At 45.1% G+C, this 72,089-nt stretch overlaps 1 long non-coding RNA gene across 1 annotated transcript; it reads right to left on the bottom strand.

Annotated features, from left to right (window-relative positions):
* Positions 1-19,519: 19,519 nt before the first annotated feature.
* On the bottom strand, positions 19,520-44,928 carry LOC145539131 (uncharacterized). Its single transcript, XR_014077589.1, has 3 exons — positions 44,644-44,928; positions 43,906-44,021; positions 19,520-24,395 (listed from the first exon to the last, which is right to left on the bottom strand). It is a non-coding gene; the product is annotated as an uncharacterized LOC145539131 (long non-coding RNA).
* Positions 44,929-72,089: the final 27,161 nt, after the last annotated feature.

Below are 72,089 nucleotides of genomic sequence, written 5' to 3' on the forward strand. Positions count from 1 at the left end.
CCTTTGGTCATATAAACGTCAAAGGAAAAAGAAAGAAAGAAAAGCTTCATGTTCAATCAAAGAACTGTTTCAGCATTTTAAAAAAGTCAAGTGGAGATAAAACAAATGATTCTTTAGGAAAAAAAAAAAAAGTAACCATGTCTCCCAAACCATAAAACCGTAAGTTATCTAATGTTTAACTCCCTCAACAAAAACCTCATGGAACTGTTTTTTTTAAAAACAGTTTAAAACATAGACTGTGCAGGAACAACAGCTCAGATGATTTCAGGTTTCTCATAGCTTTATATGAATCAACCACTGGACCAAGAAAACCAAGGATGCTGAGAGAATGAATGTGAGTCAAGCTATAATATGTAATTCAGACTTGTGATAGTACACCCATATTAATAGCAGCATTATTCTTATTAGCCAAGGAGTAGAAGCAACTCATGGAGAAGAACGTGGCCACCCATTCCAGTATTCTTGCCTGGAGAATCCCATGGACAGAGGATCCTGGAGGGCTACAGTCCATAGGGTCACAAAGAGTAGGACACGACTGAAGCGACTTAGCACACACACAGGCAGAAGCAACCCAAGTGTCCATCAGTAGGTGAAAAGATAAAATGACTGTGGCATGTCCATACAATGGAATATTATTCAACCTTTAAAATGAGGAACATTCTGACACAGCCTACAAAATGGATGAATTTTGAGGACATTATGTAGATGAGGGATTCCCTGGTGACTCAGATGGTATAGAATCTGCCTGTAGTGCAGGAGACCTGAGTTCAATCCCTGAGTCGAGAAAGATCCCCTGGAGAAGGGAATGGCAACCCACTCCAGTATTCTTGCCTGGAGAATTCTACAGACAGAGGAACCTGGTGGGCTACAGACGATCGGGTCGCAAAGAGTCAGACAGGACTTAGCAAATAAACAACAACAACAAATGCTACATGAACTAAGCCAGTCAACAGAAGAACAAGTACTGTCTGAGTCCTCGAGGTCCCTAGAGAAGTCAGTTACATAGAGATAGAAAGTAGAATGGTGATCCCCGGGGACTGAGGGGGTAAGGAAGGAGGAATACCAAGTTAATAAGACAAAGTTTCATCTGGGGATGATGAAAAAGTCCCCAAGATGGATGATGATAATGGCTGCACAACAATGTGAGTAGACTTAAAGTCACTGAACTGTACACTTGGAAAAGGCTAAGATGGAGAACAAAATCATACCATTTTCAGCAACATAGATGCAACTAGAGATTATCATAGTGAGTCAAGTCAGAGCACAACAAATACCAAATGATATCACTATATGTAGAAATCTAAAATAGGACAAAAATGAAACAGAAACAGACTCACAGACATAGAGAACAGGCTGCCAAGGGGGAGAAATGGAGTAGGAGGCTGGGATTAGCAGATGCAAACTGGTATATATAGGATGGATAAACAAGGCCCTACTGTATAGCACAGGGAACTATATTCAATATCCTGAGATAAACCATAATGGAAAAAATATCAAAAGAATATATGTATGTATGTGTGTGTGTATATATATATATATATATATATAAAACTGGATCACTTTGCTGAACAACAGAAATTAATACAATATTGTAAATCAACTATATTTCAATTAAAAAAGTCAGCCAACCCACCCCAAAAAAAGAAATGGCTAAGATGGTAAATTTTATGTTATGTATATTTTGCCAGAACCTAAGCATGTGAAAGTTGCTCAGTCATGTCTGACTCTTTGCAACCCCATAGACCTGCCAGGCTTCACTGTCCATGGGAATTCCCAGGCGAGAATAAAGTGGGTTGCCATTCCCTCCTCCAAAGGATCTTACCAGCCCAGGGATTGAACCCAGGTCTCTTGCCTCGGAGGCAGATTCTTTACCATCTGAGCCACAACTTAAGCATACTTTTCATTAAAATTTTTTTTAATTCACAATTCTGAATAAAGACTAAATCTAATCCTCCGTATACACATACTAACCAGCTCTTCTCTGAGAAACTCATTGATTGTGTCTTTAATTTGGAGCCCATATAGAATCATGAATCCACACACCCATGTTTCTGCTTCAGAAGTGAGCAGGCGATACCATATATCCATGAGGCAGAAAAAGAGCAGCTCTTTGACTGATGGAAAAACCAAGGGTCATGGAGGTTCCATAGTTTGCTTGAGGTTACACAGCTCATCGAGTCTGCCCCTGATTAAAACTCCTGGTGACATATCTCCAGATTACAGTGTTGAATAAACAAGAGACAAAACCGACACTGGTCTGTGGAGAGATGGGAGCATGCCAGGACTGATTTTCTAAAATGGGTTCTGAAACCAGTGCCCTGTCAGACAAAAACAATCCAGGAGGACTTGGCATTCATTTATACAAAGCATGTTCACAGAGCCCCTCCATGGCTGTGCTCCCTTCTGGCTCATCATCCCGGATCCTGATCCCTCCCAGTGCCCTGGGCAGTGGGGGATGCAAGATGCAGGCATTCCAGGAGCAATCCCCAAACAGGGTGAAAAGTGCAGAGACAGCAGAAGTTGTGAGCATGGGTAGAGCAGGGAGGGGAGCCCCAGTGCCCCCACCCCCAGAGAGGCAGTGCATCCAGCTGAGTCCTGGGCAGGTAGGTGGTGTCTGGAGCCTGGGAGAAAGCATTTCTCTGCTTTCCCTTTGTTTTCAATTAAAGTATGGTTGATTAACAATATTGTATTAGTTTCAGGTATACAACATTTTTACAGATTATACTCCATTTAAAGTTGTCGTTCAGTCGCTCAGTCGTGTCCAACTCTTTGCGATGCCATGGACTGCAGCACACCAGACTTCTCTGTCCTTCACCATCTCCATTTAAAGTTATTACAAATTAATGGCTATATTTCCCTGTGCTGTACATTGTATCCTTGATGCTTATTTAATACATAGCAATTTGTAAATCTTAATCCCTTACCCCTTTTTGTCCCTTCCATTTTCTCTCTCCCCACTGGTAACCACTAGTTCATTCTCTGTATCTGTGAGTCTGTTTCTGTTTTATTCATTCATTTTATTTTTTAGATTCCACATATAAGTGATAAAATAGAGTATTTATCTTTATCTAACTTACTTCTCCAAGCATAATATTCTCTGGATCCATCCACATTGCCACAGGTGGTGGTATTTCATTCTTTTTCATGGTTGAGTAATATTCCATTGTGTATCTCTACCATATCTTCTCGATCCACTTGTCTGTTGATGGGTACTTGGTTGCTTACATTTCTTGCCCACTGCAAATAATGCTTCTATGAACACTGAGGTCCATGTATCTTTTCCAATCTTTTTTATTTTCAGATATATCCCCAGCAGTGGAATTGCTGGATCATATGGTAGTTCTATTTTTTTAGTTTTTTGAGCACTATCCATACAGTTCTTCACAGTGGCTACACCAATTTACATTCACATCAGCTGCCTGCAAGGGTTCCCATTTCTCCTGCTCCTTGACAACATTTGTTATTTGCAGTTTTTTTGATGATAGCCATTCTGATAGGTGTGAGGTAATATCTCATTGTGGTTTTGATTTGCATTTCCCTGATGATTAGCAATGTTGAATCAGCTTGCCTTTGTAGCAAAAGTCCTCAAATGAGCCTTGGGAGCAATCTTGGGGCCAAATGCTTTCACTCTGGGGTCTTAAATGTCATGTCTCCCTGATGATCCTCAAGTTTGTCTCTCCAGCCTCAACATCACCCCCAGAGCTTCAGATTCAGACACCCCTATTCCTCACTTGAATAAATGAGTCTCCTCTTCAGGGAAAAGCACACCCGTCATCATGGACCAGCTTCTTTCCCTTCACGCCTGATGTCACCTAGAATGGCTCCAGCAGCTTCAACATCTTCTACCCACGCACCCCATCACCTCTCCCCTGGAGCACGGGAGGACCCTCCTAACCACTCTCTCCTACACCCGTGTCCACATTCCCCACACAGAAGCCTGGGGTGATGGGCAGAGCTGTGAATTCATGCCATCAAAATTGTCCACGATGTGAGCAAGAGGGCACCCATTGAATCCACTCTCCAAAGGGCTGCTTCCCTTCAGAGCATGGCCCTGTGTCAGCATACTCTGTGTTTCTCTAAATAGCCCCTGTGGATGCTGAGATTAGCTCCAGACTAAGTCGCTTCCCCTTCATCTTACTGCCCCATTTGGAGGGCTCCTCAGGAGCTGTGCCACCGGCCTGTCTCTGGCGGCCCTTTCAGAGGCCCAGAAAATGGACTGAGATGGGCCCTTGATCAGACAACACCTTTCCAAGACATGAGCCCACCGTGCTGTTCCTGCCTCTCTGTAGCCTCGTCCCCAGCCCTCACCCCCAGCTCTTCCCACTCCCAGTGTGTGAGCCATGTGGTGGGTCCAAGGCTGCCTGATCCTCTGTCTGCATGTGCTGTCCCTGATTGGCCGCTCTCCCTCCTGGGACCACGAGTTTTATCTGGAATGGGCCATGGAAGCCTTCAAAGCTGGGCCCACCAGTTCCCAAGGAGAACTGAACCACGGACAAAGACCCCTTCAGCCCTATATCCCCTTTATGGCCTCAGCCCCAATGCCTGTCCATGTCCCATGGACACCTGTCCCATGTCCCAGGCCGTCACAGGTGTGTTGGACAGAGAACAGATACACAGGGACTGGCGTGCATGTCTCATGCCTGTTGATCATAACTCTAGAGAACTATGGTTTTTTATTTATTTTCAATTGGAGGATAATTTCTTTACAATGTTGTTTAGGTTTCTGCCATACAACTATGTGATTCAGCTATAGGTATATATATATACATATATATATATATATATATATATATATATATCCCTTCCCTCTTGAGCTTCCCTCCCACCCATACCCCATCCCACCCCTCTAGGTCATAACAGAGCACCTGGTTGAGCTCCCTGTGTTATACAGAATCTTTCCACTAGCTATCTATTTTATATATGGTAATGTATATGTTTCAATGCTACTCTCTCAATTTGTCCCAACTTCTTCCCCCGCTGTGTCCACACATCTGTTCTCTATGTCTGTGTCTCTATTCCTGCTCTGCAAATAGGAGAACTATGTTTTTGTTACACACAGGCATATGCTTGCATGTACACATGTACACGATCACATATGTATGTGCACACACAGGTACATGCACACATGTGTATGTGCATGCACACACATGCATGTAGGCATATACATGCACACTTTGTACGTGTGCATGCACACATGTATGCACATGCACATACACACACAGGCATGTGTGTGTATATATTGTTGTTCAGTCACCCAGTCGTGTCTGACTCTTTGCGACCCCATGGACTGCAGCGTGCTAGGCCTGCCTGTCTCTCACCATCTCCCTAAGTTTGCCCAAGTTTATGTCCATTGCATCAGTGATGCCATTCAGCATTAGGGACTTTTCCAATGAGTCTGCTATTTGCATCAGATGACCAAAATACTGGAGCTTCAGCTTCAGCATCAGTCCTTCCAATGAGTATTCAGGGTTGATTTCCCTTAAGATTGACTGGTTTGATCTCCTTGCTATCCAAGGGACTTTCAGGGGTCTTCTCCAGCACCACAATTCAAAGGCATCAATTCTTTTGCGTTCTGCCTTCTTTACAGTCCAGCTCTCACACCACTGGGAAGACCACATAGCCTTGACTATATGGACCTTTGTTGGCAGAGTAATGTCTCCGCTTTTCAACACACTATCTAGGTTTGTGTGTGTATATGTGTGTGTGTGTGTGTGTGTGTGTACACATATATATCCACCTCTGAATTTTGTGTGTATATATGTACGTGCATGCATGCACACGCCCAAACCAGCCCAGGACCTGACTGTTTTTGTCAATAAAGTTTTATTGGAACATAGCCATTTCATCTACATATTTTACATATTATCTTTGACCACTTGGGAGCCCTAACTGCAGACTCGAGTAGCTGCAACAGAGCCCATCTGGTCCACAAGACCAAAAATAATTATTGTCCAGTACTTTCCAGAAAGTTTGCTGACCCCTAGGTTAAATTATGATTCTTCTATATGCAGTTATATGCAACTATTAAAATGACTACATAAATCTATAATTATGGCTCTGGGAAATTGTTATATTACTAAGTAAGAAAATCAGTTGGCAAAGGTTGATTTCACCCCATTCTTATAAAAGGAAAATATATTCAACTAAATGTGCATATTTGTGTAGAAAAATACATACGTTTCCTCTAGAAAGTTATGGAAAGAGGGAGATATTAGGTGATGTCTTCATTTCTTCTTTCTACTTTTATTTTTATGCTTATTTTTTTTAAAAAATAATGAATATACCTTACTTTTTCATTTAAAAATTAATAATAGTGTTTTTTCATCTTGGGTAAAGCTGCTTGCCTCCCCCACCCCCACTGATAGCTGAAAAGGAGCGTCAGTGTTTGGTGGGGCCCATGCCATGGGTCAGCCTGGCTTCTGGTAGCAGGGGTGCCTAGGAGAGGCCCAGAGAGACAGCCCCTGGGGAGAGCAGACCCCACTGATAACCTTGGAGGGGCTCAGGCCTGAGCATATCCCATGGATTCCATCCATCACACCCAACTTGGTAGAAAAAGAGAGCAGAGAACCTCCTTCCCAACTCAGTCCTGGCCTCGACTGGCACAAGGCATCACAGGGCACGTAGCCTGGCGCTACATGCCTGGTTGCTGTGGAAACAGAAGCATGGCATCCAAACATGAATGGCTTATTTTTAGAAAAGTCCCCCTCACGCCCTGGCCACACTCCAGGGTGAGCAATGCCATTCCCTCTGACTCAGCTTCCCAAATTGACTCAGTTCGGAGGATCATGGGGGTCCCCCCTCACTGCAGGAGCTGCAAGCAGTCCCTCAGGAAAAGCTCTAGAGAAAGTCCAAACCCTTACAAGCTCTGCTTCTGGAAAGAGCCCAACCATCCCCTTCACAGTCTGTTCTGTGGAACAGACCTCAGAACCCTCTGCACCGAATGTCTTGGGTGCCCAGGTTCCCAGCAAATGCGTAAATGATGTTCGCTCCTCCTGGATCCCTGGTCTCCCCTGCCACCTGTGTCACAGGCATCTCTCTGTCTTTCTGCATCAGGCCCATGCTACATCCGGTAGAGATGTAGAAACGAAGAGAAGACTAGAAACGAAGACTAGAGAAACGAAGAGAGAAATTCTTTTCTCCCAGTGAAGACACTAGAACCCCTGCCCTGCTGTCATTTATTCTGTAGGTTTCACCACATCATCGGTGTCAAGGAAAAGAGACCGAGTACAGAGTTCTTGCTAGAGTGGATCAAGAGCCTGGCAGGTTTTGAAGGAAGGGGGAGATGGAGAATAGAAGAGTGTGGGAGACTGTTTCACTTCCCCAGGCAGTGTTTCCAACATTCCAGAGGTAGCAAGGACACAGCTGTCTCTCCTCCGTTGTCCTGTGTGATTGGAGTTGCAGAGGTTGGTTGTCTCAAAGCAAAGATTGCCCTGGGCCCCGCCTGTATGCAAATCTCTGGAAAGAAGAGGGCTGTGTTCTCCTGGACTGGCGCCTGGGTTTTTCCTTTGCTCTCAAGTTCTGCCTTCTCCATTTTGAGTGAACCAGCAGCCCTGGCCCCAGAGACCAAGTCAAGGCCTCTCTAGGTGCGGTCAAGAGCGGCCCCTTATTTTGTTAGTTGGCATCATGCATCAACCTTTATTCATGCCCTATAAAGCTGTAGCCTTTAATGTTACTCTCGTCCACACCTACGATTCTCCATCAGAGCAATTTGCTGTGGAGAAAGAACCCTCGAGGAAGCAGCCATGAGTCACAGCTTCTCCTGGCCCTGCCCACCCAAGAGGGACCTCAATGAACAGGTGTGTTTGATTCTGTGGAATGTGGAAGAGGTGACTGAGCTTACCCGTGTTCCTAAGGTCCAGGGACTTTTCACAATGAATGGGAGCAGTAGAACTTTCTGTCAGTGGGAATGGATAGAGAAGATGTGGGCCATAAATACAATGGAATATTACTCAGCCATAAAAAAGAATGAAATAACGCCATTTGCAGCAACATAGATGGAGCCAGAGATGATCATACTAAGTGAAGGAAGTCAGACAGAGAAAGACATATCATATGATATCACTCATCAGTGGAATCCAATTTTTAAAAGGATACAAAGGAACTTATTTACAAAATGGAAAAGACTTACTGCAAATAAATTTATGGTTACCAAAGGAGAAACGTAGAGGGGAAGGGATAAATCAGGAGCTTCAGTTTAACAGAGACACACTACTAAATGTAAGACAGAAAGCCAATAAGGACCTACTGTATAACACAAAGAATGCTACTCAATATTCTATGATAACCTGTATGAGGAAAGAATCTGAAAAAGAATGACTATATGTACAACTTAATCACTTTACTGTACACCTGAAAATAACACAACATTGTAAATAACTTCAATAAAACTATACTTCAATAAAATTGTTTTAAAGAAAATATAAAAAAAAATAAAATAAAACCCTCTGGTTCTTGCCTTGATCATGCCCTTGGCCTTTGTTCATCATGTAGGGTTAGTCCTATGTCTGTCTTTCAGATCACCAATTCTACTATTTGAACAGGCAAGACTCTTCATGGCCTTGGCCTGGTGAGGTGCTCCTCATCTAGGAATTGTTAAGACTCCCTGGGACCCTAGAAGCACCGCACTGGGTGGGATGTGGTATGGCTATGGAGTACAGAGTCTCTCCAGGGACCTCTGAAGCTATCCAAATGGCCCAAGAAAACCCTTCCAGTGATTCTCTATCTCTAAGATTCAGTTTTCTTATCTGTCCAGTGGAAGGGCTAGAGTAAATATTTGCTCCATTCCCATCCAGCTCTAACTTACTAAAAGTCTATGATTAGCTAGACCTGCACATTTCCAGACCAGACCTGGTCCTACTCAACTCTTCATACCACAGCCTCAGAACCAACCTCACACTTGCATGTGGTTGGTCTTCAGTTACCAATCACCATCCTCACTCAACCAGGGCATCCCTGGTGGCTCAGATAGTAAAGAATCTGCCTGCAATACAGGAGGCCTGGGTTTGATCCCTGGGTCAGGACGATCCCCTGGAGAAGGGAATGGCTACCCACTCCAGTATTCTTGTCTGGAGAATTCCATGGACAGAGGAGCCTGGTTTGTGGGGTTGCAAAGAGTCGGACACGACTGAGCAACTAACACTTTCACCCTCACTCGAACCTCTCCACATCTCCACACCTCGATGACAGGTCCCCATGTGACAACCAGCCCTAGAAGAAAACAAACAGCTTTCTAGAGGCCACAGGACTAACAAGTAGCTGAACTGGTCCCAGTCTCCTGACACTAAGCCCAGGGGTCGATTCAGCAGCTCAACCCCTCCCCCAGGGTGCAGCTGCAGGGTTGTGAATAACAGCGGCCAAGGGTAGAATTTCAACCTGCTGGTGTCAGTGAGTCCCAACATATACATGCTACTGCATATAAGATAGATAACCAACAAGGACCTGCAGTAGAATATAGCACAGGGAACTCTACTCAATACCCTGTAATGACCTATATGGAAAAAGAATCTAAAAAAGAGTGGATGCAAGTATATGTATAACTGAATCACTTTGTTGTACACCCGAAACGAACACAACATTGCAAATTAACTATTTCAAAAAAGAGAGAGAAAGAAAGGCAGGAAGCCCTTTTTTTTTTCTTTTCCATTTTTTATTGAAATATAGTTGATTTAAATGTTGTGTTCATTTCAGGTGTACAGCACAGTGATTTGGTTATAAAGAAGTACTGTTTCTCCTCCATTTTGCTGAACAGGGGTTCAGCCAGATTGCATTAACATCCAACACAGGGCAGCCCCAGTTATGCTCAGTTCTTTCATTCTTTTCTTCCTTCTTAGTCTCAGGCATCTGATGGCTGCAGGGCTCTGTCCTGAGGACACTTCCAGGCTGCCCATTGGGGTCAGACACAGAGTTTAAAGTTCACAAAGCAGTCTGGATCAGCTCCAATGCTTCCCATCTCCATTTGAAAAGGGCAAAGGAATAATCATGGTGTAAACCATGGTTTGGGCTTAAATTGGGGGTCTCCTTAGCCCTCATCCTCTTGTCATAATGGGCCCAAATCTGGGAAAAGGGACCATTCTCTCCACAGTCCCAAACCCAGGTGTCTACTGAAGGTGACAGGAGATGTGAGGGCAGGGGAGTGAGAGAGGGACCTGTGTCTTGTCAGAGATAGAAATTGCCCAGAACACCAGCCTACATCATCCATCTTTCATCCACGGGTCCCTCAGCATCTGCAGTGGCTCAAACTTGCAAAGACTCAGCCTTCTCAAAACATTTACATTTCTGCCAGGCAAAGATTCACGGGACTTTGAATGTCAAAGTACACAGGTTTTCATGGGAAGCTTAAAAAGGGATCCTAGTCATTTTGCGACAAATGAACCAGGCTTGCCAGAGTGTCACTTCAAGAATCTTTGCTTTACCCACATGGATTTTCCTTCTGGAATCCTACCTGTATCAGTTTTATAACCTCACTGACAACTTTTGATTGGTGCTTAATTGAAAAGAAATAGAGAGCAATGTCAACCGTGGTCCCCTGTTTCTGCAGAGTGCAGAAAGAGGTCACCCAGGGCTTGAAACTGACCTGCAGAACTTCACAGTGGGACCAAGACAGGTGAAAGGGTGTTATGAAGACAAATCAACCCAACATCGTCTGAAGATACCAAGAAAGAGGTTCATTCGCATGATTTCAGCCTCAGAAGTACTCTCTAATCATCTAGAAAACACACACGCACCAATACCCTGCCCCCAAGGGGATTACTTATTCTGTCCTTCACGTGCTGAAAGAACAATCCTTAGTGTTTCTACCCTTTAAATACTTTGCCAGAAGCCTGAATTCATGAAAAGCATATTTATCTATTCACAGTTTTACACATTTTGTTAAATTTGAAAGTCAGAACAAAGCATGTACATTCAATACATGCATACACATTAATGAATACAGTACTTTTGTACTACTATTAGCCCTGACCTTGAAATATCATTAGAGTTTTTTTTTTTTAACCAGAGGGAATATCTGAGAAATTCTATTTGGGTTTTGATTGTTGTTCGTCACAGATGTGATAATAATAACGACCTACAATAAGATGGGTCTCATCTGACTGCTGGACAAGGGATGCAGAGAGGAGGCTGGGATGGGAGCAGAAGGTGGGAGGGGGGTGGAAGGGATGAGATGCTGTGAGCCAATCACACCACATGGCAACTCAAGACCCCATCGCCCTACAGCTGGAGTCAATACTTAGTGAAGATTTTATGTGACAATATGTCAATTCAGGGGCTTCCCTGGTGGCACTAGTGGTAAACAACCTACCTGCCAATGCAGGAGATATAAGAAACGCTGGTTTGATCCCTGTGTCGGGAAGATCCCCTGGAGGAGGGCATGGTAACCCACTCCAGTATTCTGGCCTGAAAAAGTCCATGGACAGAGGAGCCTGGTGGGCTACAGCCCATAGAGTTGCAAAGAGTCGGACACGACTGAAGCGAATTAGCACAGACACACACATGTCAATTCAGAGTTGCAAAATGTTGTTTAATCCTGAATTAGAATAGGCTACCAGTACTTCTTAAGACCTACCAGGAACTGGCGTTCCATCTGCTAATGTGAATAATGACTATTTTCATGGTCCCTGAGAAGAGGAGAGAGGTGTCTTTAAATAGATTTAAGAGGGTTCAAGACAGCTCATGCTATAGTCCTAGCAGCCATCGTCCCATCAGTTTTTTTTAATATCCTCAATGGCATTTTGAGTGCATTTTTTTAAATATCCCAATGATGGACTGAAGAATAAATACTTATTCTTTAATAATGGATTTGATGCATAGAGGCAACCAAAAGAAGACAGTAGAGTATAGCAGTTAAGGGCAGGGCTCTTTCTGAGTGGAGGTTGGCTTCACTGGAATAAAGTACACTCTGTGCATGGCAGTATCACTCCCTTCACTTAATGGAGGGACAGGCCATGCACCAGAGGAAAGAGGGGAACAGATATTCACAAACACAACCAAAGGAGGGGACCACTCCTGCCCTGGCTGGAGACCGTCCCCCAAATGGGACCAAGAGACCAGGGAGTAATGCAGGGAAACACATGATACTTCCAAAGCCAGAATGTCCACATTGTCAACTGATTGAAAACTGCAGTACCCCAGATGCCCAAATATGCATTCTTGAATTTATGTATTTGTCCAAATACCATCCCTCCCATCTCTCTCTGTTGAGTCTGCCCCAGAATCCTACTCAAGATCTCCTTTAGGGGTCCTGGACCACTCCCGCCCGCACACAGTGCCATGGCCCTACCTGGTGATGGCTCTGATGCAAACTGCTTTCCTTCCAGATGTGTGCAGCCTACCTTGTGCATCTGTGACCCAAATCATGCAAAGAGCCAGGTGGTTATTTTACATTATATCTCATGAGCTCAGCTGGCGTTAAGCAAACCTATCTGATTTTTCCCTGTGTGTGTACTTTCAGTTCTGTTTTTGGTGCCAACCTGTCATTACTTTTATATTTCATGCTTCAGTTTACTTCTCATCAATTTGCTCTCCTATATTATGTGTATAAAATATCTCCAAATGTATATTCAAGAAAGTAACACATGGGTGGTCTCTGGGTGGAATGGAATTGGGTGGCTATGGGACTGTCTGGAAGGGAGACTTTTGAATGTTTTAATGTTGAACCACATGAGGAAATACCTAATCAAGAAGCACAGAGGACTTTTAGGGCCTTGAAAATACTCTGTATGACATTATAATGATGGATACGTGTCATTTTATATTTGTTCAAATCCAGGAGAAGGAAATGGCAACCTACTCCAGTAGTCTTGCCTGGATAATCCCATGGACAGAGGAGCCTGGCGGGCTACAAACCATGGGGTCACAAACAGTCGGACATGACTAAATCAACTTAGCATGAGCATGGTAAAATACATACAACACCATGAATGTCAACTATGAACTCTGGGGGATTGTGGTAAGTCGCTGTAGGTTCATCCCTTGTAACAAATGTACCATCTGGTGGGGGGTGTTGATAATGAGGCAGGCTGTAGGGGGTGGGCAGGAGAATCTGTACATTCTTCACAATTTTGCCATGAACCTCAAATTGCTCTAAAAAAAGAGTCTTTTTTAAGTCAGAAGAAAATACTTGGAAAAGTAAAGAATGATAAGACTTCAGGAGGCAGTTCCAGCTGGTGAGGAAGAGAGCAGTGGAAGAGGAGCCATCTGCCACCAGGAGGAGAACCCCAGGGAAAGAGGGAGATGCTTATAGAGCATTTTGAGACTACTGTATATAAAATAGATAACTAATAGGAATCTACTGTATAGTACCAAGAATTCTACTCAATACTCTGTAGTGATCTACATGGGAAAAGAATATAAGAAAGAATAGATAAATGTATACATGTAACTGATTCACTTTGCTGTATAGCAGAAACTAACACAACATTGCAAATCAATCATACTCTGATAAAAATTAATTTTAAAAACGAAAGTTTTTAGAAACATTTGTGGTATAATATGGAATGCAACCACCTTCCTCCAACTTCCAATACTGAAATAGGTCAGTAAAAGTCTACTAAATGTATCAAAATGTGGGGAAATTGGGACCCCTTGTTCACTTGTGGTGGTAATATAAAATGGTATTGCTGTTATGGAAACCAGTACGACAACTTTTCAAAAAACTGAACAAGGAATTACCTTATGATCCAGCAATTCCACTGGTACATACCTAAAAGGATTGAAAGCAGAGTCAAAAGGAGATATTTGCACACCCACATTCATAGCACATGGCCAAAAGGTGGAAACAACATGAATGTGCATCCATGGGTGAACAGATAAACAAAATGTGGTCTATCCATATGTTGGAATATTATTTAGAGTCAAAAAAGAAAGAAATTCTAACACATGCCACAACATGGATGAAGCTTAAGGATGTCATGGTAAGTGAAATGAGACAGTCACAACAAGACAAATATTGTATGGTTCCACTTATATGAGGTACCTAGAATATTCAAATCCATAGAAACAGAAAGTAGATTGGTGGTTGCCAGAGGTTAAAGTGGAGGTGGGGGAAGAATGGGGAGTCATTGTTTAAAGGGTACACAGAGTTTCAGTTTCACAGGATAAAAAAAGAGTTCTGGAGATGGAACAACAATGTAGAATTGCACAACAACATGGATGCGCTTAACATCACTGGCCTGGACACTATCGTGCTAAGTTTTACATTACTTGTATTTTACCACTATTTAAAAAAATTTTAATTTCTTTTTAAATGCTTTGTAAGTCAAGGTTGTGTGTCTGTTTGTGTGTCGTGTTGCATGGGGGATGGGAGAGGCAAGAGTAGGTGGCAGGGAGCTAAGCCTAGATTCAAGGCAAGGGCAAGATGGACCAGCATCCTCTGTGCAACATCTCTAGGGCAGACTCCTCGCCAGTGACGAGCAATGCTCAGGTGGTTTATTTGGCCCTAGATTGTATCCCAAACCTCCTCCAACAGTGGTGCCCCGTGGAAGCTGAGCCTGGATCTGAACCAAGCACTTTGACTCCAGATTCTGCACTCTTAGGTAATACTCTGTGCTGCCTCTCTTTTCTTAACAAAGCGTCCTCCCCAAACCAGCTCCAAAGCCAACAGCAAAGACCCCAATAATTCATTCAGCTGAAATAAGTTTTTTACTGAAAATGGGTCAGGTGACAGGTAATGGCCTGGGTGATGCTTCTGATACACACTGAGATACAGAGTCTCAGGGATCAAGACCGTCTCCTTATGTGTGACCGTTTGCCTCAAGATGCACCTGACTGATGAGCAGAGGTGAATGAGGACAAGGAAATGGCAGGTAATTGATCAGATTCCTGCCTAAGCCACCAAAGTTCCATTCTACAGTCTCATTACTTTCCAGGGAGAGGAGGAAACCTAGCAGGAATGGCAGCCAGTTGACAGGTGCTGGGAAACTTCCTAGAAAGTCTCTTGGTGAAGAAGCAGATGGAAGCAAGTGGGTTGACTTGACATTTGGGTCACCATCCTCATCACTTCCTCCTCTGATGGGTCTCATCTCCAAGGGCTTTTGGTACCCAAGCTCTCTTAACAATGGAAATAGATGTGGGATTGGGAGTAATGCTCAGGGTGGCTTCCACAGAAGTGGGTTGAATCATGATAAAGGAGGGAAGCTGGGGATGAATGAGTTCAGGTCTCAGAGCAGGCAAGGGGAGATGCAGACACAGGGCTCAGGCATAGGATGGGGAGAGGGACAATGAGAGGAGATGAGGCAAAGAGGTAAAGACCGTGGTGATGCTCCCATAAGGAGCTGGGCATGTCTCCCGCTGAGAATGGAAGGACCAGGAGGAAGGGGCTGGGGGACCAGGCCAAACCATAAATGCTGAATAACAATGCTCATCCCTGATGACAGCCAAGCCATCTGGGATGAAACATCCACCTTCCCACTCCAAGCCACTTTGAGCCTTACTCCCCGTCTCACACCTGTTTCCATTGTTAAGAGAGGCTGGGTACCAGAAGCCCTCCATCAGAGGAGGAAGTGATGGGGATGGTGAGCAGAATGTCAGGTCACACTTCCCCTGGACTTGGAAGGGAAAGTCTTCATGAAACGAAACTTCAGAATGACAACAACAAAAATTGATGAAGACACACACAAATGGCTGAGATAAAATGGTGATTTCCAAGAGCAGCTGAGACCTTCAGTGTTGGGGAGGGGGTCCTCTGGACTGTCACCCAGGTCAGACTCAACTGTACCTTATCAGGGTCTTTCCCACTAAAGTTTCCAGCATCACTAAGGTGCACAGAATGCTCACTAAACCATTTGGGGGTTTTATTTTTTTTCACCAAGGAAATAGGGGATGCCCAAGTTTGGGTCCCCAAACCAGAAAGACTGTGGGTGCCTCAGATAAATCAGGGGGTTTCAGGGCAGTCCCCACAGGGACTCTGGGGGCCCACTTCGTCCTTCACCCTCGGTGCTGCCTCTCCCACCTCCACCCCATCCCCACCCTGGCCTTTTCCTCTCTCCCTTCACTCCCCCATTCACAGAGAGGGCTGCCCACAGGGAGTTCTCATCTCTCTCACCCGTCCATCACTCTCTACTCGGCCTAAAATTCTCTGGAGGAACCTGTAGAGCCCCTCCCCAAACCCCCGCTCATAGGTGGAGGATGAAGCCCAGGAATCTGTATTTTTAATGAGTATCCCAAGCCATACTTATACTCTGGAGTGGAACCTGCTGGAGGGCAGACACCCTGTCTTTCACGGATCATCCGTGCACTCAGCACACACACTCCCACCCATGCCCACACTGGCCCACGCTGACACGCACACATTCAGCGCTGCAGGATACACAGCAGGTATCTGACACTGTCAGTCAATTCCCGAGCAGCTGGAGCCTGGGAAGGCATGTCTCATGGTGTTCTCGTCCCTCTGAACCCCTCACCTGCTATCTGACAGCTTCCCATCCAGAAACCACCCGGTACAGTAAAAAGCAGAAAAAAGAAAGCCGTTAGACCCCAGTGAATGTTATTTTTAATGAAAGTGGTTCATTTTGAGTCACTATGTTGAAACCAGATTATAAATGAGTCATCAGGGAATCAACCACAAAAAGCGTCTGTGAAGGTGATCTACAGGAGTGCTCTGACGCCTGCTGTCCCTTCACACACTTCGCAGAGATGCTGTCAGCCATGGAGCTGGTCTGGAGCATCTGCTGCCACGTCAGCTCGAAAAGCTGCTATGTTGTCACCAACGGGATTCCCCCTCCAGCCGGCAGCGTGGTCCTACCCACAGAGCAAAGGCAGCCATCGCTGAAGGATGCTGGGGTTACATCATAGCTGTTGGCTTTCAGGTAGTGACTGGAGACAGTCACAGGCCATCTGCTCCTCCCATGCTCCCAGACTCCATCCTCCCACCTGGTCCTCGAAAGGTAGCCTGGTCCTCGGGCAGAAAAGCGGGACTTAAAGTGTGCTCGAGTGCACGGTCTAATGGGGTGGCTGCTTAGAGGCAGGTAACAGCCTCCTGTTTCTCATGTCTGAAATGTAAATGGCATCACTCGCCTGCCTCCCTCACAGGAAGGTTGCAAGGTTCTCGTGGGACTGTGTTTGACATGATCACGGGCCATTCCAAGTTGTCGGTGAAAGATGTAAAACCTATCGTCTGGAATAAGTTTTCACCCACCAGCAACCTCCACCCAGAGTAGACCAGGTACACAGATCTGTGTGGACTGGCAGAGCAGTGTGAGGTTAAATGCCCCTTCATCTCCTACCCAGAAAGGAGACACCACTGTTCACCTTGCCGCTGAGAGAACAGGAAGTGGAGGCCAGCCAGTGGGGAGACTGTCCCAGCGTCTCCGGACACTACCTGGGGAGGGACTCCCAGACCATCTGGGGAGTGCCGCCCAGCTCCTGGGCAAAACTATGGTCCATGTACAGTGGCCACTCAGTATAACTGTCAACTGTTGAGCATGTGACCAGGTTTTTTTTAAAAAAATATTCAAAGAAGGTGAGAAATTCATTAAATCTGCTCAAAAGAGAAGGAGGGCAGAGGAGGAAAAAAAAAAGCTGTTTGGCAGAGCCAACTGAATGCCTCTCCATACCTTGAAGACTGATGACTAGAATCAGCATTAAAGTGGAAGAGAGAAAAAACAAACAAAAACAGAGGCTTTTAGGGACAGGCAAATCTATACTAGCATGCTAGCCTCCTCCTGGTTTGGGTCCTTGTAGAGGCTATATATTGTCGCTGGGCCTGTTTTTCCAGTATCCTTCCTCCCGGGATGGCTGTGAGAATTAAGCAGAATCATTTATGTGTTGTACCTACAAAGTGCCCGGAACGTAATTAACAATGCGCTTTGGTTTCTTTCTGTGGACAATTGCAAAATACAGCCGCAAATTCTTATCTTAGCAAGCATGCCTCTTGGCAATGACTTGGCTTCTCTTCCCATCAAGAGTTAAAGTCTATTTCCCTTCTCCCTTGAATCTGAGTTTGCTTTAGCCAAAAGCATTTAGCAGAAGTAACAATGTGTGGCTTCCAAGGCAAGTCCTTATAGCATTCACACTTGCCCTCTGGAACTGCTGCCCTGGGAGCACCATCTTAAGGAATCTGGTTTAGCTTACAGATGAGAAGAGGCCATATGGAGAAGTGAAGTCCCCCGTCTTGGCTGCCAGAGCAGTGACTGACACCATCCTGAGATGACCTTCTAGCCCAGCTGAGCCTCTGGCTACTGAAGCCACTTGAGTGAGCCCAGACAAAATCAGCAGAGAAACTAACTCACCCAAAAAATCATGAAAAATAATAAATCCTTGTTGTGTGAAGTCTCTGAGCCTTAGGCTGATCTATTATGCAGCACATTTTACTGAAACACATGTCCTCTCCTCCACCTCCAAAACCTCTTCTCCCTTGGCTACTCATGAATTTCCCCAAGCCACGCCTGGCAGATTATTCAATGAAATACTAACAGAGAATTTACCGGGACCAGGAGTTGTGATCATAAAGTCATTTTCACAGATACATGTTAGGATAATTCATCAATCAAACAATTAAACAGCATCTACCAAGCTAAGCTGACAGTCAGCAAGTAAGTTTGTTCTACACTGAAAATAGGTCACAAATTCAGCTCTGCATGCCCACCTCCACCACAGTCCAAATGGACTGTAGCCAACCAGGCTCCTCTGTCCATGGGATTTTCCAGGCAAGAACACTGGAATGGGTTGCCATGCTCTCTCCAGGGGATCTTCCCAACCCAGGGATCAAGCCCGAGCCTCTCCTGCACTGGCATATGGATTCTTTACCACTAGTGCCACCTGGGAAGCCCAACAGTGATATCCTCCTAATTAGTATCTCCCTTTGAATTCTGTCATCCCACTCATTGCCATTCTCCACAGAGGGGTTTTTGAAATATATTCAGTCATTCAACACAAATTTAGTTTTAGCACAAATATGAACCTCCATAGGGTTTACATCCTAGTTGATATTTTTATATTTAATAAGTAAATTAATAAATAAAATATGTAGTGATAAGTAAATTAATCAATAAACTATGTGGGGTTAAGTGTCAAGAAAAAGTTAAGTGGGAAAGGTGAAGAGGGTTAGGTAATGTTGGAAAGGGCTGCGATTTTAGATAGCGTAGCCAGGGAAGGTTTTGACGAGACAGTGACATTTGAATAAAGACCAATGGGAATACCAAGAGTAAGGACCCAAAAGCATAACCATTCCTGGTAAACTTCAGGAATAGTAAGGTCAGTGCAACTATAGTATAATAAGCAAGGGTGTGAGTAGTATGAGATGAGTTCAGAGAGGTAACATGGAAGAAAGGTCGAGAAAAATCAGACTACGTAGCACCTTGTAAGTCAATGTAAGAACGTAGGCTTTTGCTCTAGAGACAGAGAGCCATGAAAGCATTTTTTAAAATTTTTGGCCACACTCTGCCATATGTAGGATCTTAGTTCCCTGACCAGGGATCAAACCTGGGCCCCCTGCTTTGGAAAGTGGAGTCTTAACCACTGGACTGCCAAGGAAGTTCCAAGAAAGCATTTTTATCAAAGATCACAGTGACATGGTCTGATGCACATTTTTTTTTTTTTTTTTGCTGCACTGGGTTTTCATTGCATTATTTTTGTGTGGGCTTTCTCTAGCTGTGGTGAGTAGAGGCTGCTCTTCATTACGGTACCCAGGCATCTCACTGCAGTGGCTTCTCTTGTCACAGGGCTTAGTTGCCCCATGGCACAAAGAATCTTTCCAGCCCAGGGATCAAACCCATGTCCCCTGCACTAGCAGGTAGATAGTCCTTCCATTGCACCACCATCTTAATAGTAGTATTCTGAATAATGTATTGACTATACACTGAATAAGAATCTGGGATGATCCCTACAGCATAATTTTTTAATCTGTCTAAATTTCACCATGAAAAAAAGAGTATAGGTAGTGCAGAATAGCAAAAACAAAAATTTACAGACAATATGTACCACAAAACTCACTGACAAAGCACCTCCCTGATCCCCAAAAGGTAAGTTGATAGGGACAAACAACCAACAGCTACAAAACCCGAGTAGGATTAACATCTGTACAAGAGAAAACAAGGGAGAGAATCAAGGATCTGACAAATCTGGAAATCCCAAAATACTCATGTACCCCCAGGTACCTGAAGAAATACTCAGGAAATCCCAGGTACTCAGTGGGGAGCTGAGAAAGCCAATTTGAAACTAGAAGAGTTTTCCCCACTCAATTAATGGGTGAGTTCAAAGTTCCTGCAACAGGAAAGGTCTGAAAGAGCTAGAGGTGTCTGGGAAAAAGAAAGGGAATAAGTGAAAGGCTATCTAAAAAGGGGGGTTCCCCGGTTGCCTAGTGGTTAGGATTCCGGGCTTTTGTCGCCATGACCCAGGTTCAGTCCCTTGTTGGGGAAACAAGATTGTGCAAGTCACATGGTGCTGCTAAATAAATAAATAAAGGATAAGGGGAACAGAGCCTGGAGACTTCTGAAAGTAAACCAACAGATTCCTGAACACTACACACAAATGGAAGAGGAAACTCTACAACAATGAAGTTAGAGAAGCCAAGTGGAACTATGTCTATGAGAGATTCAGAAAAACTAATTACATATGAAATTTTTCAACAACAACAAAAATATAAATTTATTTTAGGAAAAATGTAAAAGTCACAGAGTCACACCCTTGTAGAATATAAAAATGCCAGAAAGACAGAGACACAAAATAAGTGAAATCTACAACATATTTCCAAAAAGGCTAAAAGAGTAACATAAATTAGAGCTATAACAACTCAGAACTAAAATGATAGAATGCAGGAAAGTATTAGGTATATTTTATTTTTTCACCCAGGGAAATCTTTTTTTTAATTATTTTTAACTGGAGAATGATTCTTTTAAAATATTATGTTAGTTTCTGCCATACATCAACATAAATCAGGCATAGGTATATATATATCCCCTCGATCTTTTTTTAAAATCATTTTTAATTGAAGGGTATTTGCTTTAAAATATTGTGTTGGTTTCTGCCATACATCAACATTAATCAGCCATAAGTATGCATATGCCCACTCCCCCTTAGGAATGTTTTAAGACATATCAGAAATCAGAATAAATTTAACAGAAGACAAGTGTAGTAATGTTGTGATATAATAAGAAATATATATTTGGTCTTTGTCCCCAGTTCCTCACAAAGAGCTCCTAAAACCTTTGTAAGTTCCTGAGTGACAGGGGTGAGAAGGGATGTTATTCATAATGAGACCCTTTCAACCATACTCAAATTTATGCTAATGAGGTGACTCTTTGTGGACCCCTAGATAACTTTAGGATGGGGCTGGTTGCCAGAGGAAACCACCACATAATAAGAGCGTTAAAACTTTCAGCCCCACTCCTTGACCTCAGCAGAAGAGAGACTGGGGATTGAGTTGACCACCAATGGCTGCTGATTTAATCACTCAAGCTTATACTGTGGAACCTCCACAAAAATCTAAACAAATGAACATCCAGATTTGTGAAAAGGTCCATGTTCCAGGAGGGTGATGCACCACAAACTCCTCAAAGACAGAAGCTCCTGTACTTGGGACCCTTCCAGATCTTGCCTTATGTAACTCTTCATCTGGCTGTTCAGTGTTTCCCTTGGTTCCATAAACCATTACAGAAAATCATTGAATCTGAGGAGGTACTCAGAGAAATCCTCAATTTGTAGCCAAATCAGATAGAAATGTGGATAATCTAGGGACCCACAACTTGAGATTGACAGCAGAAGTGGGAAGCAGTCTTGTGGGACTGAGCCCTTAACCTGTGAGGTCTGCCTAACTCCAGGTAGTTAGTGTCAAAATGAATTAAATTATAAGACACCTGGTTGATGTCCATGGAGAAGTGAAGAATTTTTTGATGTGGAAAACCCATACGTGTGGTCAGAAGTCTTGTGAGTAGAAATAGATTATAGTAGTATCAGTTCAGCTGCTCAGTCGTGTCTGACTCTTTGCGACCCCATGAGCTGCAGCATGCCAGGCCTCCCTATTCAACACCAACTCCCGGAGCCCACTCAAACTCATGTCCATTGAGTCAGTGATGCCACCCAACCATCTCATCCTCTGTCGTCCCTTTCTCCTCCTGCCCTCAATCTTTCCCACCATCAGGGTCTTTTCAAATGATTCAGCTCTAAAGAGTGCATAAATCCAGCAGATAATGCCATAATGGAAACAGAAAATTTAAAGGAAAAAATTATATCAAAAGAAATGAGGAAAGAATGAAAAGGGATTCGAGAGACAGTAACAAGTATAGAAGACAGGCAAAGAAGATCCAACATAATATAACAGAAGTCCCTAATTCAGACAATCAAAGCAAGGAACAGAACCAAAACTAAAAACTATAATTCAAGAACAATTTTAAATGTCAAAAATTAAATATCCAAAGCTTGCAACTACATATATAAAGTCAAAATTAACCCAGAACAAGTAATACCAAAACATATTCTGGTAAAATTTCTAGACTTTAAAAATCTGGGTCTCAAGATTATTTTATGCATATGAAATCTCTAGGAAATCCAAGAAAGAAAGGAAAAAAAAAAAAAAACCACTAGCAAGGGAAGGAGAATCAGGTTTTTTCAGATTTTTCAACAGCCACACATTATGCCAGCAGAATACATGGAAAGAAGGTGAGGCTGAAGAAGGGAGAACTGACTGGAAACAGAACCAGTGGAGTTTACTGATGGATCAGACAGGAATGTGAGAGAAAGAACAGAATCAAGGATGACCTGAGCAACTAGAAGGATGGAGTTGCCATTTGATGATGTTGACTGTGGGAGGAAGAGGTTTGGGGCAGGAAATAAGCTCAATAGTTCATACATATGACATTTTAACTATCTATTAATAATCTATGTGGAGAACTGAGCAGCCAGCCATATGAAGAATCTGGAATTCAAAACTGAGGTCTGGGTTAGAAATAAATATTTTGAAATCATTAGCATATAGAAGCTATTTGAAGTCACGAGACTGGATACAATCAATGAGGGAATGAGTGTAGAGAATATTTCCCTGTTCAAAACCTCACACTGGCTTACCATAAAACCCAACCCTTTCATTATGGCCAGCAAAGCCCTCTGTGTGGCTCCCTCCCATTTCCTATGGCTCACCTCACTCTCTCAGCTCTCTGAGGCCGTAGTGCTGTCCGTAGTGAAATCTCATTCCCAACCAGGGCCTTTGCACTTGCTGTTCCCTAGGACCAGGATCTGCTCCCACCAGCTGTGAACCTGCACACCACATCATTCCACTCTCTGCTTAAATGTCAGCTCCTCAGAGATGTGTTCTGACATCCTATCCAGAATATCTACCTTTCACAGGTATTCCATGGTGGTGCAGTGGTTAAGAATCCACCTTCAAATGCAGGAGACACAGGTTCGATCTCTGGTCAGGGAACTAAGATCCCACATGCCACGGGGCAACTAAGTCTGTGCACCACACCTACTGAGCCCTTGTGCTCTAGAACCTGCATCCTTTAGTCTGCTTTATTTTTCTTCCATTTACAGGTTGCCTATTATAGTTTATTACTGCATTAACAAGTTACCCCAAAACTTAGTGGCTTTGTGTAACTATCTTATTATGCACATGGATTCTATGGGTTGGAATTTGGATAGCGCACAGAGAAGATGGCTTGTCTATGCTCTACAATGTCTGGGGCCTCAATGGGGAAGACTCAAAGGCTGATGGTGACTTAACAACCAGGCTTTAAAATCAACTGAATGCTTCACTAATATATCTGGCATCTGGGCTCAGTCTATCTCAAAGACTGGGACTGTGGACCAGAAGATCTGTGTGTTGTGTGTGTGTTCAGTGACTAAGTCATGTCCGACTCTTTGCAACCCCACGGACAACAGCATGCCAGGCTCCCCTGTTGTCCATTATCTCCCAGAGTTTACTCAAATTCCTGTCCATTGAGTCAGTAATGCTATCTAATAATCTCATCCTCTGCCACCCCTTACCCCTTTTGCCTTCAATCTTTGCCAGCATCAGGATCTTTCCAATGAGTTGGCTCTTCACATCAGGTGGGCAAAGAATTGGAGCTTCAGCTTCAGCATCAATCCTTCCAATGAATATTCAGGATTGATTTCCTTTAGCATTGACTGGTTTGATCTCCTTGCAGTCCAAGGAACTCTTGAGAGTCTTCTCCAGCACCACAGTTCGAAAACATTGATTATTTGGCCCTCAGCCTTCTTTATGGTCTACATGTGTCCACATGGAAGCCATCTCTGTGTGGCTTGGCTTCCTCACATCATGGCAGCCACGGAAGAGTCAGACTTCGCACTTGGTTACAGAGATGCAAAAGCATTTTCCCAGCAAACAAAACAGAGCTATATCACATTTTGTGACCCAGCTTCAGAAGTGGTACAGTGTCACTTATCCCATACCTTCCTGGTTAAAGTAGTCTCAAGTCTGTCAAGAAGAGGGACATAGACTTCATCTCCTAATGGGAAAAGAATCAAAAGAATTTTGAGGCTGGGTACTGCCATATTGTCCGAGATGTATTCTCAGAGCTGAGCTATTCTTCCCAAGCTTGCTACCAGCTGCCTGTTGAAAGAATTGTCTCCTGACTGTTCCTCTGTTGACCTGTGAATATCTTGCTCTATCTCTGCCTACCCCTAGCTATCTGAATTCTCAGCTGCTCCACTATTTATCAAGAAGTCTTTACCGGATATAAGACCCTGACTCCACAAAAAAGAGCACCCAGTGTTTCCCTCTTTACAAGAGGGCTTCTAAATCTGTCAACAGTCCCTCCTCCATGATGGATGTTCCATCTCCAATTTACAACCTGGTCCCTGTTAATCCTCTGAAAATTCTTGTCGGGACTCCTTACAGGGATGAAATGCTTCTCTGAACATTGAAAAAACCACAAAGACACAACAGAAGAGTTATTAAACAAGTTTACAGTGGTTTCTTCACAAGGCCATTTGATTAAAATAATTGGACAGGAAAAATTAATCCCAGACTGAACTTAGTAGTTATTTTCCGAAATGGAAAGAAATGCTTCTCCTTCCATCATCAAAGCCCCTAAAAATGCCACCAAGATTGTTGAATACCACTGCCTTGAAACAGGAAGACAAATGACTGGAAATCCAGCTGCCCCTGGTTTATTCCTATTTACGCCCACAGATTCACCCTTTGGCCTGAGCACACTTGACTCAGAGAAGTGTTACATGTGTCTGAACACCTAGCACTGGATTTGAAACGCTTTGCATGGCAATGACCAACAAGATTTTTGGTTGGTGTAAACCTGAGACTGGGCATGGAATTATGTGAAATAATGAGACAGAAAGAGACAGGGACCACATCCCAGAGGGGGATGGAATGAAGCAAAACAAAGGAAGAGAAGGATCAGACCCAAACCCAGACCTCACACATAGGCTAGGACATGGCTTGGGTTGTCTGGAAGCAGTTCCCAGACAGAAACCTCAGTGTGATGAATCAGTTTCCTTGGACATTGAGGGGATAAAGAGTCCACTGTAGAGACAGAGCATATTTATCCAAGGAATGGCTGTGAGAATTGGGCATGGGCAGGAGGCGGGGCATGGAGTGTGGAGTATGCGGTGGGGGAAAGCCACCATGAATCCTCAGTCTAGACACTGAGCCCATAACGCCCAGGGAGAAGCAAACTATCTTTAAAAAAAAAAGGGTGTGTTTGGGAGAAGCCAGTTAAGACTGGCTCTGAAATGGCTGGTGGTGATACCAGAATCCGATTTTGCAGATAAGTCTTTAAAAATCAGAGTGGAGAAAATAGAGATGAATTTAAGACAGATATTAATAGGAGCACAAGTCTTCTTTTCTAGCCTGTAAATCACATTCCATTGTAAACAATGCCATAAAAAATGTCTCAACTCTAAATAGCAAAAATTTCCAAGTATTAGAAAAAGGTTCCCTTATGTGCTGCTGCTGCTGCTGCTAAGTCACTTCAGTCGTGTCCGACTCTGTGCGACCCCATAGACGGCAGCCCACCAGGCTCCCCCGTCCCTGGGATTCTCCAGGCAAAAACACTGGAGTGGGTTGCCATTTCCTTCTCCAATGCGTGAAAGTGAAAAGTGAAAGTGAAGTCACTCAGTCGTGTCTGACCCTTAGCGACCCCATGGCCTGCAGCCTACCAGGCTCCTCCGACCATGGGATTTTCCAGGCAAGAGGACTGGAGTGGGGTGCCATTGCCTTCTCCATCCCTTATGTGAAGCAACACAATTACATTAAGCACAAAAGCAATGTTTAGACAACCTTTCATAATTCAGGACTATTGTCAGTCACAAGGGTGTTGAGAACAATAATGTGCATTCCACACCCAGACAAATCCCACCACGAGACCAGCAGAGACCTACATTATACACTTTGGAAAAAATGGCACTTTTCCTCTTTTACCACTGCTCAAAAGAAGGTCCAAATTCTTTTGTGACCAGCCCTACAAATACCTGATAAATTCCAGATTGCTCTTAGCTGCAGGACCCAGGGCTCTAGGCTACTTTTAAGTGTCTCTGTACTGAAGAAATAACAGCAACTCATATTTGTGTCATTTTTTTGTGCTTAATAGGCATTTTTACATATATTATCTCAGCTGAGTCTCACAAAAACCATGTGAGATCAGTGTGGCATATACATGCCCTTAGCCCAAAGCCCTTCTGTCTCTCCTTGGAGACAGGGAGGCATTAGGAAGGAATGAAAACAGTCTCCCACCCTGACCTTACTGTGCACCAGGGCCTTCTCATCCTCCAAGAAAATAAACAAGCTTTTATAGTCCCAGGAGGTAGGTGCCTCTTTGGTGGGCAGTGGGCACCATACAACATGCTTTTGTTGTGAGACACATAGAAAAGGGAGGGAGATAGGGTGGAGAAAGGGGAGTCAGTCACTAGGTTTGGGGGACCAGAGATAGTTGAGGATCCTGGAAGTTCTGAAGGTAGTGCAGGGGGACAAGAAGCAGCATGAAGTCAAGTGTCTGAGGCATGTTCTAGTGGTCATCCTAAAGGAAATCAGTCCTGAATATTCATTGGAAGGACTGATGCTGAAGCTGAAGCTCCAATACTCTGGCCACCTGATATGAAGAACTAACTCATTAGAGAAAACCCTGATGCTGGGAAAGATTGAAGGCAAGAGAAGGAGGAGACAACAGAGGATGAGATAGTTGGATGGCATGCCTGACTCAATGGACAAGAGTTTGAGCAAGCTCTGAGAGTTGGAGATGGACAGGGAAGCCTGGTGTGCTGCATCCATGGAGTCACAAAGAGTTGGACGCAACTGAGTGACTGAACTGAACTGAACTGAACCAGTGGCCAGGCGAGATCAAAGAGCCAAGCTCAGCTCTGAGAGGCGAAGGCAGTCGGCACTAGTAGGAACCCCACCAGGATGGAGTTTGAGACCCCTTGCCTTCCCCTGAGCTGGATCAACTTCCTCCAGGGACTTCCAGTTCCCCCACCTCAGTGCCAAATTGCTCAGCTATCTAAAACATCCCATAGGCATTTGTAAGCCCTAATGGGACCTGGGAACCCCAGCAAGGATGGAGAAGGAACGCTCAGTCTTATTCTTCAGGGCCAGGTGGGCACACTTGAGACCACTATAAGCCAAGGAGAGATGGGAGTGGACATCACGTTTCCACTGTATTTATTGATATTACCATCATCACCACCATCACCATCAATATTTGCCCATCCTTTCTGGTAAGTCATTAAGGCCCAGTGAAGCCAAAGGACTTGCCAGGATCTCATAGCTAGTGAGTAACAACACATTACTCTGACTCTAAGGCCCTGATTACTTTATTAAACCTGCTCTAATGGTAAATAACCCCAACCACTCACTGTATGCACTTGTCAAATGAGGGGAGGCCCTGGGAATTCCCTGGTGGCACAGTGGTTAGGACTCGGCGTTGTTACTGCTGGGGCACAAGTATGATTCCTGGTAGGGGGACTGAGGGGTTTCCCAGGTGGTGCTAATGGTAAAGAACACACCTGCCGATGCAGGAGATGTAAGAGATGCGGGTGTGATCTCTGGGCAGGAAGATCTCCTGGAGGAGGATACAAAAACCCACTCCAGCATTCTTGCCTGGAGAATCCCATGGACTCAGGAGCCTGTCGGGCTACGGTCCTTAGGGTCTCAAAGAGTTGGACATGACTGAGCGACTTAGCACACACACAGGGGAACTAAGATCCTACAAGCCAAATCGCATAACAACAAAAAAAAATGAGGTCGGCCCTATGTTCTCCCTATCACTGGCTGCCCTGGCCCCATGGTTCTAGCCCTGGGGCCCTGACTTGGAGGAGATGTCTCTTGCAGAATGACAACTATCACGCTCTTGGCTTTCTCTCTATAGTGTTTCCTTTGTCCCTGTCCTGGGCCTGCTTTATAAGGTGCGGGCTCAGTAGCTCAGTCATGTCCAACTCTTTGTGACCCCATGGGCCTTAGCCCCCCAGGCTCCTGTATCCATGGAGTCTTCCAGGCAAGAATATGCTGGAGTGGGTTGCCATTTCCTCCTCCAGTGATCGAACCCGCACCTCTTGTGTCTCCTGCATTAACAGGCAGATACTTTATCACTGAGCCACCTTTGCATAATGAAGCCCTTTTTAATACTGAAAAAAAAAAAAAGTGAAACCTTGGCTTGGAAAGAATCCCAGACAGACCCAGCGGACACAGTTCCCTGGAAGCTGGGAGCATTTCCGCTCAGACCCAGGTGCAGTCACCCAGGACGTGCTCTGGAGGGGCTATTTTGTGACCAGACAGAAGAGCCCTCTTCTCTACTATGCCTGTGAAAGTAGCAGCTGTGCTGTGTTCTTCTGTCCAGGAAACTAGCAAACGACTCAGAGAAAATTCCCAAGAAAAGCAACAAAGATGATTAATGAGCTAGACGAGCAAGTGAGGGCCTTGGCGGATCACACTGGCAGAGCCGGGTGGGTACCGCTCAAGGGAGAAGGAGCCGGCCCCAAAGAGAGAGGAAATAGTCAGCGATGGCCCCAGGGAGTAGTAGTTCTATAAGCATCATGGGAATTAAATGGAAAGGAAAGGAGGATGTCTGCTGAATATCAGGAACAAATTCCTCACACGGGGCACCCCCAGAGCGGGGATGGAAAGCATATTGCTTTGGTTGCGTCATGGAAGGCCAAGACGGAGATTTGGGCCAGGCTGGCAAAGCCCCAGAGAAATGGAGAGCCCCAGAAGAGCAGCACCTGGATACTCCAGGTAGGGAGCTGGCTAAGAGGCCCTCCTGCAGCTCCCTGCCTCCAGGCCCCTCCACTGCTCCTGAGTCAGCTCCCTTCAGGGGCCAGCGCTCCTGCAGCTCACGCCCCTGGATGGTCACTGAGATTTATGTAACCACTGCCTCCCCAACAAAGACAGGGGATCTTGGGAGCAAGTCTTCCTTTCTTGATGCACTGAAGTCACTGGAACCCATTAGTGAAGTTTTATCCCCGTCGGTAAATCACCACCTTAGTCATGCAACGTAACTCTCCAACAACTGGGGAGGTTGGTTTTTAATTCTCTTAGAGGAAGAAGCAGAGATGCAAACACTGGCCTGAAAGCCGCCTTTGTTCCTATTGTCCTTGTGCACAAGCACCTCCCAGCCTCTCCTCTCCTGCAGGAGGCGTCCCCAGGCCAGAGGGCTCTCTGGGGCATTGCAGTCAAAGGGGAAGAAGGGGTGCGGAGGGACCTGGACCCGCTAATCACCTGGGTCCAGCTGCAGAGTATTTTTGCAGCAGCCTCTGACCCCAGACTGGAGAAGGAAATGGCAACCCACTCCAGTATTCTGGCCTGGAGAATCCCATGGACAGAAGAACCTGGTGGGCCACAGTCCATGGGGTAGCAAAGAGTCAGACATGACTGAGCGACTAAGTATGCACACAGGCTGACCCCGGATACTCTGCTCCCTCCTCTTACACACACATTTCCACTTACATACTCATTTCCACAGCCCCAGCTTCCAGCTGTGGTCTTTTCTCACCATCAGCCTCGGAAATGTCTGCTCTGCAGGACCCAACCTCGGGCAGGTGATTTCATCTGTGACTTCACATTCTCCCTGAGCAGCCCAGAGGAAAGACACTCCAGTAAGAGCCTTGGGTTGGGTCTCACTGAACCAGTTTGTGTCAACATGCTCAGCCCTTACTGGGTTCAGGGGATCAGGCTGAGTGGCCAGTTCTGGACACTCTGGTTACCCTAGCACCTGAGGAAAGGTGATACTGTTAGAGGTGATACAGAAGAATGGGATAGATACAGAGGAGATCAAAACAGTCAAGGACTAACCAATGGCCTTGGTAAAAAACTGCCAGGTACAATGTTGGACACAGGCTGGCCAATGCTGAAGAGGCGATGGTGAAAGGGGAACCCTTCTTTGCTGTTGGTGGTATGTTAACTGGTAATGGCCACTAGAGAGACTAGAATGGAGATGGTTTTAAAAGGTAAAGATCATACTGAGCTACCATATGATCCTGAAGTCCTGCAACTGGGCATATGTCTGAAGAAAACCAGAATTCAAAAAGACACAGGCACCTAAATGTGCACTGCAGCAATATTTACAATAGCTGAGACACAGGAGCAACCAAAAAGTCCATCAACAGATGAATGGGTAAAGAAGTGGTACATGTACACAATGGAATATTACTCAGCCATGGGAAAAAAATGAAATAATGTCACTTGCAGTAATGTAGATGGATCTAGAGATAACTTCTCCTGACTTTTCCTCAGCCCCTTCCCTCAAAACCATACCCTCTCCCATCATCCTATTATCGTCCAGTTCCTACCTGTCCTTCTCCACCAAACCATCTCTGACCTCCATGGTAAGAGAGAAGAGACCCTCCTTTGCATTCTGGCTCTGTCCTGGGATGTCCATGACTTGTCTCATTACCAACTTACTTGTCTGTCTGCCCCATGAGACTGACTTTCTTGAGGGTAAGACCATGTCACAGTATTTATTGCATAATAAATGCTCAATACACAAGTATAAAGGAAAACAGGCTCTTTGGGAAATGAAAGAAATAATCTCATATGAAGTCCACTGATTATTTTCCATGAATTATAGGAAAATGAATACATTAATGACTGCCTAACTTGAGTTTCAAAACAAGGTTTTCAGTAGAGATCTGTTTATGATAACCAACTGCAAAGAAGGATTATTCCAAAGTCTATTTGATTGCAGCTCTGATATACTATTCCTTTAACTTCTTACTCAACTGGCACATTTTTAAAAATAACAGTAAAAGGAGACTTCCCTGGTGATCCAGTGGCTAAAACCCTGCACTCCCAAAGCAGGGAGCCTGGGTTCAATCCCTTGTCAGGAAATGAGACCCCACATGCCACAAGCAAAGATTCTGCATGCTGCAATGAAGATCAAGATCCCATGTGCCACAACTAAGACCCGGGGCAATAAATAAATAAATAAATATTTTTAATTAAAAAATAAAATTAAAATAACAGTAATAAATAGTTTGGGATTGGTGTGAAGATTAAATTGATCACATCAGGTTTCACCCTATTTGGATGCTAATATTTTTAGCAATTATTTGAAAAGAAAATGTTAAGCAAATGAAAGTATGTTTTAAAATGTGTCTCCAAATAACAGACTTCAAGGGAGGTCTCTTGCATGCTGGGTGCCAACTCAATTCTATCATATTAGTTTGGAAGGAACCCCTGAACACACACACACATACAGGCACACACTTGCATGCACACATGCACACATCCCTACCCAATCCACCACCATCCCTTTATTTTCATGCTTTCGATCCAACAAATATTGTTTACAAGCTTCTTAGATATCAAAACTTGTGTCCTGGTTTCTCCATTCAGCATTTAAGGAAAATGGTTGGGCTGAATCATGTTTCCCCAAACTTCATATGTTGAAATCCTAAGCCAAAGCATCTCAAAATATGATTATATTTGGAGTAGGGTCTTCAGAGACATAATTAAGTTATAAGGTCATGAGAGCTGGCCCTAATATACTATGAGCCATGTCCTTAAAAGAAGAGGAGGACACAGACATCACAGAGGGAAAGCAATGTGAGGACACAGAGAGACGACGGCCATCGGCCAGCCAAGGAGAGAGGCCCCAGAAGAAACCAAACCCGCAGATACCCTGATTTTGGACTTCTGTCCTCCTGAACTGGGAGACAATTAATTTCTGTTGTCTAAGCCACTATCTGGTATTCTGTTCAGGCAGTGAGCAGACTGACACAGTTGTGCTCACGAAGACAAGGATTCGCTTATGTGCACCTGGGGTCAGTGGCCACAGGGAAGTCTTCCTCCAGCTGAAAATGCCCACCCATCTGCCTCAATCAGCATGGCTATAACAGAATGCTACACACCAAGGGGCTTACATATTTATTTCTCATAGTTCTAGAGGCTGGACCTTTCCATGATCAGGATACCAGCATGGTCACATTCTGGTGAGGGCTCTCTTCCTGGCTTACAGACAGCCACCTTCTCTCTGTGTCTTTACATGACAAAGTGAACTATCTCTCTAGTGACACAAGGACATTTCTTGTATGGACACTAATCCCATCATGATGACTCTACCCTCAAGACCAAATCACTTCAATCCCTCTGCTGGGCATACACACTGAGGAAACCAGAATTAAAAGAGACATGTGTACCCCAATGTTCATCACAGCACTGTTTATAATAGCCAGGACATGGAAGCAACCTAGATGTCCATCAGCAGACGAGTGGATAAGGAAGCTGTGGTACATATACACAATGGAATATTACTCAGCCATTAAAAAGAATGCATTTGAATCAGTTCTATTGAGATGGATGAAACTGGAGCCCATTATACAGAGTGAAGTAAGCCAGAAAGAAAAACACCAATACAGTATACTAATGCATATATATGGAATTTGAAAGATGGTAACGATAACCCTATATGCGAGACAGAAAAAGAGACACAGATGCATAGAACAGTCTTATGGACTCTGTGGGAGAAGGTGAGGGTGGGGCGATCTGAGAGAATAGCATTGAAACATGTATATTATCATATGTGGAACAGAACGCCAGTCCAGGTTCAATGCATGAGACAAGTGCTCACAGCTGGTGCAATAGGATGACCCAGAGGGATGGGATGGGGAGGGAGGTGGGAGGGGGGTTCAGGATGGGGAACACATGTACACCCATGGCTGATTCATGTCAATGTATGGCAAAAACCACTACAATATTGTAAAGTAATTAGCCTCCAACTAAAATAAATAAATTAATAAAAAATTAAAAAAAGACCAAATCACCTCCCCAAAGCCCCATTTCCTAATATGATCACACTGAGAGTTAGGGTTTCATTGTATGAATTGCGGGGAGGGCACAAACATTCAGTCCATATAACACCAGCTGACCTCTAAAACTTGAAATTCTTTTAAAAGGAAGCCAGCCTTTAACGTCACAGTTAAACATAGGACTTAAATACAAATGAACCTACACAAGGTAATGACTGTCTCTGAATATCAAGGAGCAAAAGTCCAGTGGGAGGGCTTGCTTGTGAAGAGGAGCGTGTAGAAGGAAGGGGAGGCAGGAGGCCCAGAGTACAGAACTGCAGGACCCCTGGGGACGAGTGAAGTTCTTCTTGCTTCACAGATGTCTCCAACTCCATTTAAAGATGCAGACCCAATGACATGTAATCAGTAAAGAAATTTTTCAGATAGAGGGAAAGGATATTGGAAGGCAACTTGGAATATCAAAAATGAAGGGAAAGCAACAGAAATGGTAAATATCTGGATAAATAAACTAGACTTTTTTTCTTCTTGAAATTATACTGATGGTTGAAAGCAAATATTTAATACTTTTGCATTCCAATGTACATTAGGTGTTTGACTCCACTTATACAAGATACCTAGAACAGTCAAAGTCATAGAGTCAGAAGGTGCACTGGTAGATGCCAGGGGACAGGAGGTGAGTGGCGTGCAGGGAGAGATGTGGAGCTAGTGTTTAATGGGGACAGAGGTTCAATTTAGGAAGGTGAAAATTTGGGGAGATAGATGATGGTAAAAGTTGCACAACAGTACTTAGTGCCACTAAACTGTACAGTTAACTATGGTTAAAATAGCATGTTTTATATTATGTGACTTTTACCACAGTAAAAGCATATTTAAAAATTATAATATTTTTGTTAATTGTTTTCTGGTTGTTTTGTAGTTTTCTTTCATTCCTTTCTTCTTCTTTTGCTCTTTTCTCTCATAATTTGATAGCCATCTTTTGTGTTACATTGGATTCCTTCCTCTTTGTGTGTGTGTGTGTGTGTGTATATATATAATATAGGTTTTAGTTTGGGGTTATTATGAGGTGTATATATATCAACATGTTTTTTATTATCTTGGTTTTCCCAAGTGCTACTGGCAAAGAATTCACCTGCCAAAGCAGGAGATGCAAGGGACGTGGGTTCGATCCCTGAGTCGGGAAGTTTCCCTGGAAAAGGAAATGGCAAACCACTCCAGTATTCTTGCCTGGAGAATCCCATGGACAGAGGAGCCTGGCAGGGCTACAGTCCACAGGGTCTCAAAGAGTTGGACACGACTGAGCACACACACATTATGTAATTATTTTATGTTGATAACCTCTTAAATTCGAATGCATGCTAACAACCCTGCATTTTTACTCCCCCACCACATGTTTTATGTTTCTGACATCACACTTGTGTACCCCTTAACTACTTATTGTAAGTAGGAGTGATTTTGACTACTTTTGTCTTTTAACCTTCCCACTAGCTTTATGAGTGGTTGATCTACCACTCTTACTGTATACTTGCCTTTACCAAAGAGATATTTCCTTTCATAATTTTCACACTTCTAGTTGTATCTTCTCTGCTTAGAGAAATCTCTTTAACATTTCTTGAAAAGCCGGATTAGAGGTGCTGAACTCTTTTAGCTTTTGCTTGTCTGTAGAACTCTTTATCTCTCCTTCAAATCTGAATAACAGGCTTGCCAGGTAGGCTATTCTTGGTTGTAGCTTTTTCCCTCTCGTCATTTTGAATATTGTGCCACTTCTTTCTGGCCTGCAAGGTTTCTGCTGAAATGTTAACTTGCAGTCTTAGGGAAGTTCCCTTGTATGTAACTAGTTGCTTTTTCCTTGAAAGAAAAGAGTCTCTATTTTTAACTGTTGCCCTTTGGTTTTTTTTGGTTTTTTTTGGCCACACTGCATGGCATGGCAGGGCTTCCCTGGTGGTTCAGACAGTAAAGAATCCGTCTGCAATGTGGGAGACCCAGGTTCGATCCCTGGGTTGGGAAGATTCCCTGGGTTGGGAAGATTCCCTGGAGGAGAGCATGGCAACCCACTCCAGTATTCTTGCCTGGAGAATCCCCATGGACAGAGGAGCCTGGCAGGCTACAGTCCATGGGGTTGCAAAAAGGGACTAAGCACAGCATGATGTGCAGGATCTTAAGTTCCCCAACCGGAGATCAAACTCATGCCCCCTGCAGTGGAAGCTCAGGGTCTTAACCACTGCACCTGCAGGGAAGTCCCAATTGTTGCCATTTTAAATCATTATCATTCTTGATGTGGACCTCTTGATCGGGACTCTCTCTGCTTCCTGGGCGTCAATGTCTGTTTCCTTTCCCAGATTAGGCACGTTTTCAGCTCTTATTCTTCAAATAATTTCTCTGTCCCTTTCTCTCTTCTCCTGGGACCCTTATCATGGGAATGTTAGTATGTTGGATGTAGTCCCAGAGGTCTCTTAAATTCTTTTTCATTTTTCTGTTGAGCTTGGGTGATTTCTACCACTCTGCTGAGTGTGACCAGGTCCCAGGGCAGCTGGCTGTGTAGCTCACTGTTGATGCCAGTCCACTGGTGGGCAGGGCTAGGTCCCAGAGCAACTGCCTATGGAGTCCTGGCGGCAGAGGGAGTTGTCTGAGACTGGTTTCAGCCTGTTGGGTGATGAGGTTGGGTCCCAGGAGGGCTGGCAGTAGAGCCTGGGGATCTCAGTACTAGTACCAGCTCATTGGTGAGCAGGCTCACATCCTGGGCCTGCTGGTGGGTAGGGCTGGGTCCCCATACAGCTGACCTCTTGACCTAAGAGGTCTCAGAATTGGTAATTGGTGCTACTCAACTAGAGGAAAGATAAGCCTCTGGTGCTAATAGGCTAGAGGGAAGTGTGTATGTATGTGTGTTAAGATAAAGCTGTGTCTGACTCTTTGCAACCCCATGGACTGTAGCCCTCCAGGCTCCTTTGTTCATGGGATTCCCCAGGCAAGAATACTGGAGTGGGTTACCATTTCCTTCTCCAGGGGATCTTCCCAACCCAGGGATCGAACCCGGGTCCCCTGCATTGCAGGTGGACTCTTTACCATCGGAGTCACCAAGGAAGCCCAATAGGCAAGTGGGAGGACTCCAAAATGGTGTTTGCCAGAGCCAGTTTCCTTGTGGTAGAACAAGCTCCCCAGAATGGATGCTGCCAGCACTTGTCCCCCAGGGGAGTCCTAGTTGCCTCCTGACTCTACAGGAGGTTCTCCAAGGTGGTCTGACCTAGGCTCATCTCAAATTACTGTCTCTGTGCTGGGTTTTGGAGCATGAGAGATTTTGCATGTGCCCTTTAAGAGTGAGTTTCTGTTTCCCACAGCCCTCCACCTCTCCTGTACTCATGCTCCACTGGCCTTCAAAGCCAGATGTTCTGGGGGCTTGTCTGCCCAGTGCAAGACCCCTGGGCTGGGGATGCTGATGTGAGGCTCAGACCCCTTGCTCCTCAGGGAGAACCTCTGCAATTGTGATGATCCTCCCATTTGTGGGTCACCCACCCAGGACATGGGTCTTGACTATATTGCATCTCCTACCCCTCTTGTTGTGGTTCCTTCTTTATATTTTTAGTTGTGGAAAATATTTTCTGCTAGTCTACAGGTCATTCTCATCAATAGTTGCTCTGTAAACAGTTGTAATTTTGGTGTGTGTGTGGGAGGATATGAGCTTAGGGTCTGCCATCTTTGTCACTCCCTTCTAAAATTACTAACTTCTGCTCATAAACCTTTAAGATGGAAATAACAAGCTACACACAGAGAAGGTGGATAGAGCCTTGTCATAATGTGATAAGCAGGGCCTAAAAAATTCAACTGCATAAAGTGCAGGATTGCATTTTTGCAACAATTGTGAAAAAATATTTGTGAAAAAATTTTCAATCAGTATTTCAGTTATTGTTTGAAAAAAATGAGGAAAATGTATTTATGAGTTGTGTAGGAAATAGACATTTAAATGCTGACCTAGAAAATCCCAAACGATAAAGAACAGTTGTTTCCAAATGCCATTCCTCTCTCAACAGAGGGAAAGAAATTTAACCCACTCCTGTTTGTATGCCCAACCAAAATGGGAAATATTTTTCAAGAAGAGGGAAAAAGAGCATTTTTAGACAATTCAAATAAAGCAGACTCTCAGTCACTTCAGAAAGAAGTAAAATGATCCTAGAAGAGGAAGATCTGAATGCAAGAATAAATGAACAACAAAAACATACATGGGTAAATCTAAATAAAAAGGGATGGTGTAAAACAATGACAATTATGTTCAATTTGTGCGGTTAAAGTAAAACAAGTCAGAACTAAAATACCTGACAATAATACCACATACATCTGGAGAGAACGATGGGAATTTAGGTGTTCTAAGGTTTCACATTATTCCAGAGGAAGGAAAAGATAATAATTAACTTCGCATGTTAAACATATAAGATTAACTACAAACACAATAGAAATAAGAAATATAGCATCCAAACCTGCATGGGAAAATAAGTGGAATAAGAAAAAATATTCATTCAATCAAAAAAAAGGTCAAGCAATATAGAAAAATCAAAGAAAAATGCAAGGCAAACATGAATCACAAAAGGATGGTAAAAAATAATTCTAAAATTATAATTACAATAAATAAAAACAACTAAACGGTAGTAAAGTAATGCTCAAAATTCTCCAAGCTAGGCTTCAGCAATACATGAACCGTGAACTTCCAGATGTTCAAGCTGGTTTTAGAAAAGGCAGAGAAGCCAGAGATCAAATTGCCAACATCCGCTGGATCATCGAAAAAGCAAGAGAGTTTCAGAAAAACATCTATTTCTGCTTTATTGACTATGCCAAAGCCTTTGACTGTGTGGATCACAATAAACTGTGGAAAATTCTGAAAGAGATGGGAATACCAGACCATCTGATCTGTCTCTTGAGAAACCTGTATGGAGGTCAGGAAGCAACAGTTAGAACTGGACACGGAACAACAGACTGGTTCCAAATAGGAAAAGGAGTACGTCAGGGCTGTATATTGTCACCCTGCTTATTTAACTTATATACAGAGTACATCATGAGAAACGCTGGGCTGGAAGAAACACAAGCTGGAATCAAGATTGCCGGGAGAAATATCAATAACCTCAGATATGCAGATGACACCACCCTTATGGCAGAAAGTGAAGAAGAACTAAAGAGCCTCTTGATGAAAGTGAAAGAGGAGAGTGAAAAAGTTGGCTTAAAGCTCAACATTCAGAAAACTAAGATCATGGCATCTGGTCCCATCACTTCATGGGAAATAGATGGGGAAACAGTGGAAACAGTGTCAGACTTTATTTTGGGGGGCTCCAAAATCACTGCTGATAGTGATAGCAGCCATGAAATTAAAAGACGCTTACTCCTTGGAAGGAAGGTAAAGACCAACCTAGATAGCATATTAAAAAGCAGAGACATTACTTTGCCAACAAAGGTCCGTCTAGTCAAGGCTATGGTTTTTCCAGTGGTCGTGTATGGATGTGAGAGTTGGACGGTGAAGAAAGCTGAGCACCGAAGAATTGATGCTTTTGAACTGTGGTGTTGGAGAAGACTCTTGAGAGTCCCTTGGACTGCAAGGAGATCCAACCAGTCCATCCTAAAGGAGATCAGTCCTGGGTGTTCATTGGAAGGACTGATGTTGAAGCTGAAACTCCAATACTTTGGCCACCTGGTGCGAAGAGTTGACTCATTGGAAAAGACCCTAATGCTGGGTAGGATTGGGGGCAGGAGGAGAAGGGGACGACAGAGGATGAGATGGTTGGATGGCATTACCGACTCGATGGACATGGGTTTGGGTAAACTCTGGGAGTTGATGATGGACAGGGAGGCCTGACGTGCTGCGATTCATGGGGTTGCAAAGAGTCGCACACGACTGAGCGACTGAACTGAACTGAACTGAAATGCTCCCGTTAAATGACAAAGATTGTCTGATTGAGTAGTAGAAACTGAATTCAGCCTTATGATGTTTAAGAGAGATACAACTGAAATATAATAATACCGAAAGAGTGAAAATAGATAGAATGCAATATTCCAGGCATGCCTAATATAGGCTAAAGTATTAATAATTAATATGAATTAAAATAGACTTTAAGGCCAAAAAATAATTGCTAGAGATAGATTCAGTACATAAAGATAAAAGGTGCAGATCTGAATTTGTAACTAGTTAACAACAGAAACTCAAAATGTATAAAGGAAAAATGGAATGAACTATAACAAGAAAGAGACAAAACCACCAACACAGTAGGAAGGTTTAGCTCATCCTTTCATAGAATAAAAAAGTGAGAAGTCAGAAAACGTAACATATATTTTAACAGCACAATTAACAAGCTTGATTTAAAGGATCTGTAAAGAAAACCTATACATAACAACTACATATTACACAATTTTTCAAGCACATATGACATTTATGAAAATCTATGACATACTCAGCCATAGAGCCAATTTCAACAAATTATAACAGTTTAATATTTTACAAACCATATTCTTTAACTAGAATGCAATAAAGTTAAAAATCAATAATAAAAAGATAAATAGAAAACTTAAAATATTTAGAAGTTCTTCAAAATAACTCATAGATCAAAAAAGAAATCAAAACTGGGATTAGGAGATATTTCCGGTCAAACTAGAATATAAACACCATATAGAAATATAAGGCATTTTGCAAGACACAGCTAAAATGCTTAAATAGAAATTTGTAGTTTTAAATGCTTACAATTAGGAAAGAAGGCAGAAAAACTAAGTTTGCAATTTAGGAAAAAAAAGAGTTAAAAATAAACCCTAAGAAAAAGAAAAAGATAATAAAGAGAAGTTAATGAAATAAAAAACAAATTACAATAGGATTTTAAAAGCTGATAGTTGGGTTTTATAAAGATTAATAAAATTGACAAACTTAAGAAAGAAAGGATACAAATAAAAAGATTAAGAATGAAAAGTGATGAAGTTGCTAGGGGCTTGGGCAGGGGAGAAGTGTGGTAATAAATAGGCAGAATATAGAGGATTTGTAGAGCAGTGAAAATACTCTGTGGGTTAATGTAATGATGGATACATTTGTCAAAACACATAGAAGGGACAACATCAAGAGTGAATTGTAAACTACAGACTTCGGGTGGCAATGATGCCATGCGGGTTCAACTATAACAAACCTACCACTGTGGTGAGGGATGTTGATAAGAAGGGAGGCTGTGCATATGTGGGGAGAGTGGGTATATAGGAACCCTTTGTTCTTTTGGCTCAATTTTGCTGTGAACCTAAAACTGCTCTAAAAAATAATAAAGTTTGTTATTTTTAAAGTGGCAATTACAATGTTGTATAGGAAAAATAGGTTAATAAGAAAACAGTGAAAAAATAAATGCCAGTAAGTTTGTAAATGAATGCATTTCCAACTTACCAAACTGACCCTTGAGGGCGAAAGGCGTTAATAGTTCAGTAACCACTAATGACATTGAACTGAGTAGGTAAAACTCTTCTCCCAGTTGAAAACTAGGCCCAGATAGTTTCACCAGCAAGTTCTACCAAAGTTTTAACTTTTTCTACCAAGGAACCAGTTCTATTCCAGAGTATAGATAAAGAAGGAAGAGCCCTCACCTTCTTTTATTAAGCTATCATAGCCTTGATTGTAAAATTTGATTATAAAACTGCATCAGTGAAAGCCCCAGCAGGAAATAAGATGATTTGGGGAGGACTTATTTACAACGTGTGGTTGAAGGAAAACAACAAGGCTTTTGTCCCTGGGATAGGAAACAGGGAAGAGACGTTACCAGAACCCCAAAAGATAGTGAAGTAGAGTGGGCCACTTTGAGACGACCTTCTATCAAAGGATGCAACCAGTCTGTAGTGACCTCACTTTCCTGCCCCACCTCCTGCCAGGGCTCTCCTTTGGCCCAGCCCAACTGTAAACCAGAGAGTTACTGAAGACACTCATATCCTCATACCTTGCAGTCCCACTTGGCAGTGAGCCCATCTGCAAAGGCAAACAGAAAATCTCCAAATCACAGGCCAAACTTGCTCAAGAATTTCAATTTTAAATCTTTTTTTTTAAAAAATAGCAAATTAGGGACTTCCCTGATAGTCCAGTTGCTAAGACTCCACATTCCCAATGAAGGGGTCCTAGGATCAACCACTGGTAGGGAACTAGATCCTACGTGCCACAGCTAAAGATCCCACATGCTGCAACAAAGATTGAATATCCTCTGTGCCACAACTAAGCTCCAGGACAGCCAAAAAATAAATATTTAAAACAAATAAGTAAATGAAAAATAAAATTAGCAAATTAAATCTAACAATGTATGAAAATTCTAACATAGGCTAACCAAGATGGATTTAAATTAAAAATGCAAGTTTGGTTTAACTTTAGAAAACAAATTAAAGTAGTTCACTGTATTAGCAAATTAAGGAGGAGAAATCTTGATTATCTCTATAGATGCAGAAAAAGTATTATTTAAAATTCAGTATCTGTTCATGATTTTAAAATAGAAGTATTCTCAGCAAACTACAAATAGAAGGGACATCCTTAACCTAATACAGTATATTTACAAAAAACCTACAGCAGACACAAGAAACTAAAATGTTAAAGGCTTTACCTCTGAGACTAGGAATAAGACAAAGATGCCTGATAACTCCACTTGCTTGGGAAATGTTAGACAACACAATAAGGCAAGAAAAAGAAATAAAAGGCAAGAGGCTTAGAAAGGAAGCCTTTCTGTTATTATTTACAGATGATATGGTTTCTACAGAAGCATCTCGCTAAATAATTTACATTTAAGTTACTACAATTAATGAGTATAAGTATAATAAGAATCCTAGACACAACATCTAAAAATAAAAGCCAGTTGTGTTTTTATACACCAGCAAAAAAGAAAAGGCAGTTTTTTAAAATTCCAAAAGTATGAAAAAATAAAATGCTTAGAAGTATGAAATTAAAAGATGTATAAGCCTTTAGGGAAGAAAATTCTAAGACTTTATTGAAAGATATTAAAGAATTAAACAAATGAAGAGAGGTGTCATGTCCCTGAATTAGGAGAATCAATACTGCAAATTTTTTTTCCTGAATTAGTCCACAGGGACCCCAGATTCAAAGAACTATAGGCAGAGAGGCTCAACAGGGAACTTCTGAAAAACCCAAGAAAGCAACCACAACAGACAGTCAGCTTTCATCTTTTCTTAAGGAGCCAATTTTTAGGTGATTTTTAAAGTGCTTTTTGTCTAAGGTGCCAGATGTTTCTCTAACACAGTCCTCTATTTCCCCTTGATCTGTGCCTTTCATTCTACATTGAGCCTTTGTCCATGTGTATCCCATCTACAGTTTACAAAGTATACAGGCAAAGCAGATAGGATTAGTCCAAGACTGCTCCAACTGGGGGCAGCTGGGGCCAGGGGCCAGAAGAAAAGGAAGAAAGAGGTTTATACACCAGAAATTTTGGTGTATGAAGTCTGCTAGGGCTGCAATAACCGAGTACCACAGACTAGGTGGCTTAAACAATAGACATTCATTTTCTCACAGTTCTGGAGGCTGGATGTCTGAGATCAAGAGGTCAGCACAATTGGTTCTTTCTGAGACCTCTCTCCTTGGCTTATAGATGGCCACCTTCTCCCTGTGTCTTCACACGGTTTCCCTCTGTGTCTTTGTCCTAATCTCTTCTTCTTCTTATAAGGACATCATTAATGTTGGATTAGGGCCCAGCACAAGGACCTTATTTTACCTTAATCACCTCTTTAAAAGCTCCATCTCCAAATACAGTTACATTCAGAGTTGCTGGGGTTAGGGTGTCAACGTATGAATTTGGGGGATCCAATTCAGTACATACCAGCAGCTTTCAGGCATGATTTTCAAGTAATCCTCCCAGTGAAGCTATGAGGCCAACATTCCTTTCTCACTCATATATGATAAAACCGAGGCCCAAGAAGATTAGGTAAACTGGCCAAGGTCACACAACTAGTCAATGGCAGAGAAATGAGTCAAACCAGGTCTGACTGCCCCCAGGCCTGTGGCCGTTGCACCACACTGCCCACTGGGACCAGGTGGCTACAAGTCACGAGGGCTAGAGACGGCGGTATATTATAAGCTGGCACTAAAAATACTGCACAGAGGGTCACATGCCCATGTGTAGTCAGCCCTAAACTTTCCTTCTCATACCCCTGTCCAGTGCCCTATGTGTTTCCTTTCTCCCTAGGTCAGCCCTCATATTTATTTTTTACTTGACTGTGACTATGGGCAGGAATTGCAGAGATTCCCTCTTCCTAGGAAGGAGTGGGCCTCTATGGAAAAGGTGGGTCTATAAGGGGCAGAGAAGGATGCTCAGCATCAGAGAGGCCTGTCTCTGACTTGGGGCTGCTGTGGGGAGCAGCTTGGAGGCTGAAGCAAGGAATCAGGAGAAAACCTGTGGAATTCTGCTGTGAGTAGGAATGGAGTTGTATGGCCTTACCCCCTTTCTTCTCAGGAATTCAATCCCAATCCGGTCTACAGTGGCAGAGTCCAGAGGTTCCCAAGTGTTATGAGCTGATTTGTGCCCCCCAACATTGATAGATTGATGCCTTAACACCTGGCAGGTCAGAAAATGATTCTAGTTGAAAATGGGATCTTTAAGGAGGTAATTTGGGCTGATTCATGTTGATGTATGGCAGAAACTAACACAATATTGTAAAGCAGTTATCTTTCAATTAGAAATAAATAAATTTTTTTAGAAAAAAGTAATTTAGGTTAAATGAGGTCATTAAGGTAGACCCTAATCCCATATGAACAGTGTCTTTATAAGAAGAGATTAGAGGACTTGCCTGGTGGTCCAGTAGCTAAGACTGCTTCCAGTGCAGGGGGACTGGGTTCAATCCTTGGCTAGAGAGCCAGATCCTACATGTAACAACTAAAGGATCCCATGTGCTGCAACTAGGACCTGGTACAGCCAAATGAACAGATAAAAATAAATATTAAGAAAGAAGAGGTTAGGACACAGACGCACACAGAGGGAAGATCGTATGTGGACGGAGGAAGGAGACGGCCATCTGCCAACCAAGGAGAGAGGCCTCAGAAGAAAGCAGCCCAGCTGACTCCTTGATCTCAAACTTCCAGCCTCCGGAGTTGTGAGACAATGAATTTCCACAGTTGAAGCCCACCCAGCCTGTGGTACTTTGTCCTGGCCGCCCAGGCAGACTAAGGTACCAGGTAACAGGTCTCATAACACTGGTGAAAGCTTGGCTACCAAATTTTTGGCTACCCTAATCTTCCTCAGTTCCCCCCAGGATTTTCCAAAGAGATGCACTTGCTCAGAACAGACCCTCCTCTGAGAATCAAGAATAAGGTTAGCTGGGAGAGAATATGAAAAGACTCAAATTCTCTACCATCATCAGTGGGGGTGGGGGGGCAGGGCGAGGGGTTCAGTGGTAAAAGAAGAGAAAGGAGAAAGAAATATTTAGTAATTTTAAAAAAAGTCACGCTAAGCAATCCTTGAGCAAGCTTGACTTTTGCTGTCTTTGTCATTTTGAACAATATCTTTTTTTTTTTCTTTTTGGCCTCACCGGACAGCATGTGGGATCTTAGTTCCCCGACTACGGATTGAACCTCCACCTCCTGGAGTGGAAGCAGAGTCTTAACCACTGAACTTCAAAGGAAGTCTCTGAACAATATCTTCAGGGATCTCTGTCACCTCTTCTTCTATTAATTGCAGTTTTCCCAGGTACCTCTGTGAACCAACTGGTTTCATGTTAACCAGCCAACCCCAGTCTTTAGGAATTTAGCCCAGGACTTCTGATTTTCCATCCCCTATTCTAGCAGCCAAGAGGCAAGCTGCTTGTCCTCACTGCTAAGGTGGAAGAAGGCCATAAAAGTATTTATGACCTGAACATTCCAGAACCTTCCAAACACATCTGTTCCACTGTCTCCCCTAAAAGCTGGACCCACTTTCTGAGAGCTGAGAAGTACATTTTCTTCCGGACCAGCTTGTCCATCTCAGCTTAGTTCACACAAACATGAAACCCTTATCAAATGACAATCTGCTAACCCACAGAATAGGAAATTTCTAGCTCAGCACAATGGTCGCAAGTTGGAAACCCAAAGATGGAAGTGGCCTATGTCATTTGTCACCGGAGTTCCATGCCACATAGCAGTCCCGGTATCTCTGCGCCTCCAACTGGCAAGTCCCTGGACTGTTTGAGAGCTGAATGTGGACAGCACAGCCATGTGAACTGGCAAAGAGGGCCCCGTGTTCGCCACAGGTGGAGCCATCCATGCCAGGTTTGTCAGGCAGAGCGCAGGCTAGATTCTAGCCCTGTTGGGCAACATTGAAGGCCACGGCCCCAGGCAGCAGCAACGACTAGTCATTCCATCACAAAGGTAACAGAATGTTAAAAGTGACACTTTGAAGGCCAAACTACTTTTGCTGTAAAATCCCAAAGCAAGAAGTGTTCACAGTGTTTCACTCAAGGTTCACAGCATGTGAGCCTACTGACCCTGAGAATATAACCCATCAGCTCACTGAGAGACAGGATTTTGAAGAGAGGGTTTTCTGAGAAGTGTGACTCTGGAGAAAGCACAAAGTGTTTCCTGAAGGTCAGGTGGGGACCTGCCCCTCATTTCAAACATGTTGGGGGTTTCCACCAACTACTTGGTGAACTTACCAAGTGAGTCCCTCTCAGATGTCAGGTCTAATTCTTGGAATCTATAAATGTGACCTTATTTGGAAAAAGTCTTTGCAGGTGTGATCAAGTTAAGGCTCTTGAGCTGGAAAGGTGATTCTGTATTATTCAGATGAGCCCTGAATGCAATTACATGTATCCTTATAAGAGGAAGCAGAGGGAGACGTAACTGCACACAAAGAAGGTCATGTGACCGAGAAGCCGAGATTGGTGTACTGGGGCCACAAGCCATCGAATGCTGACAGCTGCCAGATGCCCAGAGAGGCAAAGAGCAAATGTTCTCCCAGAGCCTCCAGAAAGAGCTCAGCCTTCCTGACACTGGATTTCAGCTCAGTAAACTGACTTCAGGGACTTCCCTAGTGGCTCAGTTGTAAAGAATCTGCCTATAATGCGGGAGATCTGGGTTCAGTCCCTGGGTCAGGAAGATCCCTGGAGGAGGGCACGGCCACCCACTCCAGTATTCATGCCTGGAGAATCCCTTGGACAGAGGAGCCTGGCTGACTACAGTCCATAGGGTCACAAAGAGTCAGACACAACTAAAGCAACTGAGCATGCCCACAAACAAACTGACTTCAGACTTCCGTCCTCAGAATTATGGAAGATCACATTTCTTTTAAGCCATCAAGTTTGTGGTAAGTTTTTACAGCACCCACCGAGAACTAATGAATAGGCAAGGTGACTTCTGCTTAGGTTGTGGCAGCAGGAGCAAGCATCTGGATTGGGGTCACCCTCTACCTCAAGTTTGTCAGGGCAGATGATGTGTGAAGGTTAGAGCCAGGTGTGGACCGCACAGGGAGGGAACCAAGATGGCCTCATTCCAAACTCATCTGGCAGAGACCCCAGCAGCAAGAAGTTGGAGGTAAAGCCTAAGAGAAATGTCCCAAGGGACCACTCAGAAGAGGGACATCTCCCCTCTTCTAAGGTCAAAAAGGTACAGAGCCTTAAAAGAATTCCACCAGGAGAAAGGTCAGCTTAAACCATACTGGGCTCCCACAGCATCCACTCAAGGAAGAGCTCTCCTATGCCTGCTACTTGCCCCGAACCCCAGCTTCCACCTAGGGGAGGTGTGGTGGGGGGCACAGAAGTCCAGCAGAGGAGCTCTATTTCCAAAGCAAGCCTCCAGGCCTAAGCAAGCTAAACTGGAGCCAGGAAAAGAATGGGATGTCAAAGTTGAGAGTTTTGACTAATATCTTGGCCTGGACCTTCAAATTCCAAATTGAGACTGTTTTCCATTTAAAGCGACCTTAGGACAGACTATTTCCTAAGAGGAGCAGAAAAGGCAGCGACTGCCAGCGTTTTCATCCCAAGCCAGGGTACATTAATCCCGCTGAACACATTTTAAAGGGGCAAGAGCAAACAGACCCTGAAGTTGCAGCCCCCAGTCCACCACAAGCCAGGTTTATTCAACACACTAGTTGCAAGGGCTGGTGAAAACATCTCAGTGGAACAGAGCATCGCTGAGTTCCCATGAAAGGAAAAAATGCAAATTTGTTTTCGGTATCACTGTGAAGCTTCCTGCGTGGAGCCCTTGGCCTTGACGGACTCGCATTGACGTCAGTCCGAGTTAGCCAGATCCGAGCAGCTGTTGGCTTCCTCCCTCGGCCTCGGCCCCTGGTACAGAAAACATGTTGGTTTTGTTTCATGGAAGATTAAAAACATTTGCTGCTGCGTCCATAATTCACAGCCCCCGTTATCACTGGGACCAGGAACACTGAACAAAAAATGCTTAGTCCCCTCTCCAAACCAAGAAGAAAAGCCCAGAGGGAGGCCAGACGCAGGATGACGCATCAGCTGGGACCCAGCCCAGACCTGGGTCATTGCATCCTTTCCTTTCTCCTGAAACAAGAGGCAAAGGATCTATAACACACTTCAAATCATGGTCATATGCACCAAGATGCTTTGTCCTTACACGTGTGAGTGAGACAGGGCTACCTACCCCTGGAAGAGGGCCCCTTGCCTCTGGTCTCATGACAAAATACCAGCAAAGCAAAATGTGAAACCAGCTCCCTGGCTCCTCGCAGGGTTGTGGCAGGGCTGGTGTTTATGGTGGCAAGGCTGATCGTCATATGCCCCCACCACTCCCTCCCGCCGAAACTGCAGCCAAGATTCCGACTCTCTATCTTGAACTTTCTGGCCCTTTCCAGCACCCAGGAGAAGACTCGGGCAGACAAAGCCCAGCTGAGGCGGTTCCTGCTGCTCATAGCCAGTTCTGCAGAAATCTTCGTGGGATGGATCCTTTTTGTCAAGCTGGTTAGATAATCCCACATCTTTCGTCATGCTGCTCAGACACATCCTTTAGGTAACAGTGGTTTGGAACCTCCATTAAAATGCAACAGAGGCAAGTAGATTCTTTATCTAGTCACAGGAAGACATAGGCTTCCCTGGTGGCTCAGTGGTAAAGAATCTGCCTGCAGTGTAGGAGACATGGGTTCAATCCATGGGTCAGGAAGATCCCCTGGAGAAGGAAATGGCAACCCATTCCAGTATTCTTGCCTGGAAAATCCCATGGATGGAGGAGCCTGGCAGGTTATAGTCCATAGGGTAACAAAGAGTCGGACACCACTGAGTGACTAACACACACAGGAAGACATGATCTTCCCTAGCTAAGGCAGTGGGGCTTCCCCAGTGGTTCAGCAATAAGGAATCTGCCTGCAATGCAGGAGACACAGGTTCAATCCCTGGGTCGGGAAGATCCTCTGGAGGAGGGCCTGGCAACCTACTCCAGTATTCTTGCCTGGAGAATCCCACAAACAGAGGAGCCTGGTGGGCTACCGTCCATAGGGTCACAAAGAGTCAGACATAATTGAGCAAGCAAGATCAACTCAGGCAGTGAGCTGGGTGAGAGAAGGTATGTGAGAGCAGGAAGCATGGGCTTGGGGAGGGCTGGAATGCATGGTCACACCTCTCTTTGGCCTTCAGATGCCCTCAGCAGGGACCTGGTGTGCCTCGAGGTAAACCTCACTCCACAGTCCCTCTGAATTCAGAGCCATCAGAGACCTCAGTTGGAATCTTCCCCACTCCATCTCTTATTCTGGACATAGCAGCTTTGGTCCAGACACTGTGCCAAGCTCCAACCAACACTGGAGGTCCAACTTCCATTCCCTTCCCTCTACCTTCTCCCGGAGAGGTGAGGGGGAGTCTCCCCTGTGCCTCCCACCCCAGGATGGGTGGGACCCTTCATCTGAGATCACCTCCCTAATCACGATTGGCTGCAGGGGGCTGTGGCATTTCCCCATTGGCTGTGAGTCATGGGACCGCGGGGACCATGCCCCTCTAAACCCAACACAGAAAATGCAAAATGAAGTGTGCCAACTTCAGAAAAAGAGTCAAGATGTTATTGTTGTTGTTATTTATTGAGTACAGTGAGTCCCTTACCTACAAACCTTCTAGTTGCAAACTTTCAAAGGTGCAAACGTGCATTCTATCAATATCAGGCATGAGTGACATTGCAGCTTGTCCTCCGTCTCCTATCGCTGACAATCCTTCAGCTCTACCATTTCCCACCTTCTCTCCCTCCTCCAGGCAGTAACTCTTCTTGCCTGTTCACTCAATGCCAGTCCCTGCATGCCAGCTGTTGTACTGTACTACAGTGCTTTTCAAGGTACTCTACTGCAAGATTAAAAATGTTTTATTTCTTGTGTTTGTTTTTTGTGTATCATTTGTGTGAAAAGTATTATAAACCTATTACAGTACAGTACTGTATAGCCGATTGCATTAGTTGGGTACATAGGCTAACTCCATTGGACTTATGAACAAACTGGACTTACAAACTCGCTCTTGGAATGGAACTCATTCATATGTGGGGGACTGACTGTTATGACAAATATCCATGTTTCCCTTTCTGGAATCTGACTAAACCCATAAGATGCTGTGGATTTACATCACAGACTGTCTGCATTGTCTCATCGGAGTTGGGGGATATTCTAGAGGAAGGCAGGCTGAAAAAGGAGTTATTTTTGTTGTTGTTACTTTTAATTAATCCTTTATTCACAGCTGCAAACCTTTACTCAATTATGGATGAAACATAAGAACCTTTTTGAAATGCTAAGAAAGGAGTGGGTACCAAGTGACCACAGTAAAAATTGGAACATCAAGTGGGGAAGAGGCCGGGGTTGTTCACTGAGCATAATCCAACCTAAGGCAGGGAGATGGTTGCACTAACAGGAAGGAATTCAGGGAACTTATCTCCCCCAAACTGCGAAATGCTATTGAAATACTACAAACGGAGCAATTAGATGAAACTCAAGGTTGGCATGATGAAGTCACGGTGCTGTCATTCCCTCAGCAAACATTTTACTGAGTCACTTCATGTGTCGGATCACAACTGTAAGGGGATGGGCTCACTGTCCCCCAGAAGTTCCCAGCTTCTAGGAGATGCTGTCACCCCAGACTGAGCAAATGCTATACAGATGGGGCTGGAGGAGCAGAGGGAGCAGAAAGGGGATGTTGATGGAGCCTGGTGGTAACAGCTCAACTCAAATACCAAGCAGACCAGGGCCAAGCCCTGGAATCAAACCTTGTTAATTCTGGGACTGTGGTCAAGTTACTTAAGCTGTCTCAACTTGTTCATGCCCCTTTGAAATGAGAATTTCGGTGTCTACTTCTGAGGGCCATGCTAAAACAATCAAATAGAACATACAACCTAGTCCACAACTTGAAGAAAATACTCTGTAGAAAGTGTTAGCCATTCATTCATGTGAGACTCTTTGCGACACCATGGACTATAGCACACCAGGCTCCTCTACCCATGGAATTCTCCAGGCAAAAGTACTGAAGGGGGTAACCATTCCCTTCTCCAGGGGATCTTCCTGACCCAGGGATCAAACTCAGGTCTCCTGCATTGCAGGCAGATTCTTTACCATCTGAGCCACCAGAGACACCCTCAGTAATATTAGCTTTCATTCTTATTCACTCAACTGACAAAGTCAGAGAAACTGCCACAGAGGAGGTAAGATTTTAGATGTGTCAGAACTAGGACTTCCCTAGTGGTCCAGTGGTTAAGACTTGGCCTCCCAATGCAGAGGGGTGTGGGTATGTGTTCTATCCCTGCTTGAGGAACTAAGATCCCACATGCTGCTAAGTCGCTTCAGTCGTGTCCAACTCTGTGCGACCCCATAGACGGCAGCCCACTAGGCTCCGCCGTCCCTGGGATTCTCCAGGCAAGAACCCTGGAGTGGGTTGCCATTTCCTTCTCCAAGATCCTACATACCTCAGAGCAAAAAAAAAAAAAAAAAAACATAAAATAGAAATTATATTGTAATAAATTCAATGAAGACTTTAAAAATGGTTCACACCCAAAAAATATTTAATATATATATATGTAGGATACATCAGGACTTAGGAAGGAGAACCAGTGATTTGGTGAAAAGGAAATGTCATTCACAAAGATCTCATTTTGTTTTTCTGTCACTAAGTCATGTCCAACTCTTTGCAACCCCGTGGACTGTAGCTTGCCAGGCTCCTCTGTCTTCCACTATCTCCTGGAGTATGCTCAAACTCATATCCATTGATTCGGTGATTCCATCCAACCATCTCATGCTCTGCTGTTCTCTTTTCCTCTTGCCCTCAATATTTCCCAGTATCAAGGTCTTTTCCATGAGTCAGCTCTTCACCTCAGGTGGCTAAAGTATTGGAGCTTCAGCATCAGTTCTTCCAATGAATATGCTGGGCTGATTTCCTTTAGGATTGAATGGTTTGATCTCCTTGCTGTCCAAGGGACTCTCAAGAGTCTTCTCCAGCACCACAATTCAAAAGCACAAAGATCTCAATACATACATACATGCAAGGCATGTTTGGAAACCAGCAAGGAGTTCAAAGCCATCGGTCTGAGGGACTTAAAGGAGGGAAGAGTTGGATGAGTTTGTTCCATGCTAGGGAATTGGGACTTTGTCCTGTGGGCATTTGGTCAACGGATGATGAGTTTTGGAGTCAAATAGTTGAGTTCCATCCCCCACACATACTGTGGGTGGTGAGATTGGGGATCCAGAGGTGCAAGCAACTGGGAATAATAACATCTGATCTGGAGGGCTCTTGAATGGTTTACATGCAGGAGGATCAGAAAATTTTCTCTAAAGAACCAGACAGTAAATATTTTTGGGTCGGCAAGCCATACAGTTCCTGTTGCAACTACTCAACCCTGCCAGTGTAGCATGAGAGCATCCATAGACCATACTGACATGAGGACAGTTATGTCCCAATAAAACTTTATTTATAAAAACAAGCAGTGGGCAAGATTTGATCTGCAGGTAGTAATTTGCCCACCCTTGCTTTAGATTAGAAAACAAACCTGAAATCCCCTAAAGCAAGTCACCCACCCTCCTTTCCACTTACCAATAGCAGGCACTTTTCCTAGATCTTTATCTCGTGTCCAGTAGCTCCAAGACATTGCTAAATGATCTGAAGATTATACTGAGCTCCCCCAATCTAAGCTCTAGAGACAGTCATACATCAAGATAATGTGTTCCACAGAGTGAGAATTGCTTTGCCAGGAGCACTGAGTGTTTTCGTAATCAATCAATCAGTCAGAGAAAATTCACTAAGCACATGATGCTGGAGACGCTGAGATCACTGAAGCTGGATCTGCAGGAAGAGCACGTGGTTTGGTGAGAAAGTCCCACTTCCCAGTCGCCTGCATTCTACTCACAGTTTTACTCAGTTTTACTTGTGCAGAATCCTTGAGAGTCACATTTTCCATTTCTTAATCTGTACAGTAAAGAAATTCAGCCAAGTGAGGGTGTGGAGAAAAGGGAACCCTCCTACACTGTTGGCAGGAATGTAAATTGGTTCAGTCGCTATGGAAAACAGTATGACGGTTCCTCAAAAAACTAAAAATAGAGCTGCCATATGATCCAGCAATACCACTCCTGGGCATATATCGAGAGAAAACTCTAATTCGAAAAGACATGTAGGCCCCAGTGTTCACAGCATGTATATACATACATACATACACACATATACACACACAATGGAATACTACTCAGTCATTAAAAAGAATGAAATAATGTCATTTGCAGCAATATGAATGGACACAGAGATTATCATACTAAGTAAAGCAAGTCAGACAGAGAAAGACAAATACCATATGATATCACTTACATGTAGAATCTAAAATATGACACAAATGAACTTATCTACAAAACAGAAACAGGCTCACAGACATAGAGAACAAACTCATGTTGCCAAGGGGGAAGGGTCGTAAAGGAGAGATGGATTGGGAGTTTGGGGTTAGCAGATGCAAACTATTACATACAGGATGGATAAACAACAAGATCCTACTGTAGAGCACAGGAAACTATATTCAATATTCTGTGATAAAGCATAATGGAAGAGAAAAAAATTTAGCCAAATGGCAATGTGATTCTGAGTGTGCTTCAGAGGTCTTTAGGAGTGGAGGAAGGCTTCCTGGCACCATCCTGAAGGAAACCATGACCATGAGTTGGCCTTGAGAAGTCAGGCTGGCATTCCTGGGGGAAGGGACACCATGAGCCATGGGGAGAGGAAACGATTGGCAACCTGTGCATGCGCATCAGTCCATGGAGCAAGGGTTCAGGAAGGGAGATGCAGTAAAATGGAGAAATGGGTGGAGCCAGTGCATTGAAGACTCTTGGTACTTTTGCTGTCTTTGCAAGAGGAAGGAAACTTGCTAGCATATGGTATACATAGATCAAGAGATAAAAACTCAATGTCTGCAGGGGCTGGATAGGTAGGAGTGAATAAGTAGGATGGATGTAAACACCAGGAATAGTGAGGACAGGACAAACTGGTGAGCGTACGTCCTCCCTAAGACTTTTTAAGAATGTTGGAAATTTAGGGACTTCCCTAGTGGCCCAGTGATCCATCCCCAATGCTGGGGCTACAGGTTCAATCCCTGGTGGGGGAACTAAGATCACAAGTGCTACATAGCAACTAAGCAAGCGGGCCACAATTACTGAGCCCACGCGCCACAACTACTGAAGCCCATTGGCTCTAGACGTACTCTGCAACAAGAGAAGCCCTCAAGCCGCAACTAGAGAGTAGCCCCTGCTGGCCGCAATGCAACGCAGACCCAGCGCAGCCAAAATAATTTTTTTTAAGTGAGAAAAAAACAAATGTTGGAATTTTAGATTTCTATGTGAGAGCTCCTGATTTTTTTTTTAATTAACTAAATTGTTTTTATTAACATCATGCCAGGCAAACAAAACATGGACGGTTAGATTCTGCCCAAGTTGCTGGTTTGAAACTTCAGCTGTAAACGGTGAGGTTGATTTCAGAAAGAGCTTTGGAGAGCCAGCAACGCTAAAGAGCAAAGCTGGGACTTCCCTGGTGGTCCAGCAGTTAACAGTCTACCTACAACGCAGGTGGCTCAGGTTTGATCCCTGGTCAGGGAAATAAGATCCCACATGCCTCCGAACAACTAAACATGCATGCCATAACTACTGAGCCCACACACTCTGACACTCTTGTGCCCCCTGTATCGGAAGCATAGAACCTTAAACACTAGACCACCAGGGAAGCCCCTATCATTGCTTTTTGTGGTGGGAATAATTAAGATATACTCTCTTAGCAAATTTGATGAATGCAACATTGCTGTATATATTCACTATTCTGTGTATTAGACCTCCAAAGCTCATTTACCTACTAGTTGCAAGCTCGTATCCTTACATAAAGCTCATAGTCCCCCATACCCTAACCCATGGAAACCAGTTTTACTCACTATTTGTGCAAGTTTGGCTTTTTTATAATAGGTTCCACATATAAGTGATACATGGTATTTGTCTCTCTCTGTCTGACTCATTTAGCCTAATGTCCTCAAGGTCCATCCATGTTGTTCCAAATGGCAGGATGTCCTTCTTTCTCATGGCTGAATAACATTCCACTGTATATATACACCACATTTTCTTATGCATTCATCTGTTGGTGGATGCTTCAATTGTTTCCATCTCTTAGCTTTTGTGAATATGCTACAATACCCATGGGAGTGTATGTCACTCTTCACTATCCTGTTTTCATTTCATTTCCCTTGGGCATATACCCAGAAATGAATTTGCTGGGTCATATGGCAGTTCTATTTTTTATTGAGGAACTTCTATATTGTTTTCAGTTGTGGCTATAGCGATTTACATTTTACCAACAGTACAGAGGGGTTCCCTTTTTTCCACCTCCTCAACCAATACTTGTCTCGTCCTCTTAATGAAAGCCATTCTAACACCTCATTTTGGCTTTGATTTGCATTTCCCTGAGGATTAGTGATGCTGAGCATCTTTTCAGGTACCCACTCTTTGGGAAAAAAATGTCTATTTATTTCCTCTGCCTATGTTTTTAAAATCAAATTGTTTGGGGGTTTTTGTTATTTTGGATATTAACCCCTTATCAGATACATGGTTTGCAAATATTTCTCTCGTCCTATACATTGTCTTTTCATTTTGTTAATTTTTTTCTGTTGCTGTGCAGAGGCTTTTAAGTCTGATGTGGTCCCACCTGTTGACTTTTGCTTTTGTTTTTTGTGCTTTTGGTATCACATCCAAAAAGTCTTTGCTAATGCCAAGTTCAAGGAGCTTCTTTTCTGTTTTGTTCTAGGAGTATTGGGTCTTACATTTAAGTCTTTTTGATCCATTTTGAGTTAATTTTTGTAGATGGTATAAGATAGGGGTCCAGTTTCATTTTTCTACATGTGTTTATCCACTATTCTCAGCATCATTGTTGAAGAGACCATCCTTTCTTCATTGGGTGTTTTTGGCTTTCCTGTCAAATATTAGTTAACTGTATATGCTGGTAGAGAGTGGTGTTAACTTTAAGCTCAGAATTTTCCTTCTTAATTCATACTACTGTTTTTCAGCAGCATGGCTACTGCTGCAGGTAGTACAGAGATGGTTGCTTATGTACTCAGAATGTTCTTTGAGGGGTTCAGAGAAACCCAGGACTGGTTCCAGCCACCCTCTGCACCCTCCATGTTCAGGCCTGAGAGCCAGACCCGAACACAGAACAGCTGGGAAGGTCTTCAAGCATTCTGAGGCAAAAAACAGAAACAAGAATATGAAGTTCTTTTTTTTCCTCTCTCTCTTTTTAAAATATTGATGTGTTTACTTGTTTGTTTATTTTTTGGCCATGCCTCACAGCATGCAGGATCTTATTTCCCTGACCAGGGACCCAACTGTGCCCCCTGCTGTGGAAGCCCAGAGTCCTAACCACTGGACCACCAGAGAAGTTCTGTATTTTATCAAATTCCTTTCCCAGACTACATAGAGAATGACAAAGTATGTCTTCCGTTGACACACAGAGATGCCACCACTACACACTTATTTGATACACACGTGCCCACATACACACATTAACGGCCTCTGTGAGCATTTGTTTAAATCTACATCTCTTAGAAACACTGCATCAGTTCACTAGGGCTGTGTCTTACTCCATTCAGGCTACTATAACAAAATTACCATGAATTTTGTGGTTTATTAACAACCAACATTAATTTCTCACAGCAGAAGAGGCTGGAAGTCCAAGATCAAGACACCAGCAGGATCAGTGTCTGATGAAGACCTGCTTCCTGGTTCACAAACAGCACCTTCTCATGGTGTCCTCACAGGGCAGAAGGGCTGAGGGAGCTTCCAGGGTCTCTCGTATAAGAGGGCTCTACCCTCTTGACCTGATTACCTCCCAAAGGTCCCACCCACTAATACCATCTCACTGGAGATTCAGTTCAGTTCAGTTCAGTCGCTCAGTCGTGTCTGACTCTCTGCGACCCCATGAATCGCACCATGCCAGGCCTCCCTGTCCATCACCAACTCCAAGAGTTTACCCAAACCCATGTCCATCGAGTCAGTGATGCCATCCAACCATCTCATCCCCTGTCGTCCCCTTCTCCTCCTGCCCCCAATCCTACCCAGCATTAGGGTCTCTTCCAATGAGTCAACTCTTCGCATGAGGTGGCCAAAGTATTGGAGTTTCAGCTTCAACATCTGTCCTTCCAATGATCACCCAGGGTTGATCTCCCTTAGGATGGATTGATTGGATGTCCTTGCAGTCCAAGGGACTCTCAAGAGTCTTCTCCAACACCACAGTTCAAAAGCATCAATTCTGCGGCGCTCAGCTTTCTTCACCGTCCAACTCTCACATCCATACATGACCACTGGAAAAACCATAGCCTTGACTAGACGGACTTTTAGGTTTCAATATGTGAATTTCAGGAGACACACACATGCAGTCCATAGGACCAGCTGACCTTCTTTTCCTATGAAACTCAACTTCAAAATAACTAAAAGATAATAATTACACATGGCACCTGTTTTTGTGCCTTTAGGTACCTTGATGTACACTCATCACACTCGCAGCCAGAGGACCCCTAAAAGGAAATGCATGCTCATCATCCTGGAAACCAGAGTCAGTGCTAGATTTCTAGAAGCCTGACCAGGGACAGTGGGCCCTCAGGATTGGCCTAACTGGCCCCTTCCAAGCACACCCTCCAAGAAGGGGAAGGGCACATGGGTAAACCGAGCTCCCATCCAGACCCCACTGCCACGGGGGATGGCAGAGCTGCTGTCTCTGCTCTGTGCCTGCCTGCCTGATCAATGAAACGCAGATAACAGACTTGGTGTCTCTCATTGGTATTCTTGAGAAATGTTAAGAACCAATTAAAGATGTGTCTAAATGCTTGATGGAAAAAAGAGTAAGCTACAGAGAACATGACTTGAGCTGACGGTGGTAAGATTTGGTTCCAACATGAAGGATTTCTGGGGAAATTTTCTTCCCTCTGGTCTTTCTTCCCTCTTTCCACAAGTGGTTCTTGGATCTTGAGTGCCTTGTGCTAAATGCTGGGATCAAAATGACCAAAACAGAGAGCCCCATCCCCTGCAAGTAAGCAGTTCACTGGGCCACCTGATCCCCCCAAAATAAGCCCACTACCTGTAATCATGGGGCAGCTGCTCATGTGCAGAGGGCCCAAGGAGGCAGTGCTGTCTCCCAAGTGACTGGAAGTGAAGATCACGTGTCGTCTGTTGGCAACTTCTCAGGCAGGCAGGCTAGATGCTTCCTCAAGCCCCAGGCAGGCCTCTCATTCATTGCAATGAATAGAATCGTAGGTCCCTGGGCTGGACGAATTCTAGAGGTCAGGTCAGGAAATTGAGGACACTCAGATGGGGACCAGGCCTCCCACAGTCCCTCAGAGCAGACTAGCATCCCAGGCCTTCTGTTTAAACAGTCGATTTTCCCTGCCTAGCAATTGAATTTATGAGGTTCTTTTATGGTAATGAGTTGGAACCGCGTGCAGGCACACTGAAATTCAGTACAAATCACCATGAGAGCTGAAAAATGCTAATCTGCCTCCAATATCTCCCCACCATTCTCCCAAAACTACCTGCTCCTACAGGTTGTGGCGGGTTAATTATTGCTGCAGAGGAAATGGCACTGATTTGCATCAACTTCCATTGACTGGAACCAGTCAATGTCAGTCCTGTGGGAACAGGCTCAGGTTAACCTATGAGTCCCACAGCTGACAGGTGGGAGTGACTCGGCTTTGCCCCCAGGACATCACTTCCCTGATGGATCACATGCGGTGCCCTGGCCGCCTCAGGGCCCTGCGGTGATCTAGTTACCTGTTCATCCGTACTTGACACATCTGATACTTGGGAGCCTTCCCACCTGCTCCTCGTGGCAGCAGCAACATGAGGACCCAAGCTCAGGACCTGGTACTTCATTTGGTCTCTTTGAAAACTTCCATCCGTACCTAGTGAACTCATCAATAACCATCAAAGCCACCTTTCTTCCTCTCCAAGTTCCAGGCTTCCTATAATGACTAGCTCCCAGTGGAATTTCAATTTTTGGCTGGCTAGTGCAGGTCAGGGCCTCCCAGGTGGCGCTAGTGGTAAAGAACCCTCCTGCCAATGCTATCCTGGTTCACAAAGAGAAGATTCCCTGAAGAAGGGCATGGCAACCCACTCCCATATTCTTGCCTGGAGAATCCCATGGACAGAGAAACCTGGTGGGCTACGGTCCATAGGGTCTCAAAGAGTCGGACACTAAGTGACTTAGCACAGCACAGTGCTGGCCAGGCCCACTTCTGAAGGCAGGACCTGTTAGCAAACAGCATCAGTTGCATTCAGGGAGAGTGTAAAGAAATCACTAAATGGCTCAGGCCTCTGGGGCTCTGAAGACCTGAGTCCTCTACTCTCATATTGCAAGGAATTTGAAAGGTCACTGCCTGTTTGTCCGCCTCTGTGTGTAACAGAGCACCGACTAGTTCTGAGAAAAGGAAGCATCGTAATCCATACATTGATATGCAAATGTTGTTTACCCAGGTGAGGTGCATTGTGAGAGACTCGCCTGGTATAGGTTCCCATTCTGAGCTTCACCTTTATTCCTGGATTCCTGTGTCATGCCTCTGCCCAAGAGGGTTTTGAAAGAAAGTTCTGCTTGCAAACATGGCCCATCTCCAAAAATCTTTCTCTGAGCCATGTTTTAACCCCCTCAAAACTAATTATGTCTGCATTCATATGTGTACGTACATGCGTGTAAGTCACTTCAGTCGTATCCGACTCTTTGCAACCCACCAGGCTTCTATGTCTATGGGATTCTCCAGACAAGAATACTGGAGTGGATTGCCATGCCCTCCTGCAGGGGCTCTTCCCAACCCAGGGATCAAACCCATGTCTCTTAAGTCTCCCACATTAGCAGAGGGGTTCTTTGCCACTAGTACCCCATGGGAAGCCCTTCATACATGTGGATTGTCACTGAGTGATTTGATTATATTAAGGGCACCAAGAGTTTCATATCTAGAGAGCACCTGTCCTGGAAGATTCTTGATGGTGCTAACTATGTTCATACATAGTTCATACTCCCAGGTGGTTCAGTGGTAAAGAATCCGCCTGCCAATGCAGGAGACTCCAGTTTCATCCCTGGGTCGGGAAGATACCCTGGAGAAGGAAATGGCAACCCACTCCAGTATTCTTGCCTAGGAAATCCCATGGACAGAGGAGCCTGGTGGGCTACAGTCCATGGGGTTGGATCACAAAGAGTTGGACACAGCTGAGTGACTAACACACAGACACGGTAGCACTGGGGCAGAAGTGAGTGGGTGAGGGTGTGTAAGAATGGGCAGAAAAACAAAATCTAGCTCATAGAGAGAGAGCCGGTCATGGGAGGAGGCTGTGGCCACCAGAGAAACCCCACCAGGTGAGGACAGTCAGCAGAAGGGGGCCGCCGCCTGTGGCCGCCTGAACATGCAGGGAGAGGCAGATATCTGCTGAGGAATTTGGCACAAAACATGTGGCATCTTGTATGACTAGAATCTAGGGATCTTCCTAAGGCAAAAAAGGAGGCCTCGGAAAGTGTCAGCAACGCCCCATCTGGTTAGCTAATGCCAGGAGTTACACACACTGGCGCCAAGGTCTGGTCTATGCAGGTGTCACTCAGGACCGGTACAATGAAAGCCAACAGCAGTGCTGGGCTCATGTCCCCTCACTGATGGGCGTGTGCGTCAAATGCTGCCCTGGGGGCCCATCTGAGCTGCACCCCAGGTGCTGCAGCAGCTCAGGGGGGCTTGTGCCTATGGCTGATGGCCGTGACCATGACTGGGCTCCTCTCATTGACGCTGCCTGCACCTGCGGCAGCACGGAAGGGAGACCTGCCAGCCCCCTCTCAATCCCCACCTCCCCTCCCACTCACGCCCATGCCCTGTCCCCCATTCCCACCTGCTCCCACCAAACCCCCACCAGCCGTTCCCACCCAGGAGTTGGTGATAAATGTGCTGAGTCAAAACAGAGCCACTCCACAGCCTCGACTCTGTGGCTCCATCACATTGTCCAACCTTAGACGACCCCAAACAGCACTGTTATAATACCTTCCCCAGCCGTCGCCCCATAAAGGAACACAGCTGCTAATGCACTAGACCATTGTCAGCTGAAGCCACGTCCCTGCCAGCGCATCAACCTTTATAAACAGTGTTGCACACAGGCTGGGGGCACACATGCCCCTCATGCTTGTAGACGAGATGCAAGCCCAGATGCCTGATAGCAGGAACAGAACTCTGTAGTAGCCCCCAGGTTCACAGAAGGATCTGGGCTGCATTACCCTAGCCAATCCTTGTCTCCTTTAGCAAACTGAAGCCCGGAGAGTTTTAGCATCAGTAAATGACAAAGCCAAATCAGGCTCAAGTCTTCTGACCAAAAAAGGCAATGTGAGAGCAGTCGGCCACTCCAGAGAGGGGGAGAGGAGTTCGGTAATGTCTCTTGGGGCCCTGCCAGGTGTTTCTCTTTGAACTTTATTAGCCTTGAAGAGGCCTAAGGACCAGAACCAAGGACTTTTCTTTGTACTTTCCTAGAATATTTGCCAACAAAGGTCTGCACTACTTTGTGACAAAGGTCCATATAGTCAAAGCTATGGTTTTTCCAGTAGTCATGTACAGATGTGAGAGCTGGACAATAAAAAAGGCTGAGCGCCAAAGAATTGAGGCCTTCAAACTGTGGTTCTAGAGAAGACTCTTAAGATTCCCTTGGACAGCAAGGAGATCAAACCAGTCAATCCTAAAGTAAATCAATCCTGAATACTCATTGGAAGGACTGATGCTGAAGCTGAAGTTCCAATACTTTGACCACCTAATCTGAAGAGCCGACTCATTGAAAATAACCCTGATGCTGGGAAAGATTGAAGGCAGTAGAAGAGGGAGGCATAGGGTGAGATGGTTGGATGGCATCACCGACTCAACGGATGTGAGTTTGAGCAAATTCTGGGAGATCACGGAGGCCAGGGAAGCCTGGTGTGCTGCAGTCCATGGGGTCACAAAGAGTCAGACACGACTGAGCAACTGAACAACAACAACAATATTTGCAGTCTCAGCTCGACATATTTATTGAGAATCTGACATGCTGTATGTTGTGTTAGAAACTGGGTTGTAGCAAAACAGGTCCTGCCCTCAGAATGGTTACAGTCCCAAAGATGAGAGCAGCAGCAGGAAGGCAGATAATGACAACAGAGTCACAGGGAGAATGAGAGAGATCTCCTCGCAGTTCAGAGGAGGGTGACTGATCCTGCCTTAGGGAGGAAGCTGCCTTAGGAGGAAGCAGTGGTGATCCTGAGTGAGGATCTTGCAGGATGAATAGGAGTTTGCCAGGAAACTGAGAAATTAGGAGTTATCCCTGGCAAAGAGAATCATACTTATCAAGGCCATGGACATGTTGTTGTTGTTTAGTTGCTCAGTTGTGTCCCAACTCTTTTGCAAGCCTATGGACTATAGCCCGCCAGGCTCCTCTGTCATGGGATTTTCCAGGCAAGAATACTAGAATGGGTTGCTATTTCCTTCTCCAGAGGGTCTTCCTGACCCAGGGATTGAACCCACATCCCCTGCATTGGCTGGTGGCTTCTTTACCATTGAGCCACCTGGGAAGCCCCAATGGGCATGATCTGCATGCAGATGCTGGTGATTACAAGTTGCTCAGTATTTCTAGAGCACAGAGTATCAGGAAATGAGGACAAAAATATTAACAGGGTCCAGGTTTGCATGATAGGCTAAGAGCTTGTATGTGACCCACAACTAATCAGCAGTCATGGAAGCACATAAATACATACATACAATGGAATATTACTAACCCATAAAAAAGAATGAAACAATGCCATTTGCAGCAACATGGATGAACCTAGAGATTATCATATTAAGTAACATAAGTCAGAAAGAGAAAGACAGGAACTTCCTTGATGGTCCAACAGTTAAGACTCCACACTCACAGTGCAGGGATCCTGGGTTCAATCCCTGGTCAGGAAACTAGCTGTGGCATGCCGCAATCCTGCATGTCACAACTAAGACCCAGCCCAGCCAAATAAATAAACACATAATAAAGTTTTTAAAAAGAAAGACCAATATCATATGATATCACTTATATATGGAATCTAAAATATGAAATAAATGAATTTATCTATGAAACAGAAACAGACTCACAGACAGAGAAGAGACTTGTGGTTGCCAAGTGGGAAGGGAGGCAGGGGAAGGTTGGACTGGAAGTTTGGGATTAGTAGATACAATCTATTATATGTAGGATAGATAAACAAACAGGTCCTATATATAGCACAGGGAACTATATTCAATATTCTGTGGTAAAACATATGGGGAAAAAAGACCAGGAGTTCATGGCCATATTCCCACTGTCAATGGTTACTCTACTCGCAGTTTGGAGAGAGTTTCAAAGGAGGAGCAAAGAGACTAATAGATCAGCTATTGTCATAGTCCAGGCAAGAGAGATGTGGGCCCAGTGGGGCTGCCAAGTGCTGAAGGGCAGACTGACCCAGGAGACAGGAGTCAGAAAGTAAACTCAACCAATAGACTAGAACAGGGGAGGTAAGGTGGAGTAAGGATGATACCCAGGTGTTTTGTCTTGAGCACCTAGGTGAGTCAGCATCCCCAGCTGACATGGGAAATACCAGGAGCTAAGCGAACTTGGAGAAGAGGATGGCACATTCATTCCTGGCCGTCTTGAGCTTGAGACATCTGAGGGACCGTTCCCTCCAGGTGCCCCTGTGCACCTGGAAATGTGAGTGTGAAACAGTGCAGATGAGTGACCTTAGCAAACGTGTCTTCTGTAGGTTCATAAGGAGTCATGAGGAAACGAAAGCAAGAGTATAGACAAGTCCTGAATGAGTAAAGCTAAGGATAAAGAACAGGAAAATCAGAATTCTGCAAGGTAACAGAATTGACTTCCCTAGGATGCCAGAGAGCTGGAGGGAATGAGGGGTGGGCTGTGGGGTCAGGATGCAAGCAGACATGCAGATGGGTGGCCAGGAATAGGAAAGGGCAGTTTATTTCCAGTTCCTGGAGAGAACAAGAGAAAGACAGATGTGTGAGGACAGATATCATTTGGTAAGTTGGGACAAAGAGGGACAAGAAATCGAGAACTATAATGTTGTTCTTGTTCTCCTCTATTTAAACAAACACACAAACGGGCTTGGCACTTCCCTGGTGGTCCAGTGGCTAAGACTTCGCACTCCCAATGCAGGGGGCCTGGGTTCGATCCCTGATCCGGGAACTAGATCCCACATGCCACAACTAAAGATTCTGCATGTTGTAATGAAGATTGAAGATGCCATGTACCATAACTTAAGACTTGGCGCAGCCAAATAAATAAATACAGTTTTTAATGGGCATAATGAAAAAGTTACCTAGGTAATTAGATTGCATTTTTTAATGACTAGGTAAGAGAATCTTTAGAAAGATAAATGAATTCTGAGTGAAATATGGTCAGATCTGTCCATAGGGTATGCACATACATTCATGATATACCAAATGTGATGGTGGAAAAAAATCCTCTTGGATATGGCAACACTGATGTATTGTACTCAGATGCTGTAAAACCATAAAAACATAGATTGCAGCAGGTAAAACCACTGCACATCAAACACCATGTAGACTTCAGCTACCCCTACTTAGAATAATCAAAATCTATGAAAACATAACACAAATTTCTGCTCATCTGAGAAAAAGGCTGTCTGTCTTTGTATCTGGTCTTCTAAACATCATCGAAGTGGAGAACAGAACACAAGCTTCAACCTCCCAAAGGAAGAACATCTGCCATCACCCAGAGCCAAGTGAAAATGCCTTTGGAGATAAGTTTGAGGGCATTTTGAAGACTTTGATGTGCAGAGAAATTTCAAGCTTGAAAGAACAAGAGGCAAGAAGAAATAAACATTTCCAGCATTTTAAAGAACCAAGGCATCAAACTGCTCACTTGACCAAGGGGAGACTTACGAAAGCCTCGGGATGTAGCTTGAATCCAAAGTGGATCGCCATGGCTATGGGCTTTTCAACCAGCACTTGCTGAGAACAGGATTCCTACAAAAGGTATAAGGTGTGTGAGTGGGTGGGTGTCAGGTCCACATTTTGGCCCCATGTGTCAAACGCCCCTCTCTGCACAGCGTGGTGCAGACGCTATTCGGTCCCAGGACCCAGCACCCTGGGGTCACACTCCAGGATGAATTGCAAGGCAATTACAGCATCTGCCACATAGGGGCGCTGTGAGGGATAAAGGCTGTGGTCTTGACTGGAGCAAGGTAGGCCCTCCCATTGCCTGAGAAAAGGAGGTCATACCTCCCACCAGCAGCTCTTGGGCAAGAGAAAAGACTGGAGGGGAGAGGGCTGAGCGTGTTCCCTGGCACCGGGAGAATCCCCTGGAGCGAAACCCAGCCCTTCCGCGAGTCACTCTCTGGCTGTGCTTCTCACCTGTCCTGCTTTCTCTGCCTCAAGAGTTTTGGGGATCGAAACAGGGTCTGCAGGCAGGCTTCCGGCTCCAGAAGCTCACTCTTCAATTGCCACATCCTCTTAGCAGAATAACTGGGGGCAGGGAGAGGAAAAGAAGAAGATTCAGGGAACGTGATTGCCTCCTGGGAAGGAGACCATGGATGCTGACCAAGCTGGGAGCCCCAAGACTGGGTGTGATGCAGGCGCCAGAGGAGCAGATGACAGAAACCCTCTGGGCAGAGCTGAGGACATGCGTGTCCAAATGAGGTAGTCTTCCCGTCCCAATCCCATTATGTTCCTCTTCGAAAGGTGTTTTGTACATCTTAAGTTCAAAGGAAAAATTTGGACAAAACGCAGGCTGTTCCATCCCCTAAGCCAGTACTTGTTGGAACACGTGGCTTGCCGAGCACTGAGGAGGCAGGGCAAGAAGCCCTAGACCGACGTCCCTGAGGTCCTTAGGCAATGGCAGGGTACCCGCTCTGAGTCAGACGAAGGGCATGCTTCTACTATTACCGGTTCCTCCGCCACCACCAAAACAAGCAGTGTCTTTCTCTTTCCCACGTCCCTGGGCTGAGAAGCAGGTGTGGTCTATTGCAGCAAGTTTACATCAACCAAAACCACATTCCTGGGTGCCTCAATGTTATTGACATGTGCAGTTTCTGAGGCTGAATGACCCCTGACCTCTGGCCAGTCCCTGGGTTTACTCCTCCGTACAACCCACTCATCCATCAGGTAGTAACCATGCTCTTAGGATGCTCCTCCAGCTCAGCCCCAGAGAGAGTGTTGCAGGGGTCCAAGAGAACAAAGTTTGTCTGGTGCTGGAGCCCAGAGCATCCTCGAGGGTGCTCACTGGGCATCTGCTCAGATGAACCTGTTCCCCACTCCAGCCCACCTTCATGTCAGCTACTTGGTTGCATTCATTCATTTGGGATATTGATATTGTATGTCCCAGCACCAGGCTCTGCCAGGTGCTGAGGATATGATAGGAGGCGGACCAGGTACAGTGCCATCTCTGATGGAGTTTACCTTTGGGTGAGAAGAGATGTGAGAAGCAAACAAATAGAGAAACCAGTTTCCGGTGGTGATATGTACCGTGGGAAGCACCAAGGTTGTTGGGGGCATGGGTGTTAACATCAGGAAAGCCTCTCTGAAGAAGGGACACCAACCTGAGGCCTGAGTGGTGACTTTCAAGGACATTTCAGCCCTGGGCCCTCATCAGGAGAGGCCAAAAGGGAGTCATGATGAGGCAAGTGTGAGGCACAAGGCCTGGGCATTATCCTAGTTCATCAATTAAAGGTGCCCGGGACTTCCCTTGCTAGTCCAGTGGTTAGGACCCCGAGCTTCCACTGTAGGAGTCATGAATTCGATTCCTGGCCGGGGAATTAAGATACCGTGGCCAAAATATATATAGGCGCTCACTGAGGGAACAGGTACAAATGTGTTCAGGACTCTGTCCTCCCCCCCCAACTCTGAGGCACAGGACTTCCATGGACACCAGTGCAGGTGGGATACTCTAGACTCCTCAGACAAGAAAGGAAGCATGACCTGCTCAACTAGGAAGAGAGGTCATCCATGCAAGGACACTCAGGTAACTCGCAGTTGCTCAGATTTCCCCAGATGACCCTCCAGTCATGCCCATAACAGAATGCAAAAGGCCTCAGCCAGCTCCTGTGAACCAGCATCCCTCCCGTTTGTGGGTGCAACCTCCACTTAGTATTTTCAGAAGAAGGGCTGGTTCGGGTATGGCCAGGGTCCCGGGGGGCTCTGGGCTCCTGGGCCAAGCTGCCTAGCACATCCTCCCTTCCAGAAGCTCCCCTTCTCCTCACCATGCGGAAGGGTGCCAGGCTACACTGAGGCTTCACTCAGGAGCAGCTCACCTCCCTCCTAAACATCGCAGCCCCGTGCACTTCCTGAGGTGACGAGTGACCTTGACTCACATGGGTGAAGTAATGGCTTTCAGTCTCAACCTTCTTGGTCACATTGCAACACAGCCTTCTGGAAAGAAGAACTAGTTCCCAGGTGCCAGCTCAGGGAATTTCAAACACCTCCCAGGCTGGGCTTACCAAACTCACTGTCACACGATCGGTCCAGGTGCCAGAACCATCCTGGCCCTTTTCCACCAAAGATGCAACAGCAGAGCCTTGGGCAGGTACAGGCCAGAGAACTGGGGCTCATTCCCAGCTCTCCCTTTGCTGTGTGACTTTAGACAAATGACTCAACCTCTCTGAGCTGCTGCCTCTATATCTGCATATGAATTGTGGGGAGAATTGGATGAGGAACTGGCCGTGAAAGTACTTTGTGAGTTGGAGAGCACAACACCAGTGATAGTCATTCTGTCTGGTTGAAAAACTGATCCTAATGAACTTCTGACTTTTTACTCAGGGAGTTCTTGGGGTATGAGAACTGATATCCCCAAATCCACTTCAATGTTTTTAGTACATCAGCAAGTAAACTCCCAGGGTAAAATCCAAAATATACACTCCATGCCACATTGAAAAGCTTTATGATAAGATGTCAGGAGATTCCCATATATGTAAATATCATAATAAATCCTTTGCTCTAAAATAATTCCCTGGAGACCCAGAATTGGAGCTTCCATGGCACTACTGGCTATAAGTTGGCCTTGCAGTGACATATAGTAGGTGAGCCCAATATCAAGTCTTTTTATAGTTTCCAATTTATGCTACAAGAGAATGAACAAGTTCTTCTAAGCTACATACTTTGAAGAGGCACAAAGGATCCCAGCCCTGCCGCTCAGCAAATCCCTCTCTGGCCAATGATGTTGCTGCTCACAGCTCTTCAAATGCCTCTTCTCAGAAGGAATGGCTAAACCTTCACCATTCCATTTAATCAACCAAATGAGAGACAAGGCTCCAGTCCTTCCTCACCCACAGGCAATGAGATCAGTCTAACTGCGATGCCCAAGGACAAATGACCAAGGATTTGGCTCTGAACAGGAAGGGACAAGATGGGCTGGACAGGAAGGGACACACAGGCTAGGTCTGCAGAAGGCTCTTCACCATATGGCACATGCCCAACTTGGCTGGTCTCCTTCCCCTACAGGAGAAGAGACCTCTCCCAACTCAGAAAGTAGGAGTATAATCCTCCTTGAAAAATATGGGATGTGAGGCTTCCCCTGGAAGGCCCCAGTGAATTCAAAACCCAACTGGCCTAGAACTTGCCACTTTTTTTTTTTTGGCCATGCATCATGCAGGATCTTAGTTCCCCAAGCAGGGATCAAACCTTCCTTCTACATTGGAAGTGCAGAGTCTTAACCACTAGACCACCAGGGTAGTCCCAACTTTCCATCTTTCTTCTCCATGATCTCAGAAGGGGAGCATAAGAAAGGCTGATAGTCAAGCCCCATTTGCAGCCAGCTAGAAGGCAGCATCTCAAACACCCGTGTCCAAGACCATCCTCTTCACTTCCCATCTCCGCGTGCTCTAAGTCCTCCCCATCTCAATCTGCTGCTCTACTCTCCAACTCAAGCAAACACTCAGAAGTCATCCTTAACTCTTCCCTCCTTCATGCCCCGCATCCAGTCCATCAGAAAAGTATGTCGGTACTGCCTCTCCAAGAAATCCGGGGTCACATACTGCTCGCTTACTCCCAACGTCATCTCCTGCAACGCCCTTCCCCCTAACCTTTGAACAGGCCACCTTCATTCCCCTGTCTGGGCCTCTGCACCACTGCCCCTTCCCTCTGGCATGCTCATCCCAGTCCGGCTTCTCCCCATCATTTGGGATTAGCTCCTACAGACTCCTGCTTGGCTCCCCTCCCTAAAGTTGACCCTCCTCCCTCAGCCTCCCCTCCATACACAGCCTCCCCTCGAGCCCATCTCTGTTGCATTGTGCATTTTTATTTTCCTCTTCATTTGATGTGGTGACTCTCTGTCTCCTGCAAGCCCCACAAGCCACAGGGGCCACGTCTGCCTCATTCACCACTATAGCCCTGGCACCTGGAAGTATTACCAGCATGGGCTGCTCAAAAAGTACTCAATCACCACTTCCAAGAGTCCAATAACTTCAAGCAGACGGGCTTGGTACAGCACACTGACACTCCCTGGTGTCACCCACGGCTGGGGTCAGCGCCTCAGACCACAGGGCCGTGACCAAGTTCCTGGTTTGGCCTTGAGGCCAGTCAGTCTCGAGAAGCCCTGCACTGCCTCCAACCCTGGCCTCCGTCTCTGAGGGGTCTTCCCCTTCCCCCCAGGAGCTGGGCTTGAGACCACAAGCCAGCAGACCCTGGCCCCTCGCACCCCAGAGTCCCAGGGGAGGGGAGGGCACCCGTCTCCCCTCCTTGGCCTCACCACCTGGCCAGGCCAGCCCTGCCATTTCCCCATCTACAAGACAGGGACAAAGAATGCTTTGTCACCCCACCTACTTCTCACGGGTGTTATGAAACTACTATTTGCTTGGAAAACACTTTGAGAGCAACTCAGGTAAAGGTGCCCGTGGCTCGGATGACACTGCTGTATTCAGTCCAGGCTCGGGAGGGCCAGGCCAACTCGTCATCCGGTGACCGCCTCAGCTGCCAGAGGGATGGGAGGGACACCCGCCTCTCCTGTGTCACCAGGCCCGGTGTCGCCAAGCCTGCTGGCCGAGCTGTGGTCCCAGAATATGTCCATGAGTTGTGTGTGCATTCCCGGAGCCACCTGACCCACTGATTTCAGCAGAACATGACCTCTCCCGGAGCCTGGACAGTGGCCGCCGAGCACCCAGCCCACCCTGGTGTCAGGAGAGCCGAGGGTTACCTGGGGATAACCTGCCTGAGCTCAGGGCCATGGCCCGGGTGCCAGCCTTGCAGGCCAGGAGCCAGGAACAGACGAACGCGACGGTCGCGGCCCCTGGCCTGGGGAGGGCAGATCTCACCAACCTGTATACGCTCAGGTGCCCCTCACCAGCTGCAGGAGCAGCAGCCACCATGTTGCCATGACAACCATGCTTGGCAACCATCTCTCTGCCTCCCAGGAGGGGACGGTCCCCAGAACTGACCAGGCATTTCCTGGAGCAGCTCAAGGTTGATGATGGAGAAAGGCAGAGAGGCGGGCAGTGGGAGGGACAGGGGGCATACCTGCCACTCCGCCAACACTCCAGCCTCTGCGTTCCACTGGACACTGAACTCAGCCCCACCCGCTCTCTCTCCCTGCAACATCCACCCGGGGGGCTGCCGCTTCCCTAAAGCGGGTGGAGAAGCATTTAGCAGACAGTGAACAATAGACAGCATGTACATTTAATTATAACTCTCCCGGATAGGAAGGCCTGGCTATATACAGTATGTCTGTCTGTTACTAATTATATTTATTTTCAAACGACGAGGGGGAGGGGGATCTTCTGAAGATGAGTCAGAAAAAAAAAAATCCTTCAGTGTTATGAAAGCAGAGAGATATCTCTGGAGAGTGTCTGTCATGTGTCGCTGTCACAGGCTGATAATGGAAAAACCTGAGCCAAGAGAGCCACACTGCTGAACACCTCAAGGGGGCTCTCCTGGCCCCGGGTACCCTCAAGTCAGGACCTGAGCAACTGAAAGGCCTTCCCCGCCCTGGCCCCCGCCCTGGACAGAGCCTGCTCTCGTTCCTGCAAAGACAGGGTCATTCAGTGTCTGCTGTCACCTTAATTGGGAGGCAGTTTTCCTTTTGAAACACAGCTAAGGTTTTTTTCCCCTCATCAAAGGAAAAGCATCCTGCCCAGATGGCCGAAAGGAAAAGGCTTCGTCTTCAATCCCCCGTACAGCCCATGATGTTATTTATAACAACACCTAGAAACCCAAAATAGTCAGCCCCATGCCCGCAGAAGGCAGTCCACACTGGGGAGGAAGGCAGACCACTGGGCTAATTTCAGCTGGACACGGGCCCACACGCACAGGTGCGCTCACCTCCACGTCCGAGTGTGCGAGGTGCATGTGGTTGTTTGGAGGAGACTGTTTATCGGGCCCCATCAGCTCCTCCTCCTCCTCCAGGGCTGCCCTGGCCCTTCCCCACCAAATGCACCATGGGCTGAGCAGCAAAGGGAACCCAAGGTGACACATCCGCCCAGAGGAGACGTAGCGTTCATGAAGAAGGCATTTTCCAATAATTTTTTAAATAGTCACACTTGTTTTGTTTGCTTTCTTCCAGGAAGGCGGCACTGTTTTGGAAAAGGAGGGGGAGGGGGGGAAAAAGTGAGTTCATTTCCTGAGTCTTTGAAACGTTTCTCTGTAGACAGAGCATCGAGAAGCTGTGGCCACAGGTAGAGAGAGCTCAGGGCCGTAGCACACACGGGGCGCAGAGAGGAGCTTGGCCCCCACCCGTGTTCTTTAAGGACCAGCGGCGGGGAAACGACTCAGCAACGAGGGGCCATGGAAGGACCTGGGGGAGCAGGTCCCGACAAACGTCATTCAGACCAGCTGTTTTGGGAAAGGGTCTGTTTGTCCAGAGAAGGTTGGATGATGCAATCAGTTTATTCAAAGGAGAAGGCAGAAAATGGACCTGATAATCAGGGACCCAGGAGAGGGTTATGGGAGCTGCCAACACCTGTCACCGTCCACAGTGATTTTGGAACCCAAGAAAATAAAATCTGTCACTGCTTCTCCTTTTTCCCTTTCTATTCGCCATGAAGTGATACGATCTTAGTTTTTTAATGTTGACTTTCAGGTTAGTTTTTTCACTCTCCTCATTCACCCTCATCAAGAGGCTCTTTATTTCCTCTTTGCTTTCTCCTATTAGAGTGGTATTATCTGCATATCTGAGGTTACTGATATCTTTCCTGGCAACCTTGATTCCAGCTTGTGATTCATCCAGCCCAGCATTTTGCATGATGTACTCTCTGCATGTAAGTTAAATAAGCAGGGTGACAACATATAGCCTTATCGTACTTCTTTCCCAATTCTGAACCAGTCAGTTGTTCTGCAGTTCACGGGGTCACAAAGAGTCAAACATGACTTAGTGACTTAACAACAACAACAAACATGCTTTTCACATTTGTTATTTCACCCTGTGAGCAGTGGCATTGTGCCCACTGCACAGGGAAGGCGGGAAGGCTCTGGAGAGTACACGACAGATCCAAGGGTATCCCACTCTGCCTGTGATAAAGCCATCTTTCCTGGTGGCTCTCTTAGCCCTCTGTCCCTCTCCTTCAGGGCTATAGTGCAAAAGGCACTGTGG

Source organism: Giraffa tippelskirchi, chromosome 2 (assembly GCF_054371585.1).
Source record: "Giraffa tippelskirchi isolate mGirTip1 chromosome 2, T2T-mGirTip1v1.2.pri, whole genome shotgun sequence".
NCBI classification, from domain to species: domain Eukaryota; kingdom Metazoa; phylum Chordata; class Mammalia; order Artiodactyla; family Giraffidae; genus Giraffa; species Giraffa tippelskirchi.